The sequence below is a fragment of the Trichosurus vulpecula genome, chromosome 3, assembly GCF_011100635.1.
Source record: "Trichosurus vulpecula isolate mTriVul1 chromosome 3, mTriVul1.pri, whole genome shotgun sequence".
In the NCBI taxonomy this organism is placed as follows: domain Eukaryota; kingdom Metazoa; phylum Chordata; class Mammalia; order Diprotodontia; family Phalangeridae; genus Trichosurus; species Trichosurus vulpecula.
The window spans coordinates 392,728,848-392,790,293 of record NC_050575.1 but is presented as its reverse complement, the minus strand read 5'-3'; the positions used below and the strand labels follow the sequence as shown (position 1 = coordinate 392,790,293).

At 40.3% G+C, this 61,446-nt stretch overlaps 1 protein-coding gene across 1 annotated transcript; it reads right to left on the bottom strand.

Annotated features, from left to right (window-relative positions):
* Positions 1 to 9,228: 9,228 nt before the first annotated feature.
* Positions 9,229 to 60,406, bottom strand: LOC118841632 (cytochrome b5 type B). The gene is made up of 5 exons (XM_036749207.1): positions 60,160 to 60,406; positions 23,465 to 23,593; positions 23,107 to 23,133; positions 13,659 to 13,681; positions 9,229 to 12,965 (listed from the first exon to the last, which is right to left on the bottom strand). The coding sequence occupies exons 1-5, from the start codon at positions 60,316 to 60,318 to the stop codon at positions 12,875 to 12,877; spliced, it is 429 nt and encodes a 142-aa protein (XP_036605102.1). The 5' UTR covers positions 60,319 to 60,406; the 3' UTR covers positions 9,229 to 12,874.
* Positions 60,407 to 61,446: the final 1,040 nt, after the last annotated feature.

Here is a 61,446-nt window from a genome sequence, read left to right as displayed (position 1 = left end):
TTCCAATTTTCCCACATCCTCTCCAGCATTTATCATCCTCCTGCTTTATTTTAGCCAATCTGACAGGAGAGATGTGGTATCTAAGAGTTGTTTTGATTTGCATTTCTCTAATCAGTAGTGATCCAGAGAATTTTTTCATATGCCTATAGATAGCTTTAATTTCTTCCTCTGAAAACTGCCTGTTCACATCCTTTGACCATTTCTCAATTGGGGAATGGCTTGTATTCCTATATATTTGGCTCAGTTCCCTGTATATTTTAGAAATGAGGCCTTTATCAGAGACACTAGTTGTAAAGATTTCCTCCCAATTTTCTGCTTCCCTCCTAATTTTTGTTGCTAATGTTGTTTCTGAGAGAAACTGGGGAGAGCTCAGGAATTTCCTGGCTTCTCTCCACCATGGTGAAACATAGATTCTTCAATTCAATTGCAATTAATTCAACCCAATTCAAGCCCTGAAGTTCCTTCCTTTCATTTACAAAACAGGAGTTTAAATTTAATACAATATAAACATTTACTAAGTACCTAAGGCGTGTTAGGCACTGGCCCAGTGTCTTCAGTGTTTTTACTAGCTGTACCCTCCCCCCATAGGACAAGTGTTACAATTCAGACTATTTCAAGAGAAATAATAGAAATGCCAACTGTTTCACAAACATAAAATGCCACATAAATGTCAGCTATCATCATCATTAATCATCATTTTCCTAATGCAGTATATAAACTTCAGTTAGTGGTTGACTATATTTGTCAATAGTTTCTACAATTTTTCTGGTTTAGGTTATAAAGATGTCTCCCTATATAGGGCAAAAACATCACCCTGTACATTGCATTCAGACCTTGGATGATGGGGATGATCTTTTATTTAAAGGGCTGTGAACCTGACCTACTGACACCACAAGGAGGAAGACTGACAATGTCCTGGGACATATGGGAACGGCTGATCATTTCTGATTCAATCTTGATGCAGGTCTGAGTCATGCCTTGGCCTTTAAAATGCAATAGGCACAGATATGGAAAAAAATGGACAGATCCCTGAGCTTAGAGGTACAGATGGACAGGAGGAGACTTGCAGGAGGGATGGAGATGGAAAATTTCTCATCCATGCAGGAACCCCACCCCATGCACACACACACTGGTCCCAGAGATGGCAGCAATGGAGGGACAGTGGCAGAGGAGTTACAGAGTCACAAAGTTAGAAAGAGCCTCATGGACAAACTCCTATTTTACAGATGAAGAAAACACAGCTGGGGGTGAGGAGGTGGGGCAGGATTAAGTGATTTGCCTGTGGCCACACTGGTAATACGTAGCAAAAGGAGGGATTCAAAGACCCAGAGTTCCTAGAAGAAAAGCCACTTGGTAGAGAAATTATTACACTAAGACCCCTAAAGGGAAAAGACCTAGGTGTCATAGTGCACGTCAAACATGCTGCTCAATGCTCTCAGAACAGCCTCAATCAGATTAAAATATCATTTGGAAATATTTAACAAAATTAATTTAAAAAATATTAAAACACAGATAACATTACATTTTAAAACTAAGTCAGTATGAGAGTCCACAGGGATCCTTATATATGGCTTGATGGCCCCCATTTCTGGGTTTGATACGAGTGGTGTAGACTTCTTGGAATAAGCTAATTTCCTGAGCCCTGACTCCTGGAGAGGACAAAAGGGGTCCTACAGCCAAGAAGCAGGAAGGAGCAGATTTTGGAGCCTAAAGTGCTACGAGTTAGGAAACCTAGGTCCTGGTCCTCTGTCTGCCAGGAAGTAGCTTTATCACCTTCAACTTGGCTCCTTCTGTGGGGCCAAACCCCTTCTCTGAAAAATCTGGTGGTGAGACCAAATGTCATCTATGACCTATGATTCTAAAATGCTCTGCAGATTTCAAGTTAGGGGAGTTTGGAAGAGTAAAACAATTTCCATTTATGAGCCTGGCCAATGTGGGAATTTAACACAGAATCCCACTGATGATCATGGATGGGTTAACTGGCTAACAGATGTGGCCCTGATTCTCGATTGTTTAAAAAAAAAAAAACAACTTTATTTTTCCCCAGTTGTATGTAAAGGCAATTTTCAACATTCATTTTTTTTAAATGTTGAGTTCCAAATTTTGTCTCCCTCCTTTATCTCCCCCCTCCCTGAAATGGTAAGCAATTTGATATTGGTTACACATGTCCAATCATGCAAAACATATTACCTCGGAAAACTGGAAAGCAGTCGGGCAGAAACTGGACATAGACCAGTATCTTATACCATGTACCAAGATAAGATCAAAATGGACACATGACCTAAATATAAAGAGAGATATTACAAGAAAATGTGAAGAACATTGAATATATTACTTATCAGACTTTTGAATAGGTGAACAATTTATGAATAAACATGAGATAAAGAGCAATATGAGATATGAAATGGATAATTTTGATTAAATTTAAAAGTTTTTGTACAAATAAAACAAACGTAGCCAAGATCAGAAGCAGAAAATTGAGAAAAAAATTTATAGACAAATTCTCAGATAAAGGTCTCATATCTCAAATATGTAAAGAAGCTTGTCAAATCTATAAGAATCCTTCCCCAATTGATAGTCAAAGGATATGAACAGGCAATTTTCCATTGAAGAAATAAAAAAATTTAGTCATATAAAAATGGCTCTAAATCATTGAGTAGAGAAATGCAAATTAAGAAAACCAATCAGATTGGCTGAAATGATTGAAGGGGAAAGTGACAAATGTTAGAGGGGATATGGAAAAACTGGGACATTAATTCATTGTTGGTGAAACTGTGAACTGATCCAACGATTTTGGAGAGCAACCTGGAATTATGCCCAAAGAGTTATGCAACTACTAGCTCTATTTCCAAAGATGATTAGGGAAAAAAAGAAAAGAACCTAGAGGTTCTAAAATATTCATAGCAGCTTTTTATGTCTGGCAAAGAATTGGAAATTGCAAAGATGCCCATCTCAATTGGGGAATGGCTGAACAGTTTGTGGCATATGATTGTGATGGAATATTGTTTTTCTGTAAGAAATAACGAGCAGGCAGATTTCAGAAAAACCTGGACTTACATGAACTGATGCTGGGTGAGAACCAGAACATTGTACACAGTAACAGCAACATCAGATGATGATCAACTAAGACAGACTTAGCTCTTCTCATCAGTACAATGATCCAAGACAATTCCAAAAGACTCGGGGTGGAAAATGCTATCCACATCCAGAGAAAGAACTATGGAGTCTGAATGCAGATTGAAGCATAGTATTTTCACTTTTTTTTTTGTTTCTCATGGTTTTTCCCTTTTGTTCTGATTCTTCTTTCACAACATGACTGTGTAAATATGTTTAACACAATAGTACAAGTATAACCCAGCTGTCTTGGGAAGGGGGGAGGGAATGGAGGAAGGGAGAAAAACTCGGAACTCAAAATCTTAACCAAAAATGGATGTTGAAAACCATCTTTACATATAACTGGAAAAAAATAAAATACTATTAAGTGCAAAAAAAAAGGAGAAATGATGAGCTCAAAGATCTTAAAAAACACAGCTAGACTTGCACGAAATAATGAAGAGTGAAATGAGCAGAACCAAGAGAATGTTGTATACAGTAACAATATTGTTTCAACAAAACTGAGTCATTTAGACCATCATAAATACTCAAATTTACAAAGAACGTATGAAGATGCTATCTGCATTCAGAGAAAGAACTGATAAATAGAAGTATGTATAGAATGCTTTTATACACACACACACACACACATTTGTGTCTAATGGTAACTATTTCTAGGGTGGGGGGAATGGAGGGAAGAAAAAATACATGATAACTATTATATATTTAAAAGGAATAGCAAGTTGTACGTAACAGATTTACAGTATCATGTACAATCATCTTTTTTTCTATTGTTATAGAAATGCTTGTTTTATTAAGTTCAGAATAATATAAATAAAATTTAAAAAAAAAACGTTAGTGACTCGATTTTTTGACAGTACAATCAGCACCAGTGAGGTTGCTTAGAGCTAATCAATGCAACAATTTATTGGGCACCATACTGGATGCCAGGAAAGATACACAAAAATAAGACATAGCCTCCTGTTTTTAGAATTTGCTCTCAAGTTAGGGGGGACACATATCCATTGTTGCTGTTTGGTTATTTTCCAGTCATATCCAACTCTGTGGCCCCATTTGGAATTTTCTTGGAAAAAATACTGGAGTGGTTTTCCATTTCCTTCAGCTCATTTTACAGATGAGGAAGCTGGGGCAAACAGGGTTAAGTGACTTGCCCAGGGTTACAAAGCTAGTAAAGTGTGTTAGGCCAGATTTGAACCCAGGAAGATGGATCTTCTTGACTCCAGGCCCAGCACTCTATGCACTATGGCACCACCTAGCTGTCCTTAAGGACATATACCCACCAAACAGTTAATACGTGAAATGTATGATTAAGGGAGTAGAGGAGTGTTATGAGCTCAACAAAAAGGAGAGAATGACCTATGATCTTTCTGAAGATAAAAAGCAATTAACAAAAATTAATTCTCTATTATGTCCAGGGAGATACAAAGCAGTATTTTGTAATCCTCATTAGGGACCTTATGATCTAGTCAGAAAAATGGCACGTATCCAAAATTAGCATATAACTATAAAGATAACACAAGTCACTATATGACACATAGGAGAAATAAGTGCCTTAGTCCATATAAATGCTTCATAATGGATTACTGAAAATAAACCATTAGAGTAGAACAAAACTATTAAATTCAGAGAAAAGAGAAATCATTGTGGTTGGTCCACAGTAGTATGAGAAGTCTTCATGGCAGAGATGGAATTTGACCTGAACTCCAAGGGATGACTAGGATTTGGATAAAATACAAACTCCTTTATTTGGCATTTAAAAGCCTTCCCAATCTAGCTTTAAGATGATTTAGGCCATGTTTCTTGCATTCACAATCTTCCTGCTGCCTCCTTGCCTAGGTCGTTCCCTGCTCTGGGAATGACTTCCTCCTCTCCCTCCATCTTCTGAGATTTCAAGCTTCCTTCAGATCAGAATACACCTCTGACCTTTTCCCAATACCCTCAGTTGTCAGTGTTGATTTCTCCCTAGAATTATTTTGTATTTTCTCATCTCCAGTTAGTGTCCCACACCCAATTTAAAATAAGCTCCCTGAGGGCGAGGAACATCTTGGTTTTTATCTTTTTATCCCCGGCACCTAGTATGGAAGTAAAGGGGAAGCATACAAGTAGAAAAAGCTGCCAGTTATTTGGATGTATAGTGTGCACCAGAAGGGAACACACTCATTGGAAAATAGGACAATCAAGATAACAGGACCAATGTTCCACGTTGACTCACTCCTATCTGAGAAAAAGAACATTTTCTTTCCATCAAGTCACATTTTACATCTGAAACCTTCTGCAATTTATTTGATAAAACATCATCAAGCTCTAGGGCCAAAACTGAGCAACTGAATTCATTAAACCAGACATTAACAATTCAAATTTGTGTTTTTCAACTGGATACACAGTTGGCACTTGAACACTTCTGGAACCGAAACTGAATTTGAACCATCCATCAGTTTTAAATCTCAAACATTCCAATACCTTCTTTCCCCTCAACCCCATCAATTTTCAAGAAAGACCACTGAGCATTTTTTAAAAAGTATTATGGCTCGCTCATGTCACTCTAAAACATGTGAAAACTTAAAAAAAGATCAAGCAGTTAATGTGAGCCATGACAAGGAAATTAGCATGCATAAGGCTTGGGAAGAATTCCCAGAAGGAAGACAGAGGGGAAAAAAAAAACACAACACAGATGCTGAAAGGCAATCTTTCCCTTTCTCTCCTATGGGTTAGATCCGAATTCTCTCAGGGTTCTTGGGATCATAGATTTTGAGCTTGAAGGGGCCATGGAATCATTTAATCCAAACACTTTACTTTGCAGATGAAGTGAATGAAGTGGTATGACCAAGGTCAATAAGCACTTATTACGAACCTACTATGTTAGCAGACAGCACTTATTAAACACCTACCACGTGCCAGGCACTGTGCTAGGTGTCAAGGATACAAAATGAAGCAAAAGACAGTCTAGCCATATACGGGATAAATAAGAAATAATCAAAAGAGCAAAGACCAGAATTAAGGAGGATTGGGAAAAGCTTCTTGTAGAAGGTAGAGTTCTAGCTGGGACTTGAAGGAAACCAGGAGTTGAAGGACAGCATTCGAGGGATGGGAAAGTCAGAGAAAATGCCTGGACCTGAGAGATGGAATATCTTGTTCATGAAGCGGGAGGATGCAATGTGGAGGAATGTAAGAAGACGGGAAGGCATGGGGTGTAGGTTGTGAAGACCCATGAATGTCAAAAAGGATATGTATTTGATCCTGGAGTTTAAGTAGTTGGATGATCCGGTTAGAATATGTGCTTTAGGCAAATCACTTTAGTGGCTGCAGGATGGATTGAAATGGGGAGAGGCTTGAGGCAGGCAGGCAGACCCACCAGAAGCTATGGCAATAAATAAGCTGCTACAAGGTGACGAGGGCCTGCACCAGGGGCCTAGCACTGTGTTTAGCAGGTAGAAGGGGCCAAGGCAGAATTTGAACCCAGGTGGACAGGTCTTTCCTTTGTATCACAATACCCCTTTGCTCCATCCAGAGGAAGGTATGTCTTCACCTAGGCACAGCCTGTTGTTGTATTATCTCTACTTTTTCCTGCTTAACCTAAGCCTTCTCTACGACATCAAAGGCACAGGATTCCTGGTCTCTTAACTTACCAGACCCCGCTCTGTGTAGTTCCTCCATTGAATTCCAATAGGTTACTGCTATTAATGCAATAGTCAGAGCAAACTAATGAAACGAGGCATTTTTATCATGCCATTCAACCAGACACATTTTAGGCAAAGTCAAAGTGCACAAGAGGAAATGGTGAATTCCAAGCATCTGGCCCTTTTCTTTGCACATCCATGTGGTTCTAATGTTAACATGGGCATGTTTGAGTCACAAAAATTTGAACCAGAAACACAAGAACAATAGGAAGCTGCTTTGAGACTGGCACTACTGGACTGAAAATGCCATGTGTTATGCTGGTTAACAAACATCACTTGTCATTTGATTTGTTGAGGCTGCTTTTCCCAATGACCTTATCTTTTCACATTATGACCATTTCCAAAGCTGAAAGTGATACTCGTGAAGGTTAGCTCCAAGGCTCCCGCCTCATTCAGATTTCCACATAATTTGTAGGAGCTATCAACCCAGAACAAGATGAGCCAACAACAAATAAGATTTACCCCTCTTAAAAATGGTTTCATTAGTCTCCTAATAATGTACCAGTCAGAGGCACTGAACTAGACCTTTAGAGTACAAGTTAAATCTCATCCTACATGAGTATAAAAAATTTTAATTCAAGGACTCCCAATTTCTCCTGGTTAAGCAAACCAAATTTTTATCTTACTCCAGCTGTTATAAAGATTTCTAATCTTCTTTCCTTCCCACCTTTTAAGGAGGTAGTTTTACTAAAACCCTGAGAAATCTTTCTGACTTTTTTAACATTCATTTTTTAAAAAATGAGTTTCCAATGCTCTCCCTCCCTCCTACCTCTCCCCCACCCAATGAGATGGCAAGCAATGTGATCTGATAAGATTTCAAAATCAAATTCTGTGTAGCAAGCTTAAGTTCTATTACAAGTTTCTCGAGGGAGTCATTTCAGAGGATGTACTTTCAAGTAGGGCTTTATTTTTTTTACTCAAAAATCATTTTAAGACAGACACTGGTACACATGAAGTTGAAATATAAGTAGTTAACCTGATGTGCAAACAAATGGTGCATAGAGAAAATAATTAATACCCAATGAAGATCAGCAAAACTTAGTAGGCTGGGCCTAGGCTGGCATTCCTGTTCTCTAACTCATGTTTTGTTTACTTAGCTGGCCTTATTATTGGAGCTTAGCATGCCACACTGAACACATGGTTGAATAAGCGAATACCCTGCAAGGAAGCATCAGAAACGGGAGAACCTAATACCTCCTGCCATCAAGGATCAGAAAACACCTTTTTACCACCATCAGATTAATTAGCAGAGCCAGGATGTGAACCCAATTGCTCAGATTCCAAATCCAGAACACATTTCCATTCTAGAACTCATTCCATCACCTCCTGGTAATGAAAATGAACAACAAGGCATCCTTAGAACCAGTCCTCCACTTTCTGCCAGTACTAAGTAACAGCACAGGTGGTTTAGGTAAGTCAGACACTTTGTGAACAAAGTGCTGGACTGGGGTGTTGGAAGGATTCAAATATCACCTTTGAAACCATGTGACCACAAGTATGGCAATGAACTTCTCTCGGTTTCATTTTTCTCATCTGTAAATTAAAGACAATAATATACCGAGTCTCTGTCCCTCAGAGTTGTTTCAAAGATTGATTAGATAATGCATGTCAAGTGCTCTGAAAGCCATGAAGAACTATATAAATGGTCTGCTGTTTACATAAACAGAACAGTGATGCTTCTGATCAGCAAGAACTAATCGCTAAAATGTGAGCTTTTAAAAAATATGATGCTTTTTTCAGTTACAAAGGACTTTACCACACTGTAGTGAGGTAAGCTATGTAGGTATTAGCTTAGTCTGATCAATGAGGAAAAGGTGGCTCGCCTCAGTGGTATCATGGGACTAAGTAGCAGAACCCGGAGCCCAACTATTTGTCATGTTCTTCCCACTGTACACAGCAGTGAGACTTAATGGAAGAAAAGGTCCTGGATTTACATGGTGGGAAAAATCGTGGTGTTAAAGAGTGTAATTAGTAATTTCACAAGATTCTCATCTCAGTATTAAAAAGCCAGAAGCACTTAAAAGACACTAGTTTCCTTATTTTGATTTTATAATTACTATAACTTCAACCTCAGAATTGAAATTTCCCCCAAAGTACCTTGCTTGGTCATCTTTACAAGGAACATACTATTACCTTATAATGTTTTCACTTTAAAAGAATTTTTTCCAAATTTGGTTTACATTAATATTGTCAAAAAGTCTTCGAGGTTTCCTCCCCCCATCTTTTGTGTACATCAAGAGAGGCATTACCTTCAGGATGTGAGTAGCAGCAGAAATCCTTTAGACCAACAGTTTCAAATCAGTAGTCACATTAACCAGAAATTTTAGCATAGCCATAGATTACTATATTCACAGAACTCAAATGGTCTCCCAAAACACCTGAGAATAAAAAAAATCTAACAGACTCCTGATTTTAATGTTTAAAGAACATCATCAAGTCAAGAAAAAGAAAACAGTATCTTTATTTTGTGTCCACTCTAACAAACATTCACTGTCTGTACATCCCATCAGAAATAGACAAAGATCTTTGTGTAAAATATTCTGAAATTAAAAAGGTGAACATACTCCGTTACTGAATACACAAGAGGGATGCTAATATCACACATTTATTGTCAGTCAGGTATGTATGATACAAAGAAAGGCAACTTAAATTATACTAGTGCTTTTCCCCAATTGGGCAAATTTAAGACGTGTGCTGAAAACAAAGTTGCTAGTTAAGGAAGGAATAGGGTGCCAAACCCAGAACACAGCAGGTAACTGGAGAAACATTTCTATGCTGCATCACCCCCGCACATTCCAACCCTAGCTCTTGTGGAGTTAAGACAGCCAAAACTCTCCAATGGTTTTGTCATGCTGGGCAACTACAGAGGAAGACAGTTCGACAACTCAAATTCTTGTTGGGACAAGTCAGGATTGACTACCTCTTGCCCTAGGAGAGTAGGAGCAGCTATTAATTTTCTGCCTGTGTCATCTCCATCTCCTAAAATGGAATTTAGACTAGATAGGCATCACCTCAGATTTTAAGCATGAGGTGCTGTGATGACATACTTGGCCTGTAAAATATTTTTCATTACCCCACAACGGAATAGGAATATTTGCAAGTGAACAGAAACTCAACAATACTCTTATTTCACAATACTTACTTCTCTGACTTCTGCCAAAGGAACCAACTCCAGAGGTTGAAATTATAGGTTCCAATGGATTTTGCTTCTGGTGAAGCTATTCCCCTGAGAAACACAATACTAACTTTGTTTCTACCACCTCCTTCTCTTGACAAGTAGAGAAGTCACTGAAACTAATTCCTCCAGGGGTAGGATGAGGGAATTCTAGGGAGTTGGCGCAAAGACTCGCCAACTGGCTCAGCCGACAGTGTGTATTCTTGGTGGCACTAGCTTCCCCCACCCTGCCTCTTTCCTAGATTTATTCCCTAGACATTATGCTTCTGACTCAGTGTAGCTAGTGCATGAGAGCTAATTTTCCTCCAGAATAAACAAGAAAATACCCCTGAGGCCAGTGCCAATGAGCACTGGGAGCCAAAGGGGAGTTATTCCACAGATACCGTAGACCAGCTTTTGCTATCTATCCAATGATGCTGAAATTGATGAGTATTCTGGCTTTTAATACCAGCAGAAATGGAGTTAAGTGGGTCATCTTGTGGCTCAAATCCATCAGAAAGATGCTAGTGTGCAACCAGTGTTATGGGCTCTCCAGACAGAGAGATACCTGTAACAGGTTTCCAATATAATATGGTAACAAATATACACAAGAACAATCTTAATAATACAACTAAGGACATCATATGAGCAGTCTGAGTCCAAAAAGGAACTCAAAGTTTGGGTGGGTTTTATGTGTGGTAGGGACTAGACCAAAGAATTTTCATCTGGCTTGGGGCAAGAACAATTCCAGATGTAAACAGGAAAGGATGTCCAGCACAAAATAGAAAAACACATTATTGTGTTACCCTAAAATATCAAAACGCCATTTTATATGAGGATAGTTTTACAAAATTCCTTATAACTTGGCTGGTTTGCACTCACCTTGAGTATTGCCAATGTACTTCTCTAACGTATCTGGGTTATGGTCTGGCTTCATTTTACTTTGAATGTTTCCTTCTCCAACCCAGCTTCGTCTTCTCACTCCACCCCACCCCCCACCGGAAGCCCTCACCCACCCCCCTACATTTCCAGATAAACCAATTTACCCTCGTTAATTGTTGCCAATCCCTTTACTCAAGGCATTCTCATCCTACACAATTTAGAGTAATCAACGGCTAATGTTCCTTTACAGAGAGCAATTAAAAGATGTTCTCAACCATATAGCTCACATCTTCAAGTAGGGGGTTTGTGATAGATGCCAACACATTTTCCAAAAGAAAGGCTGCATCATACATATCCCACAAATCCAGCATGCAGTGACCATGTGTGCATGTAAAAGTTTATAAATACTATCTGATGAATTCTGTATTCACTCATCTGCTAAATCAGAGGATACAAGACCTTGGTTGAATTTTTTCTTAAACAGTTTGCATGGGCAGACACAGGTCTGCTGAGGAGTTTCCTGTCTCGTCGGGTCCCTGGCAGAGCGAAGAAAGGGGGAGGAGGAAATGGGCAGAGCTGGTGGTGCTTCTCTGCTGTGTGAGGCACTGGGCCTTTAACTATGGTGAGGGATAGTTAGGGGATTCTCAAAGGATGGGTGGGAACCATCCAGTCAGTGTAGTGTGTACACAGGTGCGTACGGGGGGGGAAGGAGAAAGTCTAGGGTGTGGGACAGTCTGCTCCTAGGAAGTACTTCAAGCGAGCAATAGGTAAAAATACCCATGCCAAGAAAAACACAGGATGTCTCTTTTATTCTAGTACACCCCAACAGGAGTAGTGACAGACATCTGGGAGCCACAGAGGTGAAAGAGAGAGGCACAAACTCAGACATTTTCTCTTCTTATTTAATCCACCCACAAATGCCATAGTATTGTACCAACTATTTTCCCATCTTGAATGTCATGGATGCATTTGGAGTCACAGTCTCTTAAGTAATCAGGATCTCTCCAAAATCCACTGAATTAAACAAATACCCTGCGAAAGATCGCCAGGCTTACTCTGAACTTAGATAGGCTACTGTTTTTTAATAGACCAAAAAAAAAAAATAAGTATCAAGCTACAGGAATGGTCACCATTTCCTCAAACCACTTGCCCAGAGAAGTACCTCAGAAACTTCTCATCCAAATCCACTGTCACTCCTTCCCACCTCCGTACCCAGCTCTCCCTCAAGGCCCCTATGAATTCATCAGAGCCTAAGTGACTCCACTCATCCACCAAAGAAGAGACTAGCTTATTTCAAACACCACCTTAAAAGAAGAAATTGGGACCACGGAGGCTAAGTGCTACTCTTGTGGGGAAATGAGGATTACATCATCATCCTCAAAAATGACAATTCAGAAAACTGTATTCTAGGTAATAAATAGTAGCTTAGTACTTCTGTTGAAGATAAATAATGCAGAAATAATAAAATTAATGGAATTAAGTTAAATTGTAATTTTTTAAAATTGGTATTTGTTCAAAAGTAGGTGCCAATATATAGAGAAAAAAGAATAAACATTCTCTCATCCTCAAAACCAGGCATTCTGCTGCCCATCTTTTGAGAATGCCCACTCTAAGCTCAACGTGCCAGAGGCAGACATTTTTATTGAAAGACACTGTAAATGGACAATATTTTTTTTTTTTGTAAAAGCACAGAATTGTTTCACATATTCACATTCAAATGATTTCTCCACTTCCCTGAACTGGTTGACAGAAAATTGTGGAATGAAGAGTTATTCACAAAATCTTCAGGAAGCAAAGACGAGCTAGAGCATGGAATGCTCAAGGATGATGATGCCTCTGGGGTAAGTAAGGCATTACGACTGTAGGAGGAGGCACACTGGCCCAGTTCAGAGGTGGATGGTTGGCATGCCCATTTTGACTTAGAAGAGTGGCAATAAAATTGGCAGGATTAAAAGAGTGGGGAATCCAGCAATCCTACCCGAGCAGGACTGCATATTTTCTCTCTCTCTCTTAGTGTGTTCACTTTCCAGGTCCCAAAGAGGCTGGCTCAGGACAGCTTGCTCTCTGCCATGTAAAAACGATACATGACAGCTAAGAGGACAGCACCCACAACAGGGATAATCCAACTTGCCCAGCAGCTACAGAAAACAAAACAAAATGCAACACAGTTAAATACATTTATCCAAAATGTTTTGCACAATAGGTACCTTTTATTTCTAGGCAAAAAATTGGGAAATACTAGCTGCTAAATAAAAAGGCGTTAGTAAATATTGAATTGACATTTCTAACTGCCATAGTATGGTATCCAGCCAAATTTAGTAAAAATTAAGATTTCTACAGAAGGACTTCCTCCAACAAGTTACATAAATCTAGAAAACACTACAAGAAAATGACTAAAACTCAGCCAAAGGTACTGCATGGATTTCTCTGTATAAGTTTCAAAACTAGAATGAAACTGCTTGAAAGAAGAATATTTCTTTTTAATGGAGCTCAAGGTCATAAGAGTCATATAGGTCCTTAAGGTCACATGGCTCAGCTGGCCCGCTACTTGAGATATATGTAGCTAATGAGGCCTTTAAAAGCGGGCCCAAACAGATTCACTTAACACATTTTTTTCTTGTCTCAGTGAAAAATATGACATGGGATGGAATACTAGCTTTATGTATGTATAACTGTCAACCAGGTGGGAAGCTCCCTTTTAAAAAGTAAGATTTTCAAAGCTGTAACCCTGTATCACATTATAGAAAATATATACTTATCACTATAGATGGATCTCTCTATTAAAATTTTACTTGTAAAATACAAAGAAGTTTGTTAAAGTAATACTGTACCTTTTGTACATTGAACTTGAATTCTGGAGATGTGAACAAAAAAAAATAAGAAAAAAGAGAAATACGGTTAGTACTGTTTATTTAAAACTAGAAACTGCAACATGAATCCAAACTATACTTTAGACCAGCTCAGGAACTAGATAAAACTTCTTTTAAAACTCTTTAATGAGTAGGTGTACAAGGTGAGGGGAACTCGGGGACAGCAACTACAGTGAAGTGGACTCATAGTCCTTCTAGCTACCTAATCTAGCTGGGTTTGTCACTACAGCAATAGAAGTAATAGCAATACTCCACATAATGGGAATATCATGACTTTATTATTTCTAGAAGAAACTGACTTCCTTTTGATGCTTTTAACTGTGTACTATAACTATGACCAAGGACTATACAACTTGTATGGCTACCACACATTAGGGAAATGAAAATAGGGAAAGAGAACATCCACCTAAAACTCATTATTTTATGTAATCCAAAAATTCCACTGATTTTATTTTCAGGTGGCAGGTAATTTCCGAAATGAACGCTATTACACAAAAAGTCTGTATAACAACTGACAGTGGGCAACAATTCACAAATATAAAGTACTTCCTCCAAAAATATGATTGCTGACCATGCATAGAAGTCTGTAAGTTTCTGACAACAAATTAGTGAAAGACTTCCTAGCAAACCTATCCACAAATACTTCTGAACAACGTGGCATGAAATTTCAATCTTGGGTGCCTAAGATTTAAACCATGCAAATTAATCCAAGACTTTCCTTAGGACCAGAAAGAAATTAAACGGCAAAAAAAGTAAAAATGTTCAATGGACCATGTGAACGAAGATGATATTCGGGGTCTTTGGATCCATGGCACCGGGCACATTAAGTATTTATGAGGAATGAGGTGAACGTATCTAATGAAAACTTCACAGCCTCAACTTTAAAAACTGTTTTAAGCTAATCACTTATAATGTTGCCTAATCCTTTATTTTTTAAATTTCTGAACAGCAGGCACATATGATCTGGCTGCATCAAGGAAGGCCAATGGTTTCATAATCTATTTAACAGTTACAATGGGATTTTTCTCCACAGACACATATTGGTGCTTGGCAGAAAAGATTTATAAAGGGGCTATGAAACAAGATGTTTCACCAGAAATTTTGAACACTGGCCAAAAATGAAGGCATTAAAGGACAAATTACATACTGTAGCACTTAAATCTAGAACTATGAGGGTAAAAAGTATGCTATCCATATAAAAGCCTTTTCTAGGATTCAAACTTTGAACATTAATTTTTTCCCCTTAATTATGGTTAAAATTCCTGACACATGAAGAGTGCTGAGTATTTTCCTGGTCACCTTCAAAGATGGCCTATAAAAATGGAAGGAAGGGGCCTAAGGCTAGAAATTTGGATTAAACTGTTAAGCTACATCCTAACTAATGTTTAGAAACATATATGGTATATTTTTTTAAACCAAAAGCACCTCAAAATGCCCCTATTTTGATCATAACTATCCACCCAGAAGATAAGATACAATCTTACCTAACAGATTACAGTAAAAAGAAGGAAGGTAAAAACTTTGCTCTCCCTTAAGGATACTCACAGCCAAGTAAATGCCAGGCTACAGAGGCCCCACTTTTAATCAACTACAATGAAAGAGTTGTTTAAAGCAGTGCTGTTAGAAGCCAAGTCCCTCAGCCAAGCTTGGAAAAAAGCCAAATAAGTTATTTTTAATTTTGCGAAATAAAAAAATGCAAGATATTTCGTCCTTAAATGATTCTACCAACACATGTCTACCTTCAACCCCTAGCTTCCCTCCAAATGCCATTTTCCAATCTATATTATCACTCCCAAAGTTCTGATGTTCAACCTAATCGATTTTAAAAGAAAACCCTAGAGGTCCCTTTAATATGTACCATTGGCCATGGAGGCAAATCCAGCTGGTTATGACCCTCCCCTGATGTGAATTTACATACAAGATTTTCAAGGAGCAGAACACAGTGACTCTTACAAACTTTAGGGCTATCTGGTCTGTGGTATACTGAGTAGAAACAGAAGTGCTGGCAGCAAACCAAAAGCTGAAATAGTATTTTCAGCATTCAACAGATCAAGGGGTTCCGTTGCATGTTTCCTTACTGCTCTCAATGGAATTTTGGATATAACCATGATCAAGAGTTAACAAACCCCACCACAAACTTATTGTGATTTTACATAGGAAAAGTTTCCAAATCATTAAAAGAAAATCAGGCCTTTAAGCTGTGCAACAATTTTTAAAACTCTGAGAAATTAAGACACTATAGATGGTCTTGGTGAACTGAAAGGAGCTATTTCATAACAACTGAGTGTCCTTTTTGGAAAGGTGCTTGTAAGAGGAACTATGTCTAATACCTCCAAACCAAAGTCTTTTCACTCTTCTCTTTCCTCACCTGTAAAATGAAGAAGTTATACTAGATGATCTCTAAAGCTCCTTCCAGCTCTAAAATTCTATTGCCTTCATGCCAAATTCAATTAGTCCAATATAATTTTCTTACCAATGACCACAAGTCACCCTTATGACAGTAATCCTTAGCTGGCTTCCCTGGAGGCTAGGCAGTAAGGGCATTCTCTTGAGATGGAATGAGAAAGCATTGGACCAAGTTGTTTCCTTTCCAGTTTAAAAGCTCGAAGCCTGCCCCTATTCCCTTGGGATGATAAAATCCTTTTATGTGGCCCTGGGAGCCATTTAGGGAACCAAATCCATTTAGGGAACCAAATCCAATAAAACCATTTTCCCTAGGATAACTAATCCAGGAGAGAAGCTAGGAGTACCCCTACCTAGAGGAGACTGCATATCCTTTGCTACAGAGGTATCCTTTGTTACATGGGTACCCAAATATCTATACTCAGAGAATGGATATCCTTTATTACAGAGGTATAAATCTAGCAAAAGGTGCCTCAGCATCTTTAGGTTATACAAAAGTCACCATGTATGTAGAAAGATATTTCACATATATAAACCACCGTACTTCCAATGAAACAGAATTTCGTAGGCAAAAGTAAAATAAAAAAAATGTTTTAGAATATTCAGTTGTAGAAGCTTATTTTTAAGTCACAAATTGACTGTTTAGGAATCCAAGTATTTAAAATGGAAAGCAAAGTGCTCTAAGCCGCAGGGATGATTCCAGGAAAAATAATGAACATCTGGGTACCCTGGTGGGGAGTCTTATCTTCTTATTGGAATAGAATATTTCAATATTTGTGGACAACTCTTCCTGAGAAGAAATGGAGACTTTTAACGTCTGAAATAAATGTAAAAGTTTCTCCTCCCAAGTACATTAAAACCTTGCTTTAGCAAAGTATTTCTCATATGGTGGGTCTCATCCTGAACTCCATTTAAAAGAAATCCTAGCTCTCATTTTATCTTCAAACATAGGGTTCACCAAGGCCGAGGCCTCTAGGTGGTGCAGTGGATAGAGGACCAGCCCTGGAGTCAGGAGGACCTGAGTTCAAATTTGACCTCAGACACTTGCTTTCAAAAACAACAATAAATCTATGTTCACCCATGTGGAGATTCAGCGGTATAGACATGGGGGAACCAGCATTAAAGTGAGGTTACAAACAACTAACATTTCTAATCTACTCAAAGTTACTCAATCTTATAGTCTAGGAAGATGATATTAGGTGATTTGGGCCGCTCTAATTACTACTTTGCAAAATACTGATGCTGATCTCCAAGAAAATCATCCTGTTTATTACCTCACTATTGTTTCATAGGAATAAGAACACAATTCTCCAAACATAAATAAAAGCATATTTTTCAAAAAACTTTTAAGGAAAAAAAACCTCAAGAATTCAGTAAACTAAATGAAGAAGAAAAAAAATATATTTGGGGATTTCAAATGATCTGTATTTTCATCAAATGGGTGACTGCCCATCCCTACTTTAATGATCTTTCTGAGTTACTGTAGCCAAAGAAACAAACCTCACAAAAACTCCCAAGAAACCCTCCGGTCTTCACCTTCTGGTACTTAGGCCCTTCCCCATTTAATATGGTTATTGTCTTTGGACAACAGACCATCACTGAGAATACACTTGTTGTCTTTGAGGACCCAGGGTCATCTCTGGGCAACAATGAATGAGACATCTAAACTAGGATTGGGTGGAGGGGATGAAATCCATTAAAATGAAAATATAAGACGATCCCAACTGAGACTGAAGAATGCAGGCTGTGACGAAATTAAAGTGCTGGTTCTGAGAAGGATGCTGGGTTCCGTTAACCTTTGTTTTTATAGATTAACTCTGAATAGTGCTGTTTTACAAAGAAGTAGATTACAGAGCAATCTCAAGACGTGAGATGAAGGTCACCTGGGTTTTAATAGAGTCCACTGGATTCTAAGTTTCAGCATAAAAGATAACATTTCTAAACATTAAGTGTTCAACAGATGCAAAGAGGAATCTGAAGACCCTGATATGATGCTTCAGCAAGCAGTGGTCATTGCTAGCAAGAGGGAACCTGGTACGGCCCAGGTCTTCATAAAAACCTCGCCCACTTTTCCACTTAGATAACTTTATAGATATGATTTTTTTTTAAAAAATCCCTAACTGTAATGGCTCCCCAAAATCACTGTTCAAGTTCCAGAGGGCTACATCTGGCCTCTATACCCAGACATTCCTATTTCATCTTGTGTCACAAAACAAAAACAGCTGCTTCAGACAAGGGAGTAAAGCCATGTTCTGTGGTAAGCAGAACTGACACTATCATGGGAAAATAACATTCAATTTGGCCTCAAAAGCTGTTCACAGGGAGTTCTGTACAAGGCAGAGGAGTGAGGGTCTGAATTTAAAGCCAACTCACCTTTATCCCCCCCAAACTGCCAGAAATGGAGCAAATAAAGCAAGGAACAACAAACTCTTTTGGGGATTGTAGTTTCTTCAGTGTGGGAACTCCCTCCACCAACTTAGATCAAGTGTCCCTTCTTCCATTTATGGTTTTATGAGGTACAGTGACCAAAAAAGAGAAAGCAAACCACTAGGTGGCCAAGCTTCTTGAGATGACGTTCTTTGATCTTAGCTGGGCTGGTTGTGCACAGGTTATACAGACTAGCTCAGTCATACAATCTGGTGCCAGATCCATCGGGGTCAAAGCATTTCCAGCTTTGCAGAGGTGGCCAAAACCTGTGCTCATTTGCCATAGTCACAGAGCCTGAGGACATCTTTATGCCAAGGACTTTGTGACATTAGTAGAAATAGTAGGTTAATTTCTGACACCCACGTAAGCAAAGGAATGGGGAAAGTTTCCTGAAGCTCACCCCTCTTGACCCACTGAGCATACTTCCTTGCACTTTCACTTTCCCACCGTGGAGGGGCAGGGAGAGAAAAGACAGCTCATAGTGCCTGTCTACATGTACCATAATGCTGGTCAAATTCAATGAGGGCAGTTACAGAAATTACTGGCTAAGGCAATCTGAAGATCAAAACCTCAGGTCATGATCTGTGCTCTTGCTCTCTTCAATGATCTCAAGTTAACCAAACTGGCAAATGATTGATCAGAAGGGACTCGCTAGGGAGCACAAGTGTTCCTATCTCAGAACGCTTGGCAAGGTGATTTCCAAGATGAGTGTCTACTGCCCAAAGTGGCCCAGCAAGGAAAGCCCAGTGAAGGTCCCTCAGCTTGAGGATTTTTCAGTCACAGCGATCAAGAGGCTTCTCAGCCCACTAGTCTGACCTGTCTGAACAGGTAAAAAAGTCTTCTCAGCTCTCTTACCCGGATACTAGAAATTAGACATGAATGAGGGCGAGCCCTCCGGTTCTGGTGTCTGGTGCCCTGGCCCCTGAACTACCTCAGTGAGGCAATCTGACATTAAGTCAAGGTAAGAAATGACCATGTCATCTGGATAGGGGATATTGAAAAGAACATGAAGTCCCCTAGAAAAAATGGAATAATAGTTACTAACTAAAGTGAGCTTTAACTCAGAAAGGTAAACTTTAAGGAATTTCATCCTAATCACATATCAAAAAAACTGGTCTAGGTCTAACCAAATATATAGTTGTTATTCTTCCACATTTAATGTTGTTTTTTTAATGTCCTGAAGAGAAAAGACCTGAAGTAGAATAGCAGACTTTTCCACAGTCCCTTCACATTCCACACACACCCTACCTGCAAAAAAGTTAGAAGAATAAGAACTCTCTCCACATTAAAAGTAAATAGAGGAGAGATGAAAACAAAACCTTGGTCTTCAACAGGCCTAAAACTCACTTACTGACAAAGACTGACATAACCTTTCTACCCAAGAGGGTAAAATCCTTAGACTTTTAGAAACTCTACTTTGGGAGAGCTTACCCTGCCCTAGGACAATCACAAAAAAAGAAAGATGTGATGAAAAAAGGAAACTTCACCATTTTCTCTTGGTTAAGATAAGCCAGAAAAATCACCAGAAATGACAGTTCTTCTAGCAAACAATAGCAGATTGGAAGCCTTGTCTGACAACTTGAAAGAGAGAACAGCCTTTCTTAAGTGGGTTGAGGAACTGAAAATCAGGTTTGGAGTTTGTCTCTCTGGAAGGTGATGTGTTCATTGAAATCACAGAGTTAGAATAGGAAAGGAACTTACAGGTCACAGAGTTGTTTCAACAATTCGGCTAGCAGCTGCTGTGGGGGTGTAAAACCAACAACCAGCTTACAGAACACTGCAAGCCCAGGTCTTTTTGATCTGCTTTACTAAGGAGAGTAGCGTTAAGGGGGTTAACAATCTTAGTTTAATCCAACATACAAGTATCATTCCCTTAGTTCAGGGGAAAAAGGCAGCACCCTGAACTTCACAGCCAATACAATCAAATTACAAACAGACCAAATACAATTTGTCGTTACTAACATCTGAGTTCAGCCAGGGAGCTCGACAACAGCTGGCTCAGAGTCACGCGACACTACTGCTGCAGCTCAGAGCTCCTAAAAAAGAAAGCAAACCTCTGGTTTTATATCTTTTTCAGGGTCAAGAGTGAGTCACACATGCGACTCACCCACGTGACCAAACATCATCACAAAAATGCAACTTAAACCCACGTGGTCTAAAAGCCTCTGATGTCACAAACATGTCACTCAAACCCATTTAAACTAGGCTTTACCTTGAGGCAAGGAAGTCATCAAGCACTCTTAATTTAATCAAGGAAATAAAGGCCAAACTCTTCAAGGGCACGTGGTTGAATTAAGCGCTAAGAGCTCATTTTGATTGCCAATACAAGAGTCCAACCCCCTTGCTCTATATATGAGAAAACTGAGGCCCACAGAGATCACATGACCTACTCTGGGCCCCCACAGCTAGTAAGCCTCTGAGGCAGGACTTGAATGCAGCCCTTGCTGACTCCAAGTCCAGTGTTGGGTCTGCTACACTGGCCGCCTTTGCAAAATGTCTAAAAGGCCACCTCTCGCCCATGAGTCTGAACTAAAGGAGCAGAAAACTAAAAGCAAACATGATCCAGTATACATATCACTTGTAAAGGAACTATGTAATCTACAGAATCATGTTCTCTATAACTGAGAGAATCATTTGAACACAATGGCCTTGAGGAAAAACTGGCTCTCAGTAATGATAGCTGTATCTCTGGCCATCAGTAAAACCTAACAAACTGCTGAACTGAATCTTGTTATATGTAATTTAGTTATCTGCTAAACTGTTAGCTGGAAGAATTTATTTTTGCTTTTACATATAGTTATCGAGTGTTCTGTCATTAATATTCTATAGGTACAACAGAGATTAAGTATTGTCTGCATGAGAAGGTACAGGTATATAAATCAGGCCATAAAGTGCTACATAAATGCCAGTTATTATTACTTCTGTAAATCCTATAAAAGGAGCAAAGCTATAATCAAAGTTTCTCAAGATACTTTGTAATAAAAGGTCTCTTTAGCTCAGACATGCAGGGACCTTACTACAAATGAGGCTCTGCTCTCTAATCCTGGGGGAATATTTCCTTAGTTTCCAACTGGAAACATGACCTCTTCCCATTACTAGCACCTGCGTCACAGCCGCCATCCTCAAAGCCTGTCAGAATTTTGGCTGCACCCGCAAGGGGGGCCTTAACTCTGTACAGTATCTTCTTTCTCATCTCCCCCCAGGTATTGGAAAGAAACTATAATCACATGGGAAAAGGTGCAAGAAATAAGGCTCTCTCTATTTCTCTATGTTCTGAATCTATTTTAGGGGTGTAAACAAAGATGTATCTATGAAGGAGAAGCCAGGACACATCTCCTGGGCAAACAGGGACACACCTGCAAAAAGTACAAACTCACCTCTGACCTGCCAATGTTTTCTGGACAAGTTTGATAAACTGTATGAGAACATCTGGAGCCCTCAATTCAACTTTATTGACAAGAGCTCAGGAGCACAGAACACAGGCTCAGGGTGCAGCAACGCAGATTACAAACCAACACTGCTCACAGCTAGGTTAGAAACAAGTTTCTCCTTTTCTGAAAATGATTCAATAGATTAGCATAGTGAGCATGTGGGCACAAGGAGTGGATTGAGCCACTCGGGCACAGACAGTCTGAGGCAACTGAGGCTTCAGTACTTATGTCTAGGTCAACATTAACTGCTGCATCAAACCTGCCCAGCAATTTAGGCTCAGTGGGGATAAGGACACAGTAGGGAAAAGGGCATATCGATTCTTACGATGCTCCTACTCTATCACCTATAAAAGGGAGGCTGGAAAAGGAGGCAGGGCTGGGTGGGGATGGTCAGTGAAGAAACAGATGTCCAGAAGCAGGAGAGCCTAAGGAAGCCCTTCATCTTTTCTGTCTGGGGCGTGCTGACAGTGGGAGGCACCTGTTGACTCTCAACAATACTGACTGATGGCTGATTCCACCCTTCCTGCTAGACCACACAGTAACTGGAATGGAGAACATATTTCTGAGCAAAGCAGCCGCCACATTTTTACTTTGTAGGAGAATTAGATTGCTGGGTAAAGAACAGAAAGGACATTTCCAAGTCAGTTCATCCCACAACTCTTTAAAATGGAAAATTAGGAGGATATACGTACACATATACATTTGTATTTGGAAAGGAAAAGGAAAGGATGGAAGAGAGAGATAAAAACTGATGTGCTAAGTCTTTTTTCAAGGAAAAAACCATCCTCTGAGAACAGAGCAAGACCTTCTTTTAAATCACCTGTTCATCATGTCAGATGATATCATTTTTCTAGGGTCAAGCCCCAAATTCACCTGCTTCATTCACATATACTAATTAGCTTACAAATTGAATGTTTAGGACATTTTTCTACTATTGAAAATTCAGCTGTCCTCCTCTCCTATGTTGGAATTTAGTTTAAATTCCTTACCAAAAAAAGGTGGGAGGGCAGGACTTCTGCCTGGTTTTAAAAAACCACAACACAACTCAACTCAAATTAAAAGTATACACCAAACTGGAAGGTCTACTGAGGGATTGTCTGCTGACACTTCGTGCTTCAGGAGAACAGAGGAAACAGATGCTTTCTTACCTCAGATCCGTCACCTTTACGGTCACTCTGGAAAAAAGAAAAAAATCAAATTTAAGGAAATATCCAAATAATGAAGAAACATGTACATGCAGAGCCAGCCCCTCTAGGGAAGGGGAATCAGGTCGTCCTGACAACACGCAGAAGCCACCAGAAATGGCATGTGGGCCAGATCACTGGCAGTAAAGGTAGTTTTCATTACATGAGAAAAATTTACAACCTGTTCCTTCCAACTGTGAATCAGCACTAAGTGCTCAGCCTTATAAACCTAGGACAGTGACAAATTTATCAGAACTTCGCCCTCTTCAGTGCCTCTCTCCCTCCCCTTCCCTATTACAGCCTCTAGCTCAACTCAACTTACAGGATGGAGTTCCCCAACGTAGTACTGTTTAAGCATCTCCTTGGCATCAGAAGAGTGTCCCACGTCTTCAAAGCTTTCGGTCGCATCCCGACCAGCTTGTTCAATCAGAACCTCTTCTCCACCCGGGTGCTTTGAGAAAAGAGAGAGAAATCCCCTGAATCCAAGGCTCACTGGAAGCAAAAGTAAGATAAGAGCCCTCTTCCTCTCATCACCTTCAACCATTTTACTTCAGTAAAGTGGCTTCTCACCCCAGGCTCCAGACGCTTCTGGTTAGAAACCATGGGGCCCTGAGGCAATCCTAAGGAAAAAGGGAGAGAGTTCCTGCATTCATTTCATACTGAGCCTGACCAGCTTCACAAGCACCTTCCAGTATAAAGGATCAATAATATCATTTCACCTTTTGTGAGAAAGAACTTGGTCCACAAATCACACTGACACTATAGCCTTCAGCTCAGATGGGGGACGCCCCACCAGACCTCCATTAGAGGAAGGAGAATGATAAATATTCAAAGATTAATATATTTATAAAGCTATCTTTGTGAGTCATTACAATGCATGGACTTGGATGTTAAAATTATTACAAAGACAAGGTGGCTGTCAATTACACTCCCTGAAATATAACTACACATAGTAAAAAACAGTTTTGATATAATCTGCTGTCTATAAAGTATCACTCCTACCCCCCCAATATTTCAAGGGGTTCCACAGCAGAATATGAAATATGAAATCCCTGAGGGCAGGAATTTTTCCCTTTTTTGTGCTTATATTCCTAGCAAAGTTCTTTGCATATATCAGCACTTTTACAAATCTTTGTTGAATTCAATTAAATTGTACTGCATTGAAAGTAATTTAATAAAATTTTGATTATTCGTATCCTCAAAAAAAAATGAGCACCCCTTATATTTACAAAGATTAGGACTAGAAGGGGTCTTATTTTATGAATTTACTATTATGTAGTTGTTGCCAATACAGTAGTCCAACCCACTTTATTTTGTAGATAAGGGAAATTGACATCCAAAAGGCAATTTCTTGCCCAAAACCACACAACCAAAACTAATTTCCCAATTCCTAGTTCCAAGCTCCATTCATACTGTGCTCTTGAGTGTACTCTAAGTCCACTAAGACAACAACAGTCTATCAGTTAATGCTTAATTATTACTCAAAAAAATCTTTAAGGTCCAGAAGACCTTGACTACCTTTCAGAAAGCAACCATAACATGTAACCAGCTCTTCTTATTTGAAATGGATAATTAACCAAACCAATTACGAAGATGAATAGGCTTAATTAATTCATCCTGAACTGGGTTAGAAAAATCCAAAATGATTGTCAGAGGCAAGGGAAATGACCTAAAGTATGTCAAAGTACAAGTTTGTTCTCCAAAGCCATCTTCTGTTAAAACTTCCATTGTTGCAGCTGGGCTAAATAAATTACAGAATGGTACTGAGGAGGTCATAAGCAACAAGTCAATTTCCATATAGGATGTTCCTTACTTTTCAATAAGTGAAATAGTGGTGGTTTTGTCAGTATGAGCACTTCGTTCCACTATCACAGAATGTAACCCCTCTAAGTCTTCCTGACTTCCTACAGCCAAAAAATATTTACTTATATGGTGCTCAACCACAGCTGGACAAAAGAGGACGTCACACAACAGGATTGTCTGGGTACACTATTCATTTGTGTTACCCAGCTTCAACTGGGCTCTCAATGCAGCAAGACAGTCTTTTTATTTCTCACTAATTGATACCCCATCTCATTCACCACAGAAGCTATTCCAAACTTTCTCTTCCCTCCTCAAGCCTCTCTCCTCTTCCTCTTACTTTACTGAGAAAATTGAGGCCATCTAATGTGAGTTTGTTCTCTGCCTCTTCTCAAAACCTGGACATCATCAATGACTACACATTCTACTCCTTTTCCTCAGTCTCTTAAGATGAGATAGTCCTTCTTACCAAGACCAAACCTTCAACGAGGACCCTTAATCCAATCCCCTCCTATCTCCTAGAGAACAGGTATCAAACACATGGCCCACAACACTCCCAAGTGGGGCCTAAATCAAAATGTGATAAGGAAATATTTAACAAAATCTAAAAAAATACAATAAAACATAGATAAGATTACATTTTAAAACTAAGTCAATAAAGATCCACAGGGATCATTAACTAGCTCAGTGGCCCCTATTTCTATTTGAGTTTGACACCCTTGTTCTAGAGAAGACTGTGACCTAAAATCCTCCTTCTCCCTTCCTTCATCCTTTCTCTTTTTCTCTCAGACTTTTCCCATCTCACATTTTCAACTTTTCCCTGTCTATTGTTCTTTCCCCACTGCCTTCAAACATTCCCAAGTCTTCCTCATCCAATAAATAAAAATCATCAACAGACTTCACCCTTCCAAGTTATTGTCCTACACCTATTCTTCCTTTGCCAAACTCCTTGAAAAAATTATCTGTGCTCACTGCCTCCACTTCCTCTCTTCCACTCTTTACATAAGGCTCCTAACCTTCTCACTCAAGTAAAATTGTTCTCTCCAAGTTGTAATTTAGTTGCGTCCCACACTTTGTGGCTCCAGGGACCAGAGAACGCCAGGGTTTTCTCTCCTCTACTATCTCTCAAAGCCTGTTCAAGTTCATGTTTATTATTTCCATGACATTCTCTATCCATCACATTCTCTGCCATCCCCTCTTCCTTTTGCCTTCAATCTTTCCCAACATCATGGTCTCCTCCAAGGAGTCCCATCTTCTCATTATGTGGCCAAAGTATTTAAGCTTCAGCTTCAGTATCTGAGCTTCCAATGAACAGCCTGAATTAATTTCCTTAAGTATTGACTGACTAGATCTCCTTGCTGTCCAAGGGACTCTCAAAAGTGTTCTCCAAAAGTGTCAACACTACAGCACTTCCCTTTCCTTACAGTGCAAGTCTCACAGCCATACATTGATACTGGAAAAAAACACAGTTGTGACTATACTGACTTTGTCAACAAGGTGATGTCTCTGCTTTTTAATATGCTGACCAGATTTGCCATCGCTTTCCTACCAAGGAGCAGGTATCTTTTAATGTCATGGCTGCAGCTGCTGCCTCCAGTGATCTTGGAGCCCAAGAACATAAATCTGATGCTGCTTCCATTTCTTCTCCCTCCATTTGCCAGGAAGTGATGGGACCAGTTGCCATGATCTTAGTTTTTTGGATGTTAAGCTTCAAGCCAGCTTTTACACTCTCCTCTTTTACCTCCATCAAGAGGCCTCTAAATTCCTCTTTGCTTTCTGCCATCAGAGTGGTATTATCTGCATATCTGAAACTGTTGATATTTCTCCTGGCAGCCTCAGTTCTGGCTTTTGATTCATCCAGCTCGGCATTTAGCATGATGTATTCTACATATAAGTTAAATAAGGTGACAATATACAGCCTTGTCATACTCCTTTTCCAATCTCAAATCAATCAGTTGTTCCATGTTCAGTTCTGTTGTTTCTTGGTTCCTTGGGAGACAAGTAAGATGATCTAGTACTCTCATCTCTTTGAAAACTTGCCACATTTTACTGTAAGCCACATAAAGGCTTTCGTGTAGTGAAGCAAAAGTAGATGTTTTTCTGGAACTCTTGCTTTCTCCACAATCCAGCAAATGTTGGCAATTTGGTTTCTATTTCCTCTGTCTCTTCGAAAATCAGCCTGCTTTTCTGGTAATTCTTGTTTCACATACTGCTAAAGCCAAACTTGCAGAATCTTAAGCATAACCTTGCTGGTGTGTGAAATGAGCATGATTGTTTGGTAATTTGAATATTCCTTGGCACTGCCCAGCAGCATATGGGATATAAATCCATCTTTTCTAATCCAGTGGCCACTGCTGAGTTTTCCAAATTTGCTGACATATTGAGTGCAGCACAAACAGTATCATCTTTTATGATTTTAAATAGCTCAGCTGGAATCCTATCACCTCCAATAGCCTTTCTGTTAGCAAAGCTTCCTAAGGCCCACCTGACTTCATTCTCCAGGATGTCTGGCTTTAAATGGGTAACCACACCATCATAGTTATGGGTGATGGTAAGATCGTTTTTGTATGGTTCTTTTCTATACGCTTGTTACCTCTTCTTAATGTCTTCTACTTCTGTTAAGTCCCTACCATTTTTTTTATCATGCCCATCTTTGCATGAACCATTCCCTTCATATCTTAATTTTCTTGAGGAAATCTCTTTTCTTTCCCATTCTATTGCTGTCTTCTATTTCTTTTCATTGCACTTTTAAGAAAATTTTCTCTCTCTTGCTATTCTCTGAAATTCTTAATTCAGCTGGATATATCTTTCCCTTTCCTTCTTTCCTCAGTTATCTGTAAAGTCTCATCAGACAGCCAATCTGCTTTCTTGCTTTTTTTCTTTGGAATGTTTTTTGTTGCAGCCTCCTGTAAAATATTAGGAACCTCTGTCTGCAGGTCTTCAGGCATTTTATCTACCAGAGCTAATCACTCAAATCTACTCATCACTTCCACTTCACATTCATAAGCAATGTCATTTACGTCATACCTATACGGTCTGATGGTTTTCCCTACCTTCTTCAATTTAAGTCTGATTTACAATAAGTGGCTCATGATCCAAGCCAGTCGGCTCCAGGTCTTGTTTTGGCTGACTCTACAGAGGTTCTCTACCTTTGACTACAAAGTATATTATCAATCTGATTTCATATTGACTGTCTAGTGATGTCCATGTGTAGAGCTGTCTTCTGGGTTATTGAAAAAGCGTCTGTTATGACCAGCAGGTTATCTTGACAAAAATTTTCTGCCCTGCTTCACTTTGAACTCTAAGGCCAAATTTGCTGTTATTCCAATTATCTTTTGATTTCTTACTTTAGCATGCCAATCCCCTATGATGAATGTGACATCTTTTTTTGTGTTACTTTGAGAAGACTTACAACAGTAGGTCTTCATGGCCCTATACTGTCTATGGCCTCATGGCCTCTTTGGCTTAATAAATGCTTGTTGATTAATTGAAGAGTGGCTTACCACAGAGAAAATAAAATTCTATTCCGCAGCTGTGAATCATACCCCTAAACCTGACTAGTCTCACAAATGTGTGCCTTTGGTCACACTCAAGACTAGGTTAAAATATGGATAGTTCAGTGGAAACCCTTCTTTGCCATTAGAAAAACAACCTACGCCATGTGTGACGTGAGATACTCCCTTTATCAAAAAATAGTTCTGAACTATGTGGGACACTTTCTGACCAGGAAACAAAACCTTAGTTTTCATGTTAAGATGTAAATGTGAGAATGTAAGGATGGCTTTCCACAGTCAAATAAAGACTTGCTTTTTAAGGTAAATGTGTAAGGTGAATCCCTGACTTTAATACTGTCTGTAGGCATGTGGGTCAGACACTCTCTCCTACTGCAACAAATTTCTCTCCTTTATGCTTTGTTTATAGTCTCAAGCCTACATTATGTTGAGCTGCCTTTGGTGCATTCAGAGGAGGTTCCTCAAGGAAATGGATTCAGGATTTCACCTGTGATCTACATGAGGTTTAGAATTTGACAGGAAACAGAATACAGCACATTCTCTGCATATTCAGAAACCCATATGTGGAAATAATTTTATAGCTTTAATTGAAATGGACAAGGACTCTTGATACATGAATTGATAGCTGCAGGCAATACTATTTTGGTCCCAGGATGACTAAAGGTATAATCCTTAAAACTTCCTCAAATTTGATCTCCAAATAAGTTGCTTTGATCTAACCCTACATTTTATATTCCTGTTGGATTCTGAAAGTAATCCAAGATCTTCACAAAAGAGAAGCTAAAAAGGGCTTTGAATGGAAGTGATAAGTCTTTCCATATTTAGTACTTTTGGATTGTGAGCTCCATGGCATTTGGATTGTGAACATAACTGGCATTTTTATTTGTGTCTACCAACTGGTATGGATTCTATACAATTAATTTTAAACACATATGTGGGGGCACGGGGATAAAAAGAACAAAGGGTCTAGGCCCCATTCTACCACTTATTTGGCATCTCTGGGTGCAAGTCACTTCACAGTTCTAATGCCCAGACGGCTTCATCTAGGAGAGAATAAGAGCTTTGCTATAGGAAGGAAGGCCTGAATCACTTTGATCCCCAAAGTTCTCAGGAGGAAACAGCTCCGTGTCCTTGAGGAAATGATGATATGGCTCCAAAGGCACTGATAGGCAAGAGGTCATCCAGTAAGGTTCATAGAAGAAGAGACCAGTAATGTGGGTTGATAACTACACTAAAGAGGATCAAGGAAGCTATCTGTTGACCCGTTAACAACAAGTGAAGTCTGTTGTCTTCCTGGGGCACATTTCCACAACATGACATTTCTGGTCATTCATATGGGCATAAGCAATATTGCCAGGACAAACCTAGAAAGCATTTCTAAAGATTACAAAGTCTTGGGCAAGGAAATGAAGACATTAGGGAACATAAATGGCATGTACACCACTGCTGCCAATTAAAGGCAAAGGCTTCAGTAGAAAACAGTCTATTTGGGGAGTGAAGAGCTGATTAAGATGACATCTGCTAACTGTTGGACCATGGCTTAAAATAAACAAAGACTGAAAATTTCCTGGCCAGGGATGGAGGGGCACCTAACAGGGTGCGGTAAGAGCTTACAATTTAATCAAAAGGGCTTTAAGACGCAGAGGAAGAAGGAAGAAGAAAACAGCACACACACGAACACCGCCCCTCCCCCACAGTGAGTAGCTTAAAGTGTAGGGAGAACAGCAACAGACACAACCATAAATTCACTGCAGACATAACCAAGACAGAAGTCAGCAACAAAACCCACATCCTCAAATATCTAGACACAAATGCATTCGGGGTGACATTCAGAGAGAACTAGAGATTGTAACAGGGGGAAACAAATTTGACCTCATAGGTTATCACTTAAACTCGATAGTTTAATATAGTTTATGGGAAGCTTGCTGGAATGAAATTCTGGCACAAACACTGTGATAAGGAGGAAAAGAGACTTCTAAAGAGATTATTAATGTGGATGCACAACATTTGTTGAATGGGAATCTACAAATTCAGATTTTAAAAATCCAGGAGCAATGACATCTAGTTGCCCTCAGAGTACCCAAGTTAACAGCCCTGGTCAAGCTTCCTCCTAGACAAAGGATCAGGTAACATTGCTAAATGGCTCTCAGTGGCTTCTAAAACATCTTGGAGAAAGGGAGTGTAACAGCAAGCACCCTAGCATACCCAGGATGGCCTGCTAGCACAGGTTCTTTGATCTGCTTTTAAAGGAAAAATAGCTTTTAAAGGGGTCAACAATCTTACTTTGATTAAACATATATACCCTTCACTTAGTTCAGAGGAAAGGTCAGCATCCTAAAAGAGATAAGCAGAGGAATTACAAGCAGACAAATTAGCACAGATCAACAGACAGGGCTTCCAAATACCTGAGAAATTAATACATACATAGTCACCAGAGAGGGACGCACCAACATCTGGGTTTTCAAAGCCAAGGGGCTCCTCAACAGCTATCCAGAGTCTCCTCTGGCCAAATCACACAAACATTCTTCCTATGAGTGAGCCCCAAAGTAAAATGCTAACCTCAGAATATGCATATAGCCAGAAGGCATCACAACCCATGGGATTCAGTGCCTAATTACCAATAGGTGTGAAAGCCTATAAGCAAGCAAGCCTCCCCATAAGCAAGTTTTCCTTTTAAGCAAGTTCCTCCCCCAACAGGCTCCACATGACTCAGGATGTATCACAGCTACGACCTGAACACATGTGGTCACATTAGCCTATTAATGCGCAGGGAAGATCTTCTTATTCCATTAACATTACAGGGAGGGAAGCCACAGAAATGGAAAAGTGTGAATGAAGAAGAGGGAAGTCCCATACACCAGTGACTAATTGACCTCCATTTCTAAAAAATTCTAAAACACATTTTTAAGGGAATGATTTGTGAGAACTTAAGAAGGGATACAATGATTACTAAAAGCTATGACTCCATAATCATGCCAGATTAATCTTATTTTTGACAGGAAGACTAGACTGGTCAATATGAGGAGTGCCAAAAACACAGTATACTGATATTAAAAGCAAAGCATTTGACAAATTTGACAAAGTCTTTTATGCTGTGCTTGTCGGTAGGATGGAAATATATGGACTAGACAACAGTACAGTGACTGATGCTGGCTAAATGTTCCAGATCCAAAGACTAATGGGACAATGTCAAATGGGGAAAAAGGAGTAGTGAATGGAACCATCCCAGGAATTTGTCACCAGCTTTGTGACATTCAACATTTGTATCAAGAGCCTGGATGAAAGCGGAGATAGTATTCCTGTCAAATGTGCATCTGGCACAAAGATTAGCTAACAGCTGTGTGATCAAATTGAGAAACAAAAATATCTTGACAGGCTAGAATAATAGGCCAAATTAAATAAAACACAATTAGGGATAAATGTAAAATTCGATATTTGAGTTCCAAAAATTAATTTTACAAATACGGAATGTGACTAGACAACAGTTTCTGCGTAAAAAAAAAAAACTTGGTTAATGGCCCACAAGTACACAAGTCAATAATAATAATAATAATAAGCCAGCACTTTAAATAGCATCTTAAGGTTACAATTATCTCATTTGATCCTTGCAATAGCCCTTGGAGGAGGTAAATGCTATTATCACCCCATTTTACAGATGAGGAAACTGAAGCTGAGGAAAGTTAGTGACTTCCTTACTGGCACATAACTATTAAGCATCTGAAGCAGGATTTGAACTAAGAGTCTTCCTGACACCAAGTCCACCACTCACTAGATGAATGACACCAGAGGGCTGGACTTGGAAGTCAAGAAGTCTGATGTGCAATTCCCATCTTGGATATCTCCCATGTCACTCTAACCTTTCTGAACATGCGTTTCTCAGTCTATAAAATGGGGATAACTACATACCTGGGAGACTCAAAAGAGACATGGTAGATAAGGTGCCAAACACAAGGCACGGTGGCCCAGCATTCCAAATCAGATTAGAGTTTGGAAATATTTTAAAAATAAATAAAAATTACAATAAACATATATAATATTACACTTTAAAACTCCTAAATGACCAATAAGGATTAGTGACCCCTTCTCGACCAGAGTTTGCCACCACATCCTTAAAGCACCAAGCAAATGTTATCTATTGTTGTGAGTTTCTCATTCAAGCTTTTAAAGGGCTGTCATAAGGAAGCTATGTATGGACTTGTTAGGTCAGCCCCAAAAGACAGAACTGTAATTGCTTATTGACTGATCAAGTTGGATTTATACTGGGAATGCAGAGGTTTTATTATATTACAGGAAAAAACCAGACACAAAGAGAGTAGTTCCCCACCAATCTGGGAATAGCTGATCAAATAAACTATGGTATATGAATACAAATGAATAATCTTGCATCATAAGAAACAACAAGAGGGACAGACAGCAAAATCCGGACAGAAACCTGGAAAGTTTTTATGAACTGATGCTGAGAAAAGAAGCCGAGCCAAGTAAATAATGTGTATAATAACTACAACACTGTAAGGGAAAACAACTCTGAAATACAAGAATTCTGATCAATGCAATGGACACCCTCACTCTAGAAGACCAATGAAGAATTCCACTTATAATAATAATAACTAGCATTTATATAATGCTTTATGGTTTGCAAAGCGCTTTTACATCCATTATATCATTTGATGTTCAAAACAATCCTATGAGGTAGGTAACGGCCCCATTTTACAGAAGAGGAAACTGAAGTAGAAGCAGTATTACTGTACCGAAATGATGAATATGAAGAATTCAGGAAAGCAGGAGAAAACCTACATGAAAATGAGGAGTAAGGTAAGCATGTCCAAGAAAATAATGTGCAAAATTACTCCCAACAGAGTAAATGGAAAGAACAAAAAAGCAAAGTAAAGGCTGTATAGTTACAATGACCAGCTTGTCCTAAGCAATGAGAAAACACACCTCCTTCTCTTATTTGTGAAGAAGGGGTATTTATAGGTGTGCAATGCTGCACATGATGGAAACCTTGGCTTATGTGATAATTTTGCAGGATATGGGAACAACGTAAAGGTGATATAAAAACAAAAGGTATTAATAAAAAAATTTAATTTACTTTTGTCCTGTAGTTAGAGAAAAAAAAAACAGAATTTCTGCCTGTTTCAAACTTCTATCCAGGATTTAAAAGCAAGAGTCTTTAGTCTATCAACCAATAAGCTCCTACTATTTGCCAGGCACACACTTGTGCCAGGCCAGGAGGAAAAGTCATCTTCTGCCCCCAAGGAGCTTATATTCCACTCTAGAGGGTACAATATCTTTACAGATTAGTATACAAGATATATAAAAACAAAACAGAGCAAGGGTATTGGTGTACTAATTGTGCCTCTTGAAGAAGATAGCACTTGAGCTGACTCTTGGAAAGAACTGGGCATCCCAAAAGGCAAGTGAGTCTTCTAGGAAAGCATTCCAACTTCAGAGAGAATATGCCAAGGCATGGAGGTGGAGACAGAATATCATTCTCGTCATTCAACTGGAACACAGGGTGAGGTGGGGCAATGTTTAATCAGCCCTGAAAGACAGGCTAGAACCAGGATATGAAGAGCTTTAAAAGTGAAAGTCAAGAACTTGTATTTTATCCCAGAGGTAAAAGGGAACCACTGAAATTTTTTGAAAAGGAGAATAACATGAGCAGATTTGTGCTTGAGGATTAGTCTGGCAATTGTGGTGTATCAGAGGCTGGACTCAACAGGGGAGAGACTGCACTGAGGGACAGCAGGGCATTGCAGTGGTGCAAGCAAGAGAAGATGGGGAACCTGCACTACGGCAGCTGCAGTGAGAATAGAGAGTGAGGGATGGATGTCAGAGAGGTGAATGTAGAATCTACAAGACCTGGGGCTGGTTATGAGATTAAAGGTGAATTCTGTTTCAGCTAACTATACTGAGTTTGAGATGCTTATGGGGAGGTCAAGCAAGCAGTGTGAAACTAGAACTCGGAAGAGATACAAGGGCTGGTAATGTAGGTTTGGGAATCATCGCATAGGGGTGATAGTAGAAGCCACGGCAGCTGCAGAGATCACCAATAAAAAAGAAAAGACACAACACAAAGGTGACTGAGAGGGACTGAGCAAACTGGAAGGAACAGAACCAGGACAGAGCAATGACATAAAAATCCAGGGAGGAGAGAGTATCCAGAAGCAAGGCGGTCCAACAGTATCAATCCCTGTAAAGAGGTCAAGGTTAGGTCAGAGAAAATCCACTGACTTTAGTAATAAAGGTGTAGCAAGGGTGAAGGGAATGGCATGGTCATCATCAAAGTTGTTCCATCACTCCTTATTTGTCCCTGACCCTACTACTGCCTCACTGCACTGATGAGTTTTTTCAGTATAAACACTCTTCCATATGGTGTAATTTTAACTTTGTGTTAGCTCTGAGGCTCCAGCCAGAGGCAGTGTTTCTGGTAACACATTTCCACATTAAACCTACCTCTATCTTTTCCCTTCTCCCTCCCTCAACTGCCTTCTCCCAAATCTATTTCCACTAAACATAAACTCAACAATCAGAGTATATAAAGACAAAGTAAGGTAAGAAAACTCATCCCCTTCTCTCATGCCCAGAAGAAAAGTTTTCAGACTCTCATGAAGGAACTCAGGAGGAAAAAGGAAAAACAGGATTGTTGCTTGGGGGCCTATAATCTGAGGGTTTCATTAACATAGCTTCTGTTCAGACAAATCTTGTGCCTGGTTTAATCTAGCCACTTTCACTCCCAGAATCCAGGTTCCTTTTTTTTAAGGCAAATGCCTCCACCTGGCTACTGCTCTCTCAACTCCATCTGGCTTCCTTCCCCTTCTCTTTCTCTAGCTACATGCTTCTTCTCTCTTCCCTTCAGGAATTAGAGTCTTCTTCAAGGCTATCTCAGTGAAGCAAGTTTTAAAGGAGTCAGTCTGAGGTGAATAAACCTATCATTCTTTATCCAATCTAGCTGGTCCCTTTTTTATTTTGCTCATGGCACTAATTTTCCTAGAATAGCCCTATTTTGCAGCTAAACATCTTATCATCTGGCTCCTTTTCTATGATTAGGTTATTGAAAAACCAATTCTCAAACAAAGAAATCACTGGTGACCTTGGAAAGCCTAGTTTCTGTCAAAAGGGACAGAAGCCAGACTGAAAATGGCTGAAAAATAAATGGGAGGTGAGAAAGTAGAGGCAAGGATTATAAACAGCTTTTTCTAGGAATTTTGTTGTGAAACTGAAAGACAAGGCCAACTTTTCTCGGGGGGGGGGGGTGCGAGGGGAAGGTGGCAGAGGTGGCTTAAGAAGAGAAATAAATTTTTTGCTATGCAATTCAATAGTCAATCAGAAAAGAGTAAATAAATGTATTGGTGTGCACAGGACACCCCATGGGTTGACTTTTAGCTTAATTTCTTCATTTGACTTCAGCCCCTGTCTTTTTTGTTTACTTGCCGATGCTTTAGTGTTTTCATGCTTCAATGTACCTAGGCTGAAGCCACTTTTGATGGGTCACCTGTCTTCCCATCTCCCCTCCTCAGACCACAAGCATCAAGAGAGTAAGTACTTGTTCACTTGGGTGCCTTGTTCTACACAAAGGAGCAGCACAAATCCTTCAGCATTAGGGCCTTCCTTTAACCCCATCGGAAACAAGGAAAGGGAAGAACGGTTCCAGAAAAATACTCTGCCCCTAGCCTAACCTCAGACTCTTCAAAGAAGAATGACTAGTCTATATATTTAACTAAAAGCAATCATCCATATAATAGCAGCTAATCCAGACAGAACAGGTAAGCACTACAGTGACAGGTAAAATATTTGCCCACGTTGCAGTATGACAGGTTCAAGAGAAACAAGAACATTTATGAACACACCACCTGTCACCAATGAATTAAGAAGACTGCATTTTCTTCCAAAGGCAAAAGAGGTAAGAAGATTTTAAATAATAATGCCAAACCCCACCGTCCTGATTTATGCCTTCCATTTGAAAATTTAAATCTCTACAATTTGCTGCTTCTGGTTGGAGACTCCTCAAGTTTTTAGAGAAAAATGCACATGTCACAATAATATTAATAGGGGAGGGACTAAGTAGAACCCCACTAACAGTCAAACTCAAGGGATTCCACTGTTTCTTCAATTAAAAACCCAGGTGATTCACCTGAGGCTTTTCTTTCTAAAATGTCATTAGACTACCACATACATGGGGCGACTTCCGGGAGCGAAGCCAAGATGGCGGCTGGAAAGCAGTGAGCTCCCTGCTGAGTCCCTCCAAAAACCTATAAAAAATGGCTCTGAACCAATTCTAGAATTGCAGAACCCACAAAACAGCAGAGGGAAGCAGGGCTCCAGCTCAGGACAGCCTGGATGGTCTCTGGGTGAGATCTATCCCACACGGAGCAGGAAGCTGGGAGCTGGAAGTGGAGCAGAGCAGAGCCCAGCGTGAGCTGCTCGGACCAACCAGACCAGGAGCCGGGCGGAGCGGGCCCTAGCACCCTGAATCAGTGAGCTGTAGAAGACAATGTGAAATATCTCATTGGAAAAACCACTGATCTGGAAAACAGATCCAGGAGAGATAATTTAAAAATTATTGGACTACCTGAAAGCCATGATCAAAAAAAGAGCCTAGATATCATCTTTCAAGAAATTATCAAGGAGAACTGCCCTGATATTCTAGAGCCACAGGGCAAGATAGAAATTGAAAGAATCCACCGATCGCCTCCTCAAATAGATCCCAAAAAGAAATCTCCTAGGAATATTGTCGCCAAATTCCAGAGCTCCCAGATCAAGGAGAAAATACTGCAAGCAGCCAGAAAGAAACAATCCGAGTATTGTGGAAACATAATCAGAATAACCAAAAATCTAGCAGCTTCTACATAAAGAGATCGAAGGGCTTGGAATACGATATTCTGGAGGTCAATGGAGCTAGGATTAAAACCTAGAATCACCTCTCCAGCAAAACTGAGTATCATGCTCCAAGGCAAAATATGGACTTTCAATAAAATAGAGGACTTTCAAGCTTTCTCAGTGAAAAGACCAGAGCTGAATAGAAAATTTGACTTTCAAACACAAGAATCAAGAGAAGCATGAAAAGGTAAACAAGAAAGAGAAATCATAAGGGACTTACTAAAGTTGAACTGTTTTGTTTACATTCCTACATAGAAAGATGATGTGTATGATTCATGAGACCTCAATATCATAGTAGCTGAAAGGAATATGCATATATATATGTTTATGTACATATATATATATAAGTGAATGTGCATGTATGTATATATGTATGTGTACATATATATATAAAGAGAGAGAGAGAGAGCAGACACAGGGTGAGTTGAAGATGAAGGGAAGATATCTAAAAGAAATAAAATCAAATTAAGGCATGAGAGAGGAATATATTGAGAGAGGGAACTAGGGAGAGATAGAATGGGGTGGATTATCTCGCATAAAAGTGGCAAGAGGAAGCAGTTCTGTGGGAGGAGGGGAGAGGGCAGGTGAGGGGGGAATGAGTGAATCTTGCTCTCATCAAATTTGGCCTGAGGAGGGAATACCATACATACTCAATTGGGTATCTTACCCCACAGGAAAGAAGAGGGAAGAAGATAAAAAAGGGGGGGGGGGATGATGGAGGGGAGGGCAGATGGGGGTGGAGGTAATCAAAAACAAACACTTCGGAAAGGGGACATGGTCAAGGCAGAAAATTCAATAAAGGGGGATGGGTTGGGAAGGAGCAAAATATAGTTAGTCTTTTACAACATGAGTATTGTGGAAGGGTTATACATAATGATACACATGTGGCCTATGTTGAATTGCTTGACTTCTTAGGGAGGGTGGGTGGGAATGGAAGAGGGGAGAGAATTTGGAACTCGAAGTTTTAAAAACAGATGTCCAAAAACAAAAAAAAAAAAAGTTTTTGCATGCAACTAGAAAATAAGATACACAGGCAATGGGGCGTAGAAATTTATCTTGCCCTACAAGAAAAGAAGGGAAAAGGGGATGGGAGAGGAGTGGGGTGACAGAAGGGAGGGCCGAATAGGGAACAGGGCAACCAGAATATACGTCATCTTGGAGTGGGGGGGAGGGTAGAAATGGGGAGAAAATTTGTAATTCAAACTGTTGTGAAAATCAATGCTGAAAACTAAATATGTTAAATAAATAAATTTAAAAAAAAGACTACCACATACATGCATACATAGTACGGTTCTAAAGTATGGAGCCCCAGTTTATGTCTTTTTTTTATATAAAATCTCATTCCTTTATAGCAGCATGAAAACTCCTTGAAGGCAAGGACTGTCTAGTATCCCAAGCACCTAGCACAGAGCCTATAACCTACTGTAACAGGCACTTAATAAATAATTGTAGAATTGAATGGGAACCATTCAATTAGCAACAATCTTTCAGAGGAATTCTTCTGTGTTTTTCCCCCAGTGATTAAAGAGTACATCCAAAGATAAGACTACCTAAGTTTTGAGAGGCTCATCACCAGGTAAATTTCTCTGGCCACAGCATTATATAAAACCATTTCCTGTGGTATTGCAGGGATTGTGCTCAGTTAGTAGAAGGAAAACTGACAGAGACAAAAAGATGGCTCTTTGAAATACTGACATAATTAAATTCATCATTTTAAAATTTTTTTAAAAAAAATTAAAATTTTAAAAATCCAGCCAGTTAAAACTGCTTCTGTAAAATAAATGGGAACTATTTGGGGGTGGGGAGGAGGAGCCATAAGGGAATGGAGCCCCAGGGCCTGGAGCAATGCCTTCATGGGTGTAGGGAACTCCCTGGGGAGGAATCTCACTCTACCTCAGATGATCAGCACCAGCTAGGCCACTTGAGAGACTTAAAGAACTGCCCAAAGCCCTGAGGATTAACTAACTAGTCAAGGGTCACAGTGAATAGTATAAGAGGTGAAATCTGAACCCAAGGTCTTCCCAACCCCCAAAGGGAGCTTCCTGGACTGCACTAGTAACTAAGGTGGGACTTTCTTACTGTTTTAGAATGATAAATTAATTCTCTTTGACTGAGTCTTCCTAGATGCTAAACCCCAGGCCCACATCCTTTTACTACTAGGTACAAAGCCTCAGGCCCAAAACCCTAATTACTAGGTGCTAAGCCTATGTGGGTGTGAAGCCCTCAGGGTCCTAAGAGGAGTTGCTAAGACCAGAGCCAATAGTATGAGCCTAAGTTCTGGTCACTCTGACGACAGACTGTATAAAAAGAAAGAACAGAGCTATTTGCTTGGGGCTGTCACTCTTGGAGGAGTGCTGATGTGCAGACTTTTGGCAGCCGTAGTTAAGAGCCCTCCAGCTTGTGAACCCAGATATTGATGCCTTCTTAGTAACTATGAATTGTATTTTGTCTGTCTATAATGTATGTTTGTAATTTGTTTGTATTTGCTCTGAAGTTCAGGGTGCTGGCTTTTTCCCCTAAACTAAGTGAATGATATTTGTATGTTGGATTGAAATAAGATTGTTAACCTCTTAACGTTGCTTTCCTTAGTAAAGCAGATCAAAAGAATCTGTGCTGGCAGCGTTCTTGTTGTTGGGCTTGTGTTGGTCTTTCACCCCCACAGCAGCTGCTAGTTGAAGTGTTGCTACACCCCTCAATGCCATGCTACCCCCAAGGTACCACCATCGGTACCACTGAATCTTCTACATTATCTAAAATAATTTAGTGTTGTTCTAATTAATAACCTTTAGGAATCTATGCCACAAAAGAACAAAACCAATCCGGTTTAAGTTACAAGTCCTGTCTTCCCAATTCTGTAAGGTTGGTAAATAGTTATTAGTACACTAGCTTGCAGAAGAGGCATTTGACATTCACTGAACTATCCAAGTGGTAAACCCTATTTTGCAGATGAGAAAACGAAGAGTCAGGGAGGTTGCCCAGGCTAACACGGCTAATGACTCAGACCTGGAACTGCAACTCAGGTCTTCTGACTCTTAGGACAATCACTCTTTCCACTACACAATGGTATTATTTCCTTCTCATCACTACCATCTATTAAAATAATAATATTCAAACTGTGTTGCAGTGAATTCTATATTTAGGACACACTTTGAGTTGTGTCCCAGCACTTTCAGAGAAAAACCGGCTATCTTGACTACAGGCGGATCAATCAGGAGCCTACAGCTGGCACAGTGCATGGCACACAGTAAGTGCTTAATACAGGTTTTATCTGTCTACCACTACAACTTAATGTGATGCAGTGAAGGTCTGGACAAGAGAAGATTATAGGAAAGAAGAGAAAGGCATAGATACTTTAGAAGGACAAGATTTGACAAATGATTAAGTGTGGAAGTTTAGAAAAGTATAAATTAGAGATGACTTGGAGACTTCAAACCTGGGAGATTATCAGTGATGGGAACTTTCACAGACAGAGGAAACTTAAGAGCTGGCAACTGTGTCCGCAGGGATGGTTAGAGTTTCATTGCGGACCTGCTAAGTTAGAAGTGATGGCAGGATTCCAAAAGAAAATGGAAGATAAAGAAATGGCCCCAAGAAAGGGCTTAAGGATAGCCATGAGGAAAGCTCAATGAGAACGGATCCTATGAAGGCCCACAATTAGATACCCAGGGGAAATCATAGGAATTGGAGGAGCAGAACAGCAAGACGGCATAATAACCTATGATGTGAGTGACAAAGGTGGCAGAAAGAGATCCTTTACAGTGGTGGGTTATACAGAGCTAGGAAAAGTTTGTCTTAGATGAAAAACAAATCCACTAGCAGATCCTGATACCCTCCCCCTTCAATGTTCCATAGCCTCTGATTTCTGATGTGGGCTCTCTCAGCCATCTTTGGCAGCCTTGTGGCCCTCTGCTAGGGGAATGAGAGTGGGAGGCACACTTTCTTTGTGCCAGACTTAATACAGATGCCCAATAGGCTTTAGCTCTCCTGTGGCTCAGAACTACAACAGTGTATACAACACAACACAATACACACACACACACACACACCCCTACAATCTTCTTACACCTCCCCTTCACCCCATATTCTGCAGATACAATCACACTGCCTTCCTTGTTGTTCCATGAACAAGACACTCCACCTCCCTGGGGAAATTTTTTCTGGCTGTCCCCCATACCTGGAATGCTCTCCTACATTATCTCTTCTTCCTAGATTCTTCAAGTCCCAGCTAAAGTCCCTCTTTCTACAGGAAACTTTTCTCAATCCCTTATAAGTCTAGTACCTTCCCTCTGTCAATTATTTCCTATTTATTTATACATATTTGTTTGTTCATTATCTCCCCCATTAGACTTTGGGCTCCTTGACGGCAGGGTCTACAGTTTGCCTCAGTTTGGGGATAGTAGCAGCACCTACCTCCCAGGGTTGTTGTGCGGATCAAATGAGATAATGATTGTAAAGCACTTAGCACAGTGCCTGGCACAGAGAGTGCTGAATGTTTACTGAGATTCTGTGGTATATCCACAATGCCAATGCTAAATCACCAACACAAGGCTTATTTCTGTTATCATAGTGTTAGAAACATACTTTCGTTGTGTAGGAATAAACAACACTCGTTGGAAGGCCAAGAAGGTTTTAATTATATCTTACATTTATTCCTCCTGAATAAATGGGTACGTCCCCTGAACAGAGTAAGGGAAGTACAAGGGACTCAGATTAATGCCAGTCCTTTTATTGGCTCCTAATTCGAATCTCCCGTCTGGCTCTTCATTGGCCCCTGAACTGCCCATATCGGGCCTCCTTCAAACAGCTCCTTGAGCATGCACACAAGCCTCTATCTAACCTTTAACCCGATCAGAAGCCTGGTCTCTGCTCTAAAGCTAAGAGAGGGAGATACTTTCAACTCTGTGGAAACAAAACTGCTTCCACCACTTCTCACAATAACAACTCATTTATACTACAGTTTAAGGTTTACAAAGCACTTTCCCTAGAACTCTGTGGTGCAGAAAGCACAAGCATTATTTTCACTTTATAGATGAAGGAAACTGGGGCTCGAGAGGTTAAAGGGCTTGCCCATGGTCACATGGCAGAATAAGGATTTGAATCCAGGTCTCTAGACTCTAAATCCAAAATTCTTTCTACATCAATCATATGATATACTCTGATTAAAAAAGCAGATATATAACAAAGCACTTTCCCTAGAACTCTGTGGTGCAGAAAGCACAAGCATTATTTTCACTTTATAGACGAAGGAAACTGGGGCTCGAGAGGTTAAAGGGCTTGCCCATGGTCACATGGCAGAATAAGGATTTGAATCCAGGTCTCTAGACTCTAAATCCAAAATTCTTTCTACATCAATCATATGATATACTCTGATTAAAAAAGCAGATATATAACATTAAATTCCATTCAGATATTAATTATGTACAGTATACAATGTAATATACTGTGGAGGAGGGTGGCTGGCAGGACAGCACGAAAAGTTGAGATAGTCCCTACCCTGAAGGAGTTTACAACCTAACAGTGGGGATGACCCATATTCAAAAACCAAAACAAGCAACACATATATGGCTGAAGCAAAGGCCTAAGGCCATACACCTCAACCAAGCTAATCTAGTTTTTCTTTAAAAGGTATTGGGATCATCCTTGAGACAATTAAAGGCTGAGGGGAGCAAGAAGGCCCTTTGTCACAAGCCAGCTCCTCCCTCAGGCTTCGGACTAGTGGACAGAGTCAGGGAAAGGCTTCCCAAAAGAATCAATACCATCTGTCCCCTGGCTGAATATCCCTGCCCTGCCCCGGCTAGGGAAACCTCCTTTTGACAAGCATCTCACACCTCATTCTAATTTTAAACCTGAATCAGGCTTTGTCTTTTACAACGTGGTTTAAAAGGAGAACAAAGGTGCAAGGAAAATAACATAGGCTCAGGGAGGAGAAAAGATGGATTTGAGCTGTTTCTCAAAAGAACTGTTAGGAATCCAACAGGCAAAAAATGAGGAAAGGCTTTTCAGCCATAATATACTTTTAAAGGCTGGCATCAAAACAAGTTAACAATTTTTTTTTTTTTGCATTTAAAGGACCTTAAGCTTCACTCACCGGGAAAATCTACTCAAAAGGAACATCTCATTCCTTGCTGATGCTATGACGAATGATTCCTTCAAAACTTGGTATTTGGAATTTCTTCTCTCTAATCTGAGGAGTCTATATTCAACTGGATTCAACAAAGAAAAGAGGGAATCAACTTGAAAAGAGAAAAACCTTTTCACTTAGTCTCATAGGAATAAAACAAAGGGGCAGAATCAGATAGTGTGATAAGTTTAGCAAGAGGCCAAAGGAAAGGGCTGAGACACACCCAGATAGCTCTGTATTTCCCAACATTTGCTATGTCAAGCACTTAACATAGGTGATTTAAGCACTGAAGTTCCTCCAAAGTATGTAACAGGATACCTGGGACCAAGAGAATTTTAGCTATTTATTTACCTTATTCCATGGAAGGTTGTACTAGCAGTCCAGATGAAAAAACTCAGCTGACCAAACCAAAATACTGTAACATTTTCCTTCCTACAGAACATTTTTGCAAAACAAACTTAGAAAACGAAAAATTCATAAGAATCTAATGGCTCCCAACACCTGAAGAGTCTATCCAGTGAGTTCTAATACACAACAGTATTATTTTTTTAAGTTTCCTTCTTGCCTTTTGCCTTTATACTATAGTCATTTCCGAACATCAACCATTCTCCCTGACTAGTGCTCTTGCCTCCCACCATGAACTTTATCTTGTACCAAAGAAAAACAGTTAAGCAAAAACAATGAGGGAAAAAATGACTCCTTGCGATAACATATGCAACATTCTGCTCTGATAGTCCCTTACCCCTCTTTGAAGAAGAGGGAAGTGTGTTTTTTTCATCATCTATTTTGCAGGCCCAAGATTGGTTATTGCAATTAACCAAAGTTTGCCTGTCTTTTAGCACTGCTTTTCATTTATATTTCAATAGTAATTGTAACAGGCATTTTCTTGGGGAAAAAATGCTGAGGAAGAAAGAATTCAACTCTATTGGAGATACCATATTGTTTAATAAGTACAACTCTGTCCAGGATAATTCTCCTTTTCTTTATTTTGCATTTAGAGGTAATAGACACCATTCTGACATAAAGTATAAACCTGCCTACGTAGCTAGAATAGAATCTAAATGAAATATGATCTGTAAGTGACATTTTTATGTATTTCAGTTTTAAGTAAACTTTTAAAAATATATGCCTGATTATTACTATTTTTAACCTTCTAAAGTCTATTATCTACTAATAACCTCTACCAAACTGAAGGTCTACCGAGACACTGTGCTGAAACCTGGACAAGTCTACCAGTGCCATGACAGGAAACTGAAGAGCTTCTATTTGAGTTATCTTAGGAAGATTCTGAAGATCACCAGGCAAGAGCAGGTACTGGACACTGAGGTCCTTTCTTAAATTGCCAAGCATTCAGACTCTACTGGCCACATTGTTCAAATACCAAATGTACATTTCCCTAAAAGATTACTTTAGGGAGAACTCACACAAGACGAGCACTCACATGGAGATCTGAAGCAGCAATACAAGGACACTTTTAAGGTCTCTCTGGAGAACTTTGGAGTCAATTGTGAGTCATGGGAGATGATGGCACAGGACCACCCAGCATGGTGTGCTCTCATCAAAGAAGACGCCGTGCTCTGTGAGCAAAGCAGAACTGCACCAGCTCAAAGTAAGCATAAGACATCTTCACTCCAAACACGCATACCATTCAGTTATGGGAAGTGCACTTCCTAGCACTGCAGGGCCACTTCAAGACTAGCAGCAGTCCTTCATCGGTGGAGGGGGCAGCTTCCTCCCTTCCATCAAGGAACAAAAAAAACGGCATTTACATAGAAGCCATCCACACACAAGTCAGCAATCCTATCACTGAGGTATGTATTAATTAGAGATGGAAAGAACCTCAGACATCATCCAGGGTGGGGAACCTGTGGCAGAGGCCACCTGTGGCCTTCCAGGTCCTCAAGTGCAGCCCTTTGACTGAATCCACATGTGGCCTCAGCCACAGGATCCCCACCCGTTCTAGACCAACCCCCTCACTTTACCAGTGAGGAAACTGATTCACTGAGAAGTCAAATGATATTTACCCAAGGTCACACCTGTGTAAGCAACAGAGACAAGATTTAATCCCAGTTTCTATACAGGATTCTTTCCACTATACCAAGGAGTACATCTTAGCAACTATGCCTAAATGAGGACATGGTCAGAAGGGCAGGCCACTGAATTAACCATTAGTGCTGATGTACCCACCTTGCCAGGCCCTCAACAGTGAATGAGACCTAGAACTGAGAGGCAAATGGGCTGAGAAATCCCATCGTCTTTCAAGAGCCCAAGCTGCTATTTGCTGATAGAATCTAAGGGGTGGAAGGGACCTGCCTCTGAAGCTATTTAGCGCAAAGCCCATCTGTTTTTTCTTCTAGCTGTGTGTTCTTTATATGTTTAACATTCTTTTTTTTAATTTTGAGCTCTAAATTCTTTCCCTCTCTCCCTCCTACCTCTCCCCCACCCACTAAGAAAGCTGGCAACATGATATCAATTATACATGTGAAGTCATGCAAAATATGTCCATATAAGCTATACTACAACCAAAAAAAAAGGCAAGAAACAAAGAAAATGAAGAGTATGCTTCAATCTGTACTCAGAGTTCATCAGATCTCTCTCTGGAGGTGGATAGCATTTTTCATCTTGAGTCCTTAGGAAATGTCTTGATCCGTTGTATTGATCCGAGTAGCTACGCCTTTCAGTTTAAAATCATTACAACATTGTACTGTGTACAATATTCTCTTAATTCTGCTCACTTCACTTTGCATCAGTTCATACAAGTCTTCACAAGTTTTTTTCTGTCACCATCCCCTTCATCATTTCTTACAGCACAATAGCATTACATCACAATCATATAACACAGTTCGTTCAGCCTCTCCTCAACTGATGAGCATCCCCTCAATTTCCAATTTCTTGCCATTACAAAAAGGGCTCAAAAGCCCACCTTTTCTAACATCAATATTTCCCCAGTGATACTATCCATGGCTATGAATTATTCCACATTACAATGTCAAAGAACCAAAATTGTAGGTGACACATGGAACAATGGAAAGATACATGGTAGGTGGAAGTGGTAGTATGCAATAAATCACCCCAGGATAAGTGGCACAAAAGATATTATCAAAGATAGAGATATGATGAGAAAAGGGGGCAGGCTAGTCATATAGCAGGAACAAGGGATAATAAATGGCCTCCAGGGAATGGTAAATCCTACCCCATTTGTCTGTATTGTGTTGTTTTTAGTTTCTGGAGCAACTGTGAAAAAATTAGGGGCACTTCCTAATTCCCACATGTCCTAAGCACGATCACAAGAATTGCAATGGGCGAGAAAGCAAGGAGGTGATGTTCTGCATCATTAAAGGGAGTGCCCTACACTGATGAGAATGGAGAGCCATCCAAGTAATGTACCTACTGGGGATATATATTGGGAGAACTTTAAAAAACTGAGGTCAAAAAATGAAATTAGAAAAAAGTGAGGCTCTTGGTCAGAGCCAATTAGCAATTATGCACCTAATAAAGTAAGTCCCAGAATACATCTCTATACCTATACAAACTGGTCCTCAGATAATACTCATCAACCCCTATTTGAAATCTTTCACCTTGTCAGAAGTTGTACAGTATCACCAGTCTTCAGCAACTCAGCATTACCTCCACACTACTGTAACGCGGCAGAACAGAATTTCAGTAGTTTATGATGTTTCACTTTCAATACCATTCCCCTAGTGCAAGCCTCATCACCTTTCACCTAAACTACTATTAACAGCCTTCTATAATCTCCCTGACTCTAGTGTCTCTCCTCAGTAATCTAGCTTTCACAATGTTGCCAAAATAATCTTTCTAAACTGGAAAGTAGCGTATGAATATAATGAAATGTTATTGTGCAGTAAGAAATGATGACCGTGAGGAATTCAGAGATATACTTATGAACTGACTCAGAGTAAAATGAGCTGAATCAGGAGAACAACAGTACACAATGATGACAATAGTATCAACAAGCGCAACACTAGAAGGAGGCTAAACTCCTGAATCACAGGAATGACCAACGCTGACCTGGAAAGCAAGTGAGGAGAAGTGCCTCCTTTCATCTTCGTATCCCCTTGAACAGGGCATCTACCACAAAAGGAGGCACTTCTAAAACGCTTGTTAAATTTTATTCAAACTCTTTCCTTTCACTTAGCTGTAGCTTTATACCACACTAATATCTATGAGTCTGATGGAGATTCCTTACGAGAGCCTAAAAGTTTGAAAATACACTGAACAGATGAATGAACAAGTACTTAAGTGCTTACTACATGCCTAAAACTGTGCTAAGTGCTGGGGATACAGATACAAAAGCAGACTTAGTTCTCGAGGAACTTAGTTCTAACAAGGAGAGATTCACATCTGGGGGAGTGGTAGCCAAGGAAGGATATGTGTGTATGTGTGATTCATATCATTATATACGTATATCTATATATATTATATATGTATATGTATATATATCTATATATTATATATGTATATGTATATATATACACACACACATATATGTATGTGTGTGTGTGTGAAATCACTGAGATTATCAATAAAAGAGACAGTCTAATCCTTTCCTGAGGCAATGGCAGTGGTAATGTGATTAGAATCTGACCTAGATCCTTGACCCAATAATCTATGACATGTTATCAAGTTTCAGCTCTGAGGTACACTATCTCTGTTTTAGAGATGAGGAAACTGAGGTTTAGAAAATGACTTGTCTACGGTCACATAGATAAGACCACTTGCACTACTTAGCCCACTTACCTACCTCACGGGGCTGTTGTGAAAAACTGCTAAGTAAACCTTGAAACACTATATAAATTTGAGGAGTAATCAAAAACATATCTCCAAGAAGGAAAAAAAAACCAAAAACCTCACAATATTACAAAGATGCTTATAGCAGCATTATTTGTAATAGCCAGAAACTGGAAACAACCCCAAAGTCCAAAATTAGGAAACAATTAGACAAACTGTGTTAATTCACATAACAGAATACCACAGGGCCATTAAAAATGATAAATCTGAATACAATGAAACATACGGAGATGAATAAAAATGATACTTTACTCATAATTATTTATATATACCAAGGTGTGTGTATATATGTATATATATTTATACCCACACACCAGGTATATATGTTATACAGAAGAAAAATAGACAATGAACAGAAGCAAACACAGAGAAAATAATAGAAAAGTTATTTTAAAAGGTATTCAAAATGTTTATTTTGTTAAGCTCAGATATTAAGTTTTAGTGATTTAAAATTTTTTGTTGGTTTTTAATATACAAGAATAAATATTCCTTTCCTGTGTTTCTTTTACAAAACTATCATTATTGTGATAATGTGAGAGGAAAAAACCCAAAGGCAATAACATAACAATATTTTTGTCTGAATCTCTCGGAAAAAAAAAAAAAAAAACTTGGGGGCTGACATCAATGATTCAGCCTTTCCAGTAATTTTCAAGCCTTGGCAGCTATTTAATGGCACTATAGGTCATTTTATACCATATAGACTGAGTACACTTTGACACTATTAGCCCTCCCTTAATGCAGATATTGTTGCCTCCCCCTTTCCTTCTCGGATCTGCATTTTTCCCCCAAATCTTGGTCAATCTGCAAACATTTTTATAACTTGATGGCCTTATCTTACCTTATATTATGCAACAAGTTCTACAATAGTATAAATAAAATCTTAGAAATAAATTATTCTGTAATCGAGACTGGTAACTGTGAAAGACCAAACAGTCACTGACCTATTAATTTTTGACTCATTGAGCCAAGGGGATTATAAAGCATCTCTTGGGATAACCGTTTATTTAGCTCAATAACCTTGTAGAGAGGACATGTGGGAATTAGGAAGTGCCCCTAATTTTTTCACAGTTGCTCCAGAAACTAAAAACAACACAATACAGACAAATGGGGTAGGATGCTTCCACACTACAAACTGTACAGAAAGCACTGGGAGGAATCATCATAAAAGGGATTAGCACTTTAAGGACTGCCATAATCAATCCTAGGATAAACGTCTTTCTTACTAGAAAAATAAAGGACTACAAAATTTCTGTGGAAATGCTGTACATTTACCCATACAGACAAACCTTGCTTCACAGCACCCTCTGTTGGTTAACCTGTGAGTCTGCATACAAACTCCCTGAAGAATCTATCTCTCTCAGGGAAGACAGAAAAGAGTGTTGTCTCTCCAGAACTACAATACTCAAAATTGACAGTTAGGTTTCAGAAACTTTCCACAGCAAAAGCCTTAATACCTGGTTTCAAAAATAAAACAGATTGAGATTACTAGATCAAATACTATCAAATGCTTAGAATGTTACAGACCTAATCAACAAACCAGAGACCCTTACCGAAGTGCCAAATGGCAATCACTCAAGTGCCTTGAAGGAACTCAGGGGTGAAATTGTTGAAATGTGGGCCAAAATGCGTAACCTGTCATGGCAAGTGAGCACTCTGTGGGAAGACAGGTAGACTGCCAAAGAGACCATCAGAATAAAACGCAAGAAGCTGGCAAAACCTTTTTTTGGGGGGTGGGGAGGGGCAGGGAGAATAGGATCACTAAGCACTGAAACAATCTATTAGAAGAGAGACATGGTTTATGTAAAGAGAAATAATGCCTGATCAATTTAATTAAATGTCTTTGATGCAGGAAATGTTTAGAAGCATAAAGAACAAGTGGCTACAATCTTTTTATATAAAAAAAACTTTTAAAAAATCTTTGACAAGTTTACATGCCCAAAATGACCTTTGAGGAAAATGGGACTCTCTGGACAAGAATACAAAAAGGGAGGAGCTGGGTGCAGTGGGATGATGGGATTTGAATCCCAGCTTTGCCTCTTTCCTACCTTTGTGACCACAGGTGAATCATCTCACTTGCCTGGGTCTAGGTTCCTTCATCCCTAATAAGGGGTAAACAAGGTACCTTCCAAGGCCCCTTTCAGCTCTAAATCTATGAACCTATAAGGGTATCTTACTCTGGAGGCAACACTGAGTAATACTAAAAAGACATTTACATAGCACTTTATTTATAATAAAGTTTGCAAATAACATTAAAGCAAGATTGTCTGACTTGGAGTCAGAAGACATGAATTCATCTGTAGTACCCCCCAAGTTCTCAAGGCCTCAGTCTCACATCTAATTGAGGATACTTGTTCTATCTACATATCACAGGACTGCTGGAGAGATAGGAGTTTAAGTGTATGTATGTACAGATCGATGTGTATATATACACACTTACTAATATTGTCTGGATCATTTCAATTTTTGCTTATGGACTACCAGATCGGGCACTAAAGTTCGACTCCAATGCCTCAGACTGGTGGGAAGGTAATCCTGGATTCTCAAAGACCAGGCCAGCAAAGGACAAGCTCCAACAGTGGTATGTGACCTCAAGGCCATAGGTTCCCCACTCCTGGCTAGAAGGTCTGAAAGGCATCAATACAAGCCTTGTTATGAACTGTGCGTCTGTTGTCCCAAGAGAAGTTTCAGTTAAGTTCAGAGGCTCATCACCAGATTGGCTACAGGGCGATTAAATCTTTGGCTACAATTATGAAAGACATCTACCATGTTACAGAGCTTGTGATCTGTGTCGGGGGTGAAAGATCCATAAAAAAAGCACTGTGCTTTAACATGTGAGTGTATATAATGCACACATTCCTTTTTAGTAAATGTAAATACTCGAGTTTATGGCTTTACATATCATGTTATTTCTTAAATTTTTTGTTGAAATTAGTTTTTCATAAATTTTTTTTCATTTTTCGTTTTTTTTTGTTTTACAATAAAACAATGCAACTTGAAAGTTTTCCAAAACCTGCTGAATATAAATGTTGAACCAACTTGAGCAAGGAAGAGAAACTACTCCAAGGAAAAGACCTCCTTTCCATTGGAGGGCAGAAGGGATCATTTAAAATCTTACACTGTTACATGTAATTGAAGACTGTAGCTTAGATATATCAAAACTATCAGAAGTTTGGATCCTTGCTCTCCAATTAGCCACATTATCCATTTCCATGTGTAATGCACACACGAATTGTTCAGGTTCAGAGGTTGCCATTAAACTAGAAGAAAGCTTCTAGCCTGCTGGACAAAAACTGCCTAAGACAAGAGAGACAAGGAAGGTTTCAATCTGTACCCAAACCAACAAGATCTGCAGATCCACTGAAATACTCAAGTACAGATTTTCCCATTGGAAATGCACCCAAGAGGATGCTGAAGTTTCTAGTATCTTTTTAATCCTTTGAATACTATGGAGAGGAACTCTGCAACTCAGTGGAGTCTACTGCAATAGAGTGGACCGAGCGAGCCTTCTAAAGAAAAGGCTCCTACAGCTTCCAAAGAACTGGAGAGGTTCAGCCAAAGGACAACAGAGAACCACAGATGAGTGGCCATAAGCAGTGTATAGCACATCATCAAAAAGGGACAAGTTAGAAAAGGTGTCAGAGACACACATGAGTGGGAAAAAGATCAAGTAGGTAACCTCCAGTGGCATCGATGAATTGTCAAGAGAATTTAAGAAAGGTCCCACACACATTGGATGGACCCCCCTGTGATGGGAAGCCCTGGACAAGAGCTGCACAAAATGGGCAGGCATGAATGGATTACAATTTGCATTGTTTTTGGAATGCCAGAACGGTGGAGAGTACTAATCCATTTGAAAAGCAGAATGATGGTGTCCCAAGAGCCTTCATGGACTTTGAAGCTTTTAATAATTTCAGAACTATAAATGCTACAAAATCACAAACACATCATTAGAAAGTTTAATTATTTAAATTTCTTTAACACATTTAGTTTTGTGAATCTTGAAAGAAATTTTCATTTTAACAAGACCGTAGTACCTTGTCAGTAGGTACTGCATGTGTGACAAATTACTGGAGAATGTGGTATTAAAAAGTGGATTTGGGAATCGTAAAGAAGTTCAACATCACTGAAAAAGTTACGTGTGCTACCCTCATACTTTCATCAAGGATAATATCAATAAAGGCGTGGACCATTCTCATAAAGTCGTTTGTTAGAGAGATGAGAAAATATGAATCGTTATTATTGATAAAATTGAAAATATAAAAATTAATATTACCTCTAGTTTCTACAGTATAAGTTTAATTGATTATATGCTAATTTTATAATCGAGTCAACTTTTCCTGAATTAGTTTAAAGCTACAAGTTAACTTGTGATCAAACCCCAAAGATATATTGTCCATTGTACAATTATGGAGGGTCTTACCTCCCTAACAAACCTTTCCACACACCAGGGAGTCTGCTAACTCAGTTCTACTAACATAGTCTGTAAGATGTGGACAGGTACCAAAAAATAAACAAACAAATAAATGAATGAATAAATAACATTCCTTAATTGTCCAAGAAGGATGGTTACTAGCCCACATGGGTGCATCCCACAAGTCCCCTTTCTTTACTATAACCAATCATGTTGCCCCCACTGCCAGAAGGCTGTTTGCCCTGTAACCAATAGTATTCTTCCCCACCTACCTAACTCTGTACTCTCCAAAACTATATTAAGGCTGGTAAGCCCTACTTCAGGGTCTCGGGTCACTGAAGCCATTGACTCAATTTATTGGTTACTGCTAGCCCAACTAATAAATTGTTCATGCTCAGACCACTGTCTCTCAATTTACCTTTATTTTCAAATATTACAATATTCTCAGTCACCTTGGGGGAGGGTAATAATATAGTCCACAATTTTCCCCATTCTTTTGATATCTTGCTTTCTTTCAACTATACTAAAAATCCATACTGATTGCCTTCAAAGTTGTGTCACCTCCAAAAAGGATTGCTTCTGTTAGTCTTGATCAGGGCTAGTCCCTCTTCTCAATTTGAAGTCCTAAGTGCTACTTTCACCTCCTCAAACAGCACACAGGACGGAGGTGCTGATTCCTCTGTCATTACTGACAATACCTCCACGGAAATCCGGACACTTCAGCTTCATTCAGACTCTACCTGTTGCCCTCCTTCTAGCTGTCATCTCTAGTGCGAAAGCTTTGAGGACAGCTCACTAACAGTTTTCTGCAAATTTGCTTTCTCTTCCATTGCTTTCTGAAGTTCTTCCAAAATGATACACAACCCATAATATTCTGCCTCCAAAATTTTTTGCAAATTAGCTTGCCCTCAAGGCAGTGTACCTGCTGGCTGCCCCACCTCCTGGAGGAGCTCAAATGTCTACTGGCTGAGGCCTTTTCTGGGTTCTCTAGGCCTACTCGCTGTCACATCTATTTTTAAGTAGATTAACTCCTGGTGCCCTAGAAAGAATGCTTGCTTGCTAGATGTGATGTTAGAGGACTTGGGCTCAAATCCTGAGCCTGCTACTTAGTTATATAGGTGACCTTGGGCCTCCGTGTCCTCAGCAGAAAAATGACCAGGCTCCAAGGTCACTTCCGTCTCAAAAATCTACAATCCTATGACCTTTGATAAGGAAGAGTTACAATCAGTATACAGGACTCTTCTTTAATGCACTTCCCACTTCTTAGTGGCAACAGTTTGTTCAAACAGGCTGGGCAGCTTCATAACAGCAGGCAGTATGTGCTCATCCTCCTTCCTTCCTTCTAAGCTGGCATTACTTTGACCTTGGCTTTCACTTGTCAAGAAGCTGACTGCACACAAACAAAGGACTCGGAAATGGCTCCCAAGCTAATAACCAATCATTCCTAAATGTTAAGACATGGCCATTTCATTTTGTGATATTACTCAGTGCTTGCTGTATCCAGCTCCTTTAGACTTGCTTATTAAAGATTAAGAATTAGAGTAAGTTTCTAAAAGAAGTTGTAAAATTTCCATCCCTGGGAGCTTTGTCTTCAAAATATAAAAAATGTAACCATCCTAGAAGGTTTATCACAGGTTCTCAACTTGGGGTCTGCACACTTGGCTTTTTAAAAAATTTTGACAACTGTTTTAATATAATTCTCTTCCTTCATAATTCTGCATATTTTAATACATATTTAAAAACACAATTCTGAGAAGAGGTCCCATAGTTTACACCTGATTGATTGCCAGAGAAGTCTATGCCATAAAAAAGGTGAAGAATACCTACCCCAGCAGGTCTGGGAGATGGAAAACTAGTCAACGGACAAGCATTTATTAAGTGCCTGCTATATGACAGCCACCAGACTTGGTGCTAGGAATACCAATCCAAAAGTGAGATAAACAGTCCCTGTTCTTGTAACAACAATGTTACTAGCAGCTGCTGTGGAAGAGTAAGACCAACAACACCAGCACAAAGGAGGGCTGCTTAGAACAAGTTCTTTGATCTGCTTTTCTGAAGGAAAGAAACTTAAAGGTGTTTACAATCTCACTTTAATTAAACATATATACATACATATATATCTCAATCATTCACTTAGCTCAGGGGGAAAAGCCAGCACCCTGAACTTCAGAGAAAACGCAAACAGAAATTACAAGCAGAAATCATATAAACAGAGCAAATAACACAAATCAGCAGACAGGCTTCTGTCTGTCAATAGCAATACATACATAGTTACGAGAGAGAGAGAGAGAGAGAGAGAGAGAGAGAGAGAGAGAGAGAGAGAGAGAGAAGCACCAACATCTGGGTTTTCAAAGCTGGGGGGGCTCCTTAACAGCTACCCAGTCTTGTCTGGACAAATCACATGAACACTCTTCCAATGAGTGAGCCCCACCCCCTGAAGCAAAATGCTAACCTAACTAGTATATATACTATTTCCAGTCAAGGACGCTTGATTCAATCAAAGACTCTTGATTCAAACAAAGGCAAGACTCAATCAAAAGCACTTGATTGCCTTAGTGCTGAGAAGCACTCCAAAAGGAAAAAAACAGCAAAAAGGCCCACTTTGCTTGCCATTACAGTTCTCAAGGACCCTGAATTCTACTGTAGCATGTTCAAGGATAGGTAAAAGTAAACTATGTACAAAAAAAATACACAGCTACAGGAGAACCAACACCTAAGAGAATCAGGAGAGGTTTCCTGAAGCAGGTGGCACCACAGCTAAGCCTTGAAAAGGCCTTGAGATTCTAAGAATGAAGTATCAGTGAGAACGTGAAGCACTTCAGGCCTGGTGAACAGCCTGGGCAAAGGAATGGAGGTGAAAGATGGAATGCTTCCTGTGATGAATAGCTACAGTGTAGAGCACAGTATAACCAGTTTCGAAATATAGGCTAGAATCCAATCAGGAAAGGCTTAAAATTCCCAAGAAATTTGTACTTTATCCTAAAGGCAACAGGGCACCACTGAAGCTTGGTAGCTGTGTAGAGAAGAAGGATCAGAGAGAGGATTAATTGGATGGTGAGGATGCTACAGCAACGAGCCAGGAGAGAGGTGATGGGGGCCACCATGAAGGTAGCTATGTTAGAGAAGGAGATGGATGGGAGAGATGATGAGGAGTTGGCACTGGTAAGATTTAAAACTGACTGGATGCAGAAGGTGAATAAAAGCAAAGAGCTGAGGGTGACTTTTAGGCTGGAAATCTGGGTGAAAAGAAGCATGGCCATATCCACCTTGAATCTCTAGTTTCCTTCAATAATCAGCTCAAGCACCGCCTTTACATGGAACTCTCAGCTGCTGGTTCACTCCCTCCCAAAACTAGCCAGTACTAATTTTGAATACATCGTGTATACCTTTTATTAGGATAGAAGCCTCCTTCGGAGCAGGAGCTTTCCCTTTTGCCTTTGTATTTCTAGTGCTTAGCACAGTGCCAGGCACACAGCAGGTGCTTAACAACTGACTGGGGGAACAGCTAAGTTTGGACAGGTTGGAGATATCAAACAGGTAGTTGGAGATGTGGGTCTGGAACTCAGATGATAAAGGCTGAATATTTTGATTTGGGAATTATATACATAAAGGTCATAGATGAATCCCTGGGAGTTGATGAGCTCACCAAGAAAAGTGTAGAGAGAAAAGAAGATCCTTCCTTCCTGTCCCTGCCAACAGATGGCTCTTCTGTCACTTGCACTCTATCACTTCTTTTCCATACCTACTGGGTCCTTCCCTACTGCCTCAAACTGCTCCCTCCAAAGTGACCAATGATCTCTTAGTTATCAAACCCACTGGCCTTTTCTCAATCCTCATTCTCCTCAACCTCTCTTCAGCCTCTGACACTGCTGATCATCTCCTCCTCCTTGACAGATCTTTTCCCTCTAGGTTTTCAGGACACCCCTCTCTCCTAGTTCTCTTCCTACCTTTCTGACTGACCACTCCCCAGTCTCCTTTGCAGGATCCTCCTCCAGATTACCCTCTTCTCTTCTCCCTCTATACTACTACACCTGGTCATCTTATCAGCTTCCAAGGGTTTAATTACCATCTCTGTGCTTTGATTTACAAATTTACCTATCCCATCCCAATCTCTCAGCTCTCCCAATCTCCAACCTTACATCTCCAACTGCTTTTCAAACTTCTCATTCTGGATGTCCAGTAGACATTTTAATCTCAACATGTCCAAAATGGAACTTATTACCTTCCCCCTAAATCCTCCCCCACCCCTTCCCTACTGTTCCTGTCAAGGGCAACACCACTCTCTCAGTCCTTCAGGCACAAAAGCTAGGAGTCATCCTGGACTCCTCGTTATTTTTCACCCCCCATATCTAAGTTGTTGCCAAGGTCTATCAATTTCACCTCTTAATCTCCTACAGGAAAATAAGTGCACCTCTTAATCTGCAACCTCTCTTGAATCTGCCCCTTCTCTCCTCTGATACTGTCCCCACTTTAGTACCCGCCCTCATCACCTCATATCTGGACTACTGCAATCACCTACTAGTGGTAGATCTGCCTGGTTCAGGTCTCTTTCCCACTCCAGTCCATCCTCCACTCAGCTATTAAAAGTGAAGATCTGACCAAGTCACCCCCCTGCTCAATCAACTCCAATGGCTCCCTATCACCTCTAGCCTACTGGCTTCTTCCCCACTGCCTACAAATAGGCCCATGTCTCCCCCCAACCTCAAAAACCCTTCCCTTGATCCTTCTATCCCTGCTAAGCATCATGTTATATCTCTTCTGACGTTTCTCGCTGAAGTTCTCATGTGCAATAGGTGCCCCCACTTTCTCTCCTGTCCCTCTCTTCTTAATACCTTAACATCTGGCTTATGACCTCTTTAATCAAACTTTTGGGTAAAATGATGGCACACTGCTTAGATTAGATAGAAGCTACCAATTACCCTTTCTTAGGATTACCAAAATAGAATTGGAAAATCTTTGAGGTCATCTAGCCCATGGCCCTCATTTTACAGATAAAGAAACTGAGGCCCAGCAAAGTTAAGCTCCTTGCCTAAGAGCACCCAGGTGCTAAGAGAGACAGAACTTGAATCCAAGTCTTACACAAGACTAGCCAGAATCATAGGGAAGCACTGTTAGAAAGCACTTCAGGGAAATCAGTACAGTAAAACACATGTGGGACTGCTCATCTGGAGATCTGAACTTTCACGCCAGTTGCCACTGACTTTTCACAAGTTACTTCATCTCTCTGGGTGTCAATTTCCTCAACGTAGAAACAAAATGGTTAGGATTAGTCAGGGGTGGGGAACCTTCCGCCTCCAGGCCACATGTGGCCCCGAGGTCCTCAAGTGGGGCCCTTTGACTGAATCCAAGCTTCACAGAACAAATCCCCTTAATAAAAGAATTTGTTCTGTAAAATCTGGATTCAGTCAAAAGGCCTCACCCAAGGACCTAGAAGGCCACATGTGGCCTAGAGGCAGAAGGTCCCCTCCCCCATTCTAAGGAAAGCCAAACCACAAAGGGAAAAGGTGATTCCACAGCCATTATAAATCATTCTTCAACCTACAAGATATTGTAAATGAGGTCACTAGCACCAAGAAAGACAGCAAAAGAAATGGTCCTGGGATTCTGCAGGACTCCTTCCTTTGCATCTTTGGGGAAATCTTGTATTATTTTTAACTTCTACAAGGTATCTCCCAAGGGCATGTTAAAATCATCCATGTAAGCTGCTACAGCCAATATAAAATCACTAAAAAGTAAATTAGAAGACTTAACTAATGCAAGTTTTGCCGTTAACCAGTTATGACTTTAACCCCAGTTTCCTCATCTATTAAAATGTTAACAAATCTGCTCCCTAAGTTATTGCAGAAATGAAATAATATAAAACATTTTCGAGAATAAAACATTATGCAAGTATGTTAAACAATATAATAGGAAGTTAAAAGTTAATTTACTGACAAACTATGTAAAACTATGCAGAATGTATTGAAATTTTTCTAGAATCAGGAGTTAGCATTCCCACAGCTTAAAATTACCAGAAAAATTTTTCGAATATTCCTGCTACAGAAAGAAAAGAGAAGGACACTAGGGAGACTTTTATTGAATGGTGTCTAAAATGAACCTCCAAAAATATTGTTACCCTCAGTGACACCTTCTATTATCTTTTCAAGTGAAAATGATCCCTTCTCCATTTTTTCCAGAGTACTATCTGATCTCTCTTTTTCCTTTCTTTTTTTCCTCACCTGTAAAATGGGAATAGTAGCACCTCCTTACCAAGGTTGTTTTGAGGACCAAATAATAATTGCCTAGCCCTTAGCACAGGGACTGGCACATAGCCCTAGAAGATAAAGTTCTCTGAAGAGTAAAGACTTTGCTTTTAAAAAAAATTGTGTATCTCCAACTTTCAGCATACTGCCTCACACATTACAGGGGCTGAATAAATGGTTTTTTAAATATTGAATTGTTGACATTATTAATAACTGACATCATATGGTACTTCCTCATTTACTCCTCACAATAACCCAGTAAGATAGGTAAACTACATGTATGATTACTTCCATTCTACAGGTAATAAAAGCAAGGGCTCGGGGAAGTTATTTGTCCACAGGCACAGACAGTAAATCGGCTGAAGGAAACAAGTGGAATGCATGCCACTCCTGGGTAGGTCAGCTTAAGTGAGTGCTATGACCCCCATTTTACAGATGAGGGCTTTAGACTTGCCCAGGAGGGGTACCGCTGCTAATAATAAGTGTCTGAAGTTGAATTTAAACTCACGTTCTAATACAAATCCCCAATTTACAGACGAGGAAATTCAATGACTTGCCCACGGCTAGTAGGTGCCTTAAGTAGGATTTGAACTCAAGTAAGGAAGAACCTAAGTTCTGACACATCCTAGCTGTATGACCTTAGGCAAGTCACTTACCCTATGTCTGCCTCAGTTTCCTCACTTGTAAAAAAGGGAATGATAATGGCACCTATCTCGTATGGTGCTGTGATGATCAAATAAGATATTTGTAAAGCGCTTAGCACAGTACCAGGCATGTAGTCGGTCCTCTATAAATACTGGTAATTGTTATTATCATTATTAATTATTATTGAACTCAGGGGGTATGAGGAGGCTGAGCCGGCTTTAGGAACTTGCCCCCAGGGTCTCGAGGTTCGTAAATCTAAGAATCAGGATTTGAACTCAGGTGTTGTCAGGGCGCTGATTTCGCGAAATGGAGGCTGCCGCTGGGGTCCCACGGGCCTGCGGCAGCACTCGAACTCGGCTCCCCTGCACCACGAAGCCCCCGAGTGCCTCCCCCAATCAAAACCGGGGAGACGCGCCTTGGGGGCAGCCGGTGGCATTGGACCATCCCAGAGATATGGGGCAGCGGTTCGAACTCCAGCCCCGCACGTGCCCTGAGCGGCCCGGCGCGGCCCCCCAAGCCTCGGGCTTTCCCACGGAGCCCGGCCGCCGGGTCGGGGCCCTCCTCCTCCCTCTCCCTCCAAACCGCCCTGGGCCCCACCTCGCTGAGGAAGCGGGTGATGTCGTACACTCGCCCGTGGATCACTATCCACACGTCATTCTCCGAGTTGCGCTTCGCCACCTCCTCGAGCCGGTAGTATGTGACCGCGGTCTCGGGCTCTTTCCCCTCCATGCTGCAGCTACCGCCCTCGGCCGCCATCGAGATCAGAGGCGCCTCCTCTCGGCAGCGAGCCGACCTCAGGGGGCAGGATTCGCCTTCTCCCGCCGGGCCGGCTTACGTATCAGACGGACCATTGGACTCCTGGCAAAGCCAATGGATGTTGCCCGGAGGCGGTGGGCTGTTTTCTCTCCACCAATGAAAAGCGAGGCTGAGCTTTCGCCGCTAAACGGGGGCGGGCCGGGAGGTAACGCAGCCGAACCTTGGCTTTCGGTCGTATTTGGGACTCCAGTTCCAGATGACCAATGAGAAGCCGCGATTCTGAGACAGCGCGTAGAATGTACGAGGATAAGGGATGAGGGCGAGGAGCCCACCTGCTCTGCCTGACTCTACGGCCTCAATCAGGACCAATAGGAGCGCCGGGTGTCTCCCATCAACCAATGGAAAGCCGTGATTCTGAGGCTGCGCCCCCGCTGCCCCCTCCCCCAGGGATGAAGGATGCGAAGCGAAGGTACAGGTTCCACCTGAGCTGGCCGCCTTTCCCCTCTCCTCGGCCACGTGTCACTAAAGGGGCTTCTACCCGGCTCCGCGACCCAGTGGGGTCTCCCTCAGCGACCTGACGCCCCAGTTCCCCGATTGTCCCATCTCTCGGGCCCCTGCGCGGGGATGCCTGCATTTCACCCCACATTCCTGGACCCCTGGAACGTCTGACCCCTGGAGAGAGCCGTGTCTGTGGCCCTAAAACCGCGGGTCCCACGTGGGGGGAGAATCCCAACTATGCTTATCTTCAGCCTCCTCCATAAATTGGGGGTGAAGATAGACGTGTTTTCCTTTAGAATAATATACTAATTAATAATAGTGAGGTATCAAGACCTAGGGGATAGTCACCTGGGAAGACCTGGGTTCAAAGTTTCACCTTTCATCGAGGCTGTGTGATCCTGTGCGCTTGACAAGTCTCTAAGACAGATGTTCATAACTCAGGATCCACGAGGTCTATGGTTAGATTTCAGGGAGGTCATACTCTTAAATGGAGAAAAAAAAATACATCCTTATTTTCACAAACTACTAACTGAAATGTATCATTTCCTCCAATTGTAAATGTAAGCCACAAACCACTACTCTGAGAAACAGTCTGTGGGCTTCCCCAGACTGGCAAAGAGGTCCATGATA

Excerpts from the sequence above, each read along its gene's own strand:
- LOC118841632 (XM_036749207.1), bottom strand. The coding sequence starts at position 60,318 with ATGGCGGCCGAGGGCGGTAGCTGCAGCATGGAGGGGAAAGAGCCCGAG. Across the intron at positions 23,594-60,159 it reads TCACCCGCTTCCTCAGCGAG|CACCCGGGTGGAGAAGAGGT; the intron begins GTGGGGCCCAGG and ends CTTTTCTCAAAG. Across the intron at positions 23,134-23,464 it reads ACGTTGGGGAACTCCATCCT|AGTGACCGTAAAGGTGACGG; the intron begins GTAAGTTGAGTT and ends TCTTTTTTCCAG.